The sequence below is a fragment of the Sorex fumeus genome, unplaced genomic scaffold, assembly GCF_029834395.1.
Source record: "Sorex fumeus unplaced genomic scaffold, SorFum_2.1 ptg000054l, whole genome shotgun sequence".
In the NCBI taxonomy this organism is placed as follows: domain Eukaryota; kingdom Metazoa; phylum Chordata; class Mammalia; order Eulipotyphla; family Soricidae; genus Sorex; species Sorex fumeus.
In genome coordinates, this window is record NW_026606111.1 from 41,618,256 (window position 1) to 41,690,344 (window position 72,089).

Here is a 72,089-nt window from a genome sequence, read left to right on the forward strand (position 1 = left end):
AAGGCAAAAGTTGCTCTTAGTGACATACTCAGCAATGCGGATCACGCCATAGATAGTCATTTTCAGCTTAAAGAGCCTGTCATTTATGAATGATTTCAGTATACAGATGGGGAAAACCGAGGGAACAATCACTTGTCTCCAGAAATTATTATTGGAAGAAAAGTGATTCTAAAACAGGCTATTTTGCCTTCCCTGGAGATTTCCCTCCCCCGCCCCCTTGAATTTAAAAAAAAATTTTTTTTTCTGCCACGAGCTCATTTGGGTGCTCTTTCAATAGGAATTTAGCCAGCCAGCCGGAGTTTTACGACTGACGACTCTTCCTATAAGTTCCTCCAGAGGTTTCATCATCAACCGGATGCTTTGGAACCACTCGGATCTTCTTTTCTGAATGCAACATTATTGTCAACAACCAAATGCGGAAAGTCGAAAACGTTTCTTGTACTGGCTTCCACTCCAAACCTGCCTCCCGCAGTAACCCGACTGTAGGGTGGGGGTGAGGGGTCCGTGTGAATTACCGTCTCCAGCTGCCACTGGCCCCGGACGTCCCGGGGGGTCTCCTACACAAAGGGTGAGCGAGGGGCGTGGGGGAGGCTGTGAGGCGTCACTGCCCCACCTGGCTAGGCGTTGTCCGCTCCAGTAGCCAGCCTGGGAGTGGCTCCCGAAGCCCGCTGAACTTGGGGCTCCGGCTATTTCGATGCCCCCCGAAATTGTCATCCGATCCAGACCCGTCAGAGAGAGAGAGGGGGGAGGAGAGGTAGAGGGGAGAGGGAGAGCAGCGGAGGGGAGCCGGGTGCATGCGTGAGCTGGGTGCTTACGTAGCAGCCAGCTCGGTGCTGGGATAATTAGAGAGGAGTTGGGCTGAGCCGAGTCTTCTTTTAGCCGCGGCGGTGGGAGCCGCAGCCGCCGCCCGGAGAGGCGCACCTGACTCCCGCCGCCCGTGCGCGCCCCGAGACGGGCTGGAGCCCCGCCGCCTCGGCCCGGGCCGCTCGGGGCGCACAAAGGCGGCAGCCGTCTTCGTGGCCTTTGCCACCCAGGCCCAGGAGTCCCGCTCCCTCTCTTCTCCTCTCCTCGAGGCGAGCGTGGTAGGGCCGGGGGTGGACCCGTGACAGCGGGGGGCACCCTAGTCTCCTCTTCTCTCTCGGCCCCCCGCACCCCCGCCGACTGGAAGAAGCAGCGGACGATGCGGCCAAGGTTGCCACCCAGGTGGTCTTCGGCCCGGGTCCCAGCTGCCGCCCCCTTTCTCTGCTCTCTCCATCCCACCCAGAGGAGTTGATGCTGCCGTCGCCGCTGCCGAAGCTGATGGATGCCGGGGAGTGCCGCATTGCTTAGCGTCCCCGCCTCCGGCTGTGCTGGTAGGAGTCGGTTGCTCTTTCTCTTCTCCAGCTTTGGGGTTTGATAGGAAAAAGGTAGAGCTCATTTCATCCTCTGCGCCCCATCTTCCCTCCCCCCCTCTTCCTCCTATCCCTCGAGCTTTGGAGATGTAGTATCCGGAGCGATCGCCCCTACCCCCACCCCCACCGGGCCGCCAGTCCTTTGAAATAAAGGGGCTAGAGGGAGGCAGAAGTTGGGGGTGGTGTTCGGGGGTTGGGGGGGGGCGCCCACGCTGGTGCCATCTCCATCCCAAACGCTCCCGGTGCCCTTATGAGATCACGGAGCATCTAAGAGGGCAGGCAAGAATGTGCGTGATCTGCAGGCTCCAACCTAATTGGATCCTAATTGTTTCAAATCAAATCTCAGGAATGCCTTTAATTAAAAAAAATAGCATCTTTGGATAAGCAGAAGGAGAAATAAAGCTCTCTTTTCTCTTTTCTTTTTCTTTCTGACCAAGATTCCTTCTCCCCGCCCTGGAGCGCAGCGCTGAAGAGCCACCTTATTATTAATCAGAATTCCCATCGCTATCCCTGGCAGGCTGAGCCTTCAGTCGGGGCCCGCAGCAGCCTCGCAGCAGCGCTGGGGTTGAGATGTGCGTGGGGGTTGTTTTTGTTACAGCTTGGAAGAGAAGAGGACCGCGCCAGGAGCGGCAACACCCGTGCTGGTTGGGAGTCCGAGTGTTCTATTAGGTGAGAGAAAGGACAGGAAGCGAAGAACTGGGCTGACCACATCCTTTTTAGAAGACAGGGAGGAGGGAACCAAAGTCAGGCGTTGTGTATTTTTTTTTTTTTTTTTTTTTTTTTTTTTTTTTAGGGGCTGGGGAGCGAAGTTTATATCCTTTTCAAAAAAGCTGCTGGAAAGCTGGAGCAACAGGGTACTTGACTGGACATCAAGGCAAATCATTTCCCGCGAAGAAGAAGAGGAAACCGGTCTTAGCCGGGGTCTGGAAGCCGGAGTGTGGTGGAGGTTTGTTGTGGGACAGTCAGCAGGAGGAAGGGAAGGCTCCCGAGTCAGAACAATGACTCATTTACAAGCCGGTCTCTCTCCAGAGACCCTCGAGAAGGCTCGCCTGGAGCTCAATGAGAACCCAGACACCTTGCACCAGGACATCCAGGAGGTGAGGGATATGGTCATTACCAGGCCGGACATTGGCTTTCTGCGCACAGATGATGCCTTCATCTTACGGTTCTTGAGAGCCAGGAAGTTTCATCACTTCGAGGCCTTCCGCCTCCTGGCACAGTACTTTGAGTACCGGCAGCAGAACCTGGACATGTTCAAAAGCTTCAAGGCCACTGACCCTGGCATCAAGCAGGCACTGAAGGATGGCTTCCCCGGGGGCCTGGCCAATCTGGACCACTATGGCAGGAAGATTTTAGTCCTTTTTGCTGCCAATTGGGATCAGAACAGGTAAATTCTAAACCCCAATTTCTACTAGGGATTCTTTTAATCTCCCATTTTCCAGAATCTGTTTTTAAGTCATATCCTAGTTTTGCAGCTGAACATTTTTATTTGGCAGGGAAAGGAAGAAAATGATAATGAGAAATGAATTTTGGTAGGTACCATGGCTAGGGAATGGTGAAAGACTCATTTTTACCTTTGAAATCCACCAAAGCCCCCAAATTGCTGTTAGAAGGTATAAATGTTGCCAATTAGGTTGTTTCATATCTAAATTAAGGTGCTGCATTTCATTTCCTAAGTTTACTGTTTTGTGTGAAAAATATGAGAATGGCCGAAACTTTTTCTACTAAGGAAATCCTAAGGAGAAAGTAGATTCATCTGCCCGATCATCACTGTTATAACCATTATCTTACACTTTCATAGTGAGGTTTACACTTCAAGAATAGCCTGGCTTTCAACCAAGATCAAGTAATTTCATTGTTTGAGAACTTTTCTGCTTGGTGATGTGTAGATGACGGTATGATGTGATGTGTGTCACTGCAATGAAAAGGAAGAGTTGTATCCTCTGTCACTGAGCATGCCTTGTGACACTAAAAATGAAGGCTGACTGGTGTGCTTGTTCTACACCTGTCACTAATCTAAAGAATATGTTTCCTGTCTGATATGATTTTTCATCTTTCGGACAAAATGGGACTGTTCAGATACATCCACTGGTACTTTTAGAATGCTTATGCTTTTTGATAGAGAAGAAATATTTTTATTTGATCTAGGTGAGAATAGAAAATGATGGTGACTCTTCTGAATCAGAATTATTTCCTTAGACTGAAAGAAACAAAAATATAAAAGACTTTTATAAGGAGGAGTTTTCAGCCTAATATATTATTACTGGGAACTTAAATATGTTACTAAATCTATGAATCTGGTTATTAAAACATTGGTGTATTTTTAATTCTGTGAATGGTGACTTTTGATGTCACTATCTCTGGTGCAATTGAAAAAGGCACTTAGTACTGAGAAATCATATAGGTAGCTAGATAGGTTTTTCATGGTCAAGGCATCTTAAAATGTAAATTAATATTTTACCAATTTTTCTCTTCAATTGTTCAGTGTTATCTTTTCATTTTTGAGAGCTGCTCGGATTTTTTTTTTTTTGCGGCAAATATAAGGATAAACTCTTTCCTGCACCATCCCAATGTAAAACTAAGAAACTCACAGAAAGAAAGGAGTTATTTTGCTTACTTTGATTACTTCAAAGTAAGCAGAGAAAGTTCTTTATTTCCTTTTCATCAGGTAGCAAAGTTTCTAGAATTATAAAATGTATCTTTTGATTATAATTCTTGAAAACACTTTGTCTCAGAGATACGATGCAGTCATGCAAACCAGTTTTTATGACTATCAAAACTGAAAATAGTTTTAAGAACCTGGTATTCTATGTATTCCAGGGAGTCTGTTCATGTCTAACTAACCTGCTTACTCTAATGTTATAACAACTAGATTGAAGCCTTATATTTTTCAGGCTGTTGTCAAACAGGAGCTGTAACAATTGTATAATTGAATATGTCTAAAAGTCTGTTAAAGATGACATTAGGAAGGCAGATTTCATTTGGAGAAACTTATAAGTACATCTGACCTATATTTAGGCAAATTAATATTCACAGAACTGCATAAACATGGAAATAACTTAGAATGTATATGAAGAGATGATTATTCTGGATTTACTACAGAAACTTTTTGTTTTCATTGCATGCTTTCATAAAAAGGTTGGCTATCAAGAATCAAAATCTGTATCTGGAAATCCAATATGGAAAGTTATTCATTTTTATATATACTGTATTTGATTAAGCCCACACAGAATTTTAAATATTAAAATTTTATACAAATGAAATTAAAGATAAGCTACTATGTCTTGTAATAGTCTATAATCAAGATTTATAGAGTGATGCTTGTGAATTGTTTCTATAGTTGGAAGTAAAAAGTTATCAGCAGTAATTTATATAATTTTTAGGGTCAAAGGGTATACTAATTAATTAGACATTGTTTAAAATTTAGTTGAATTTTTCCCCTTGTGTACTAAAAAAACCCTTCTTGTCTGTTTCTTTTCTGCCTTCCATCCCATATCTACATGTATACGATGATAGGAATAATTGTTTAAAAGGCTTATTCTCTTGTCATTCTCCATAACCTTTATCATAACCTTTGGGTCACATACATAAGAACATCTGCCCTGCCATAGAATCTAAACAATGGCTACCTTTTTGGGTGTACCTAGGTATACCCTATTTCCTACTTTTGGCTTAAATTTTTTTTCTTCACTTTGCAGCCTTGAGGATTACTTGAGTTGACCCCTATAATCTCTATTACCTTCCCTAGATTTTCACTCTACTATTGCTCTAAGTGGATATACCATGTGCTAAAGTCTATGCTTCTTCTCCCTTCTTTTTTCTGTGAGTCTGATCTTTCCTTCCTGTTCTGATCCAACCAGTCCACATCAATATGGGTATCCTGAGAAAACTAACATTTGATCATAATTCTGGCCATATTCCTTGAATTGTTCAGGCAATTACCCGACATTTAGGAAACTAAAAGGATGTTGTTTTAAAGTGCAATAAGAGGTAATTGTCAGGGATTATAAAGGTAATTACAGAAATGAAAAAGAAGAAAGTACTCCCCTTTAATTGAAAAAAAAAATGGGTGTTCCCAGCTTCCAAAGAAGAAAAAATATTTTTAAAATAATTTTAAAAACTTTATGAAGACATCTAAAATAATTATCTGTACAAAAATATGAAAACTCTTATTATATCATTGTTATATTTATAACAGCATAAAAATTCGTTAATTATCAATATAAATTTGCATTGAATTGAACTATATACTAAAAGAATTCTAATAGTAAGATGCCCGAAATATATTTTTTCCTATATTAAATTGTCTGTTGTCTCTGCTCCTCAGGAGACTAAAAGCAATAAAAGTGTGTGAGATGGTGACTATAAATAAAACAGCATCTCTACTGCAATGTTCTGTGGGTCAATTTCAGGTTATTGTAAAAATTTGGTCCATTTCCAGTTCTTTACAAGAGTCATTGAATCTTTGGGGGATGTAAAGGTAAAATCATAATACTTTGCAGTATGCCATCTTCTAGCAGTCTAAAAACATTGAAATCCTAAAATGCCAAAAATGACTTTAATTTGTTGTCTGTGGTATATTTTTAAAAAGAATGGAACAGGATCAGACTATTTGCTATATTTATTGAACAGATTATAGCTAGAAAAAATCATACTATTTTATCTATTCCATTTCAGATTGTTTAACATAATTTCTGAAAACAAAACTAAATTCTTCAGAGCTGAAACAACTAAATTGCTCTACCACATTACTGGGATACATAGTGTCCATATAGGACATGCTGTATTTCTGGAGTGAACGTGCCCTTCTTATGTGTCAGAAGATGTTTTAGAATTTGTTCATCTGATTTGAACAGTAGAGCAAGAGGATAATAGATTATGAGGGTGAAGAGATACCACTACTTTTACAAAGAGAAATTTTGAAATGAAAGTCTATTTTTCTAGGGCAGGGAATGAGTCCTCTCAGAGTTGAGACCCACTGGCACATAACTATGAATACTCATGAATAACTGGTGTCATCTGAAACTTAATGGTCTTGAGTATTCTAGTAGCTGAACTCTTAAGTTATCAGCTAGCCTGCAAATAGTACTTTGACTTTTTAGTTTTTTAAAGTAGTTCCATATAATTTAGTACAACAAACATCCATTTTTCTGAAATCTCCCTAATAACTATTAGAAAATAATTAATTCCAGCTAAGAAAATTGTTTTTAGAATAAGGACAATTCAGAAAGCATTGACTGTCTGTCTCTGTTTGGCTTGTTATAATGGACATTGATTATCACTTAGAGTATTGAAATTCTGAATGGGGTAGACTGGTCAGACATTGTTATGATCCTCAATCTTCACTTAATCTTAACCAAAAGCCTGAGAAGTGATCCTCTATCTTATCGTGGAATTTTCCAAAAAAAAAATTTTTAATGTCAGCTTGTTTGTCCTCACTCTGTCACTTTTTGAATTAAAAGTTATGATGCAAGTGGTTATTTACTAGTTTCAGTTTATATTATGATTATGTTCCATTTATGAAAATAATATGGCCCATTTTTAAAATAAAAGTTTATGTAATGTTAATAAAAAATGATACGCTGCTATACAATTTCACTTTAACTCAAACTACAAAATTTTTTTTGGAAGTGTACAAAAATAAAATAAAAAGGACAAGAGATAAAATAATGTGATTTGGAATAGATTTAAACAGTCAAAGGAAATCACCTAGATGATTGGGAAGAAACACTCATAAAATATCTCAATAAAACTAAATAGGAAAAGGAGTTTTGGTGCTTTGGTCTGAGTTTCAAGACTAAAAAACCTCCATTTATGTAAATAATCAACTATTTAGCAATATTTTTCTTCATAGTCTAATATATAGTGCCAAATCAAGGATCTTTATGAAAAAATATTGATGCATTGATATCTATGTTATGGCAGATAATAGGATTAGGATCACAATAGACATGGTAGGTATGGATTCCATGGCATTTCTTTTGGGAAGAACTTTATTTTTGCTTCCTTATAGGGAAGTTTTTTTTTTAATGAATACTCTAGAAATTGCAGCTTATTTCAAACTGTGTCTTTGGTTTATAGCATAGAAAATGGGAGATAGAAAATATTGACCTGAGAAATGTTATCAAAATATTAGAACAAAACTCTTAAAAATAGGCCGATCTATAAAAACTGGGACAATTATGCAGAAATTAGTGAAACATTCCTGAAATACCAGCAAAGGTCAAGAGCATCAGTCTTTAGAAGGCTATTGATTGGGTTAGGCCCTGACAAGACTATTTTCAAGTTTCAAATATGTGACTTTCAACAAAGTTGAAAAAAAGTAAAGAATTTGAGGTTACTTATGATACAATGGAAGTGTGCCTCAAAATAAATGTTTAAATTAGTCCAGAATGTGAGCCAATGGTTAACAAATTAACAAGTTATTCTTAGTAAATTACAACATTTCCTCCATTCTGGCACACACAGAAAATGGGCTTTTTTTAAAGTTATTGAAGACATCTACATATATTTCATTAATACATTAAGTGGAATTTTTGAAATGGAGGAAAGGATATTCCTGTGCATTGGATCCTTATGACATTAAATAACTAACTAAATGGGTAGTACTTAAGTCAATTCCAATTCCTAAAAGCACACTTTAGTAATGTATCTGCTATGTAGGTAGAAACTAGTCAGCACAAGAGGAAGATGAAGACATGTGACAAACTCTTTGAGCCACATCCTCTGGAAAGAAAGAAATGAAAAGCAGAATAACTAGCAGAGGTTGGAAATGATGAATTGGGGTACAGATAGTCAGTGTTGGAGGCAAGGGCAAAAAGACAGCTTCTGACTACCCAAGGTGCTGTGTAGGGAACTGATTGTCAGCTTTTTAGGTCTGTACCTGGAAATAACCATTGTAGTGAGAATACCAGCTTTTTGTTTTTTTAAATGTTTTTATTAATCTGTTCATTCATTTATTTAAAATACCTCAGATATGTGTTATTGCGATATCCTCTTCTAAGCACTTCAAAATGTTTATTACATATTATCACTATCATTTATGGTAGGTAGGTCCTGTTAATATCTCGATTTTGCTGATGAGTACAGAGATCATTTTAATATTTCACACAACTTGCAAGTTTATTAAGAATTAGTCACACTTTATGGTGTGTGTGTGTGTGTGTGTGTAGAGTTCTTAACAGTTATGAGGGAAACAATTAAGTAAAATTGTACCAAAAAAACTCTCATAATTATAAAAAATTCAATCTAAGGCTTAGAAATCAGTAAACATAAAGATATAGAAAATTTAATGAAATGTTATGTTAATAGAAAAAGTCATCTGAAGGTAAAAATTGTACTAATGAAATGTTTGCTAATTATTTCTTAAAGAATTTTAATTTTGAAATGTTTATATTTTCCAGCACAATTCTGCCCTGTTTTATTTTAAATTATATTTTAGTGAATTTTATTTATCAAAAATCTGTTGGTACAGCTTTTTAAACTTTCTCCCTCCCCCTCAAAGAAACCTTTTCCTTTATATGTTTCATTGCTGATGATTCTGTTGTTCTCACTCACCTATTTTTTCTTAACAGTAAAATTGACGCAAGGCTGGGGGTTGGAGCAATAGCACAGAGGGTAGGGCGTTTGCCTTGCATGCGGCCGACCCGAGTTCGATTCCCAGCATCCCATATGGTCCCCTGAGCACCTCCAGGAGTAATTCCTGAGTACAGAGCCAGGAGTAACCCTTGTGCATTGCCGGGTGTGACCCAAAAAGCAAAATAAATAAATAAAAAATAAAATTGATGCAAGGCTGTAACAATTTTCTTTAGCTCAGTGACACGAAGCCAGACAGATGAAGCTTTTCAAGTCTATTATTTTCTCTAGAATTTATAAATCTAAGCTTCTTTCCAGCTCAACTCTGAAGCCTTGTCCAAAGACACCTTCTGGGTCAGGTTGGAGCTTATCTAATATTTGGCATGTGTACATGTTTGTACTGACTCTGTGGTCTATCTTCAGACACACATTATGCTACTGAATTATGAAAAAGAAGAACAGAGGTTCAAACTACGTTCAAGGTTTAAACACTGAAGAGTAGAGAGAACTGGTTTGTATTGTATCTGGAAGACTAGTTTTCCTGGTAAACACTCTTCTTTGTAGTTGGGTCAGACAAACTATTTCTGTTCTCTAAAATATTGTGACTTAATCTATAAAATTCTCGGAGACATCAACATGTCTTTATTTCCAAGATAGCACTGTAGCACTGTTCTCCCGTTGTTCATCGATTTGCTCGAGCGGACCCAGTAACGTCTCCATTGTGAGACTTGTTGTTACTGTGTTTGGCATATCGAATACATCGTGGGTAGCTTGCCAGGCTTTGCCAAGATAATAGTAAAAAAATAACAGAGATTTTGAGTTTGTTTTGAAATTAAGATAATATTTATAAAATTGCTGTGGAAATGTTAAATCGTTACACAGATAGAGTATTACTGTTATTGCCAATCAGGTAACATAAAACACTTAGGTTCATCACATTTAGAACTAATGATACCCTGTGGCATTTCTAAAGTTAATTCTTCGCCATGTCTCTTCCCTAGCACCTTTCTAATGAAAAGTGCTTGAGACATTAGAAAACATGGCTTAATGAAAACTGAAGGGTGGGGCAGTCTTAATGAAGAATTTAATACTGGATGATTGATTTAGCGACAAAGGGAAATTACTTGCTGTTGTGCTGCTAAATTTCATGCCAAGATGCCAATTCTTGTCTTCTTAACAGACTGAAGAAAGGAGTTAGAGAGTATAGAGGGGAAAATGACCGACTTGCGATTTAGGCTTCCCTTTGGACATATTGTAAGCTGTGTTAAAGGATGCCTGTGAACTACATGAGAAAAATGCATACCAGAAAACCCACTAAAACTTACATGACCAGTTAAAGGATAAACCTGCTCTTCAGTGCATAGGTATTAAACAGGAGATAGTGTGTTAAACTGTTCTCCACATAGTTTTTATATTATAGTGGCGTTGATTTTTTTAAGAGCCATGATGCACATTATCTGGAGTCCCTATTGTAAAATTTCTTACTAGAGTCATTATTCTTCTTACAATATGCTATGCATCATCATCTCCAAGTTGATTTCAGATTCAGCTTAACTTAATGCTATTCTGGGAAGCACAATCAGAAGTCAGTAGATGCATTAATGTGCTAGTTTGTTATTTATGGCTTTCTTCCAACACACAAAGGAAGAATAGCAATGATGGAGCTTCAGTGACTGAGGTGTAAACCTCAAATATGAACAAGTGGTTTATTGAAGTAAAATATTATTTGTATTTAAACAGTTAAAATAAATTTGAAAAAATTATGGGGGAGTCCTGAAAGATAAAATTAATTAAGAGACCTCATTTCTTTGAAATAAATTACACAGATCTTAGTATGATATGAGATAATAATCTGCTTAGGGATAACCTGCAGAGCTGCTAATGGTAGAAATATGACATGCTTGACCACAGAGAACAGGCATATCAAGAATGCTTTTGATTTTTCCCTTGAATGCAAGTAACTAGTACATTTTCTTTATTTTTTCTTATGTTAAAGTTAATATGATTTAAAGTTAATATGTAAAAACTGCTTAATTCTACTTTCTGGAGTACAATTATTAAGAAACTTGGATGTGCTATTGAGCATTTACTAAACCTTCACTGCTCATCTGGAGTTTATCTTATTCTATATTTTTTTGAATAATGAAATGCGTACCAATATTTTCCTTATTTGAATAGTTTTGGAAAACTATAATCCAGGTGTGTAAATTAAATTGCTTCTTCTTTTCAGCCTTTCCTAGTATCAGGATTTATTTTTACTGCACACAATGTATCATTCCAAAGTTGATTTCAAATTCAAATATTACTTAATGTTATTTTGATGCTACTTAATGTTATTTTGATATAAAAACTCTTTTACATTATTATAGGTGACATAAGAATGACCTTTGTAAGTGGAAACTCTGTTGGCATTTATAAACTTTCAATATTTTTGTGATCCTATCATTATAAATTTTAGGAATTTAGTAATCTTTTAGAGGGGTACTTGAATTTCAACCAGAAAAAAATATATCTTACAAAACTTTATAAAACCTTGATTTAACTTTCTTGTCTATGTTTGTAGGTAGGTAATTGTATTTAGAAAAAGAAATAATCCACTATGAAGTAACAGATGATTTAACTATGAAGTAACAGATGGTTTTCATGGATTTCTTTTGGTCTATTCCACCTTTCCTTATATTCTACAAATATATTATAATTTAAAGATAAATACATAGTAGAGTTCTGAAAGAGTTTAATTGTTTTATATATTCAGTAACCTTGAATATATAAAACATCCCTAGACCTGTAAACCAGCCTGCTTGTCATAGTTTAGACATTAGACATTCTCTCTTGACTTTTGCTATTTACAGTAAAGATAGGCTTTTATAAAGATAATCACTAACTTTCAAGCTAAAAATGTATAAATTGTCTTCAATTCTGATTATACATGTTTGGTATACCATGTCTGTAGTTATAATAAAAAGTATCCTGTGTGTATATTACAACCAGCATTTGTTGAGTATCTGCTTTATATCTACCATTGTGAAAATGGTTTTATCTGAATGAGATTTTCAACAACTACCCTCTGGTCCTTTGTTCCACTTGCCTAGCCGCTACCAGTGAGACTGACTGTGATCATCACCGTTGCTTCCTTTCATTCATATAAGAAAACAGATCTCAATTTATATACCTGTGACATATCTAATTTATATACTTGTGACAACTTATGAGAGATAGAGAGGACCTTATGACACTGTATTCTTGGGGTAGTTAATGCCGGTATCCAAAAATGATTCTATTACATCTGCATCACTTTATAGGTTCAAAAAAAAATGAGACCTACAGAAAGTGAGAAATCACCAAGGTTTCTTTGCTGATTAAAATTTCTTTTTTGGACTACCATGTTTTCTTCAATTGCTTCCAAATGTTTTTAGAAGTGAAAAGTAGAGCTTCTCCCTCATGTCTCTCTTGTACTGTCTTCTTGGTGAGCCCAACACTTTCTCTAAACACAGCTGATTTCTACTAATCCATAACCCTCCTCATCTCACCTCTTTTCCAAGTTCTCTATCTCTTTCTGAAAATTTCCCTAAGGAGAAAACTCTTGAAATGCAGCTTATCATAACTTGAGATTACTGACACATTTCATAAATTTTATAATTTTAATGATTCTTTAAATAGCATATTCCAGTCCAATTCCAACTATGTCTTCTTTTGTATTATTGATATTAATGAAATAATGTATCACTTATGCTCTTAAATGAGAATCTATGTCACATTCTGTTTTCTCTCTTAATCCCTACACCTTACTATTAAATTTTAACAATTTTTGCCTCCGAAGAACTTCTCAAATTTGTCTTCTTTTTGCTGATTCTTTCATGATAGTATACTAATTTACTATTAGAAATTTTGTAGTCTGCTCTATTTTATAAGACCTTTAAGGGGAATTACTGTTATTTCTACACTGTATGAGACACTGTACTAAGACAGAAAGCAGAAAAATAAGACAACCCTGAAAGTTAATAGAATTCATCATTCTGTAATAGGCAGCTATACTTTCCCCTTGGTTTTCATGGATTTCTTTTGGTCTCTTCCACCTTTCCTTATATTCTATCTCTATGATACAAGTTCAGTATAAGGAATTAAAACTTGTTGTAACTTTTAAACTATGACTATTCCCATATAATGTTTTTATTTATTGAGAATATTACAAATATTGATCTCAAGATTTTCAAATATGAAGAAGTAAAGAGTCAAGATTACTGAGAGTGTATTAATCTATTTTAATGAATCACATATAGTTTTTCTTAGTTGAAATGAGGGTTCAGAAACCACAGGAAGGCTGAGATAGAAATGTTGTAAAGGTTGAAGCAGACTAGAATTTTCAAAAGCATTTTAGTTTGCTTTGGTAGAACACATTTTATATATTCCCTGAGTACATAAAAGTAAATCTCTTTTGACAAAAATTTAAGATATTTGTATATTACTAAAGACTTTATAGATTTTACTAAATCTGTTGTCAAATTTAATGAAGTTCTTTTCTGTTGCTGATAGGTATACATTGGTGGATATTTTGCGTGCCATCTTACTTTCCTTAGAAGCCATGATTGAAGATCCTGAACTTCAAGTGAATGGATTTGTTTTGATCATAGACTGGAGTAATTTCACCTTTAAGCAAGCCTCTAAACTTACACCAAGCATGCTGCGTTTGGCTATTGAAGGCCTTCAGGTAAAGACTTATAAGTTATCCAGTTTCTTAATCCCCAGTTTTAACTTCTTATATCTAAAGTGTTAGAACAATGAAATGTCTAACTTAAATATGTAATTTTCAAGAACAAATACTACATTAATTGCTGAATAATTAAAAGAAATTAATATAAGCGTTAGATCAATAGCACAGTGGGTAGGGCATTTGCCTTGTACGCGGCTGACCCGGGTTCGATTCCCAGCATCCCACATGGTCCCCCAAGCACCGGTAGGAGTAATTTCTGAGTGCACAACCAGGAGTAACCCCTGAGCATCGGCTGGGTGTGACCCAAAAAGCAAAAAAAAAAAAAGGAAAGAAATTAATATAAAAAAGTTTATAAACATGTGAAAAATGTTAAAATGTGAAAGTAGATGGGAGTCTGTGATACTTGAGGCTGGAGAGATAGTGCAGTGTGTAAGGACTTTTGGCTTGAATGCTGCTGAACCAGGTTCTATCTCCAGCACCCTCACATAGTCCCAAAATGGAGCTAGGAGTTTTTCCCTACACAGAGAGACAGGAACAAGCCCTGGGCAAGCTGGATGTGGCCCAAAACCAAATAAAAAACCAAATAGGATTATTCTCCTAAATCATTACTTTTGTTTTATTTTAATTGTTTTAATTAAAAAATAAAAAAAAACCTTATACATGTAAGTCAAGCATTCTATCTCTGAACTACATCCCTAGCCCATACTTCCTTTTACGTGACTTTCCAATTGATAGCCAGGAGGAATAAATGCTCTCTTACTCAGCAGTCTCAGTACCGAGAGAAAAGAAAGGTACTGAGACACATATAGGGAATAATGATAAGAGAGTGGCTTCTTTGCAGCAGCACACTGCACAGCCAGGATTATCATCTCTTTCTCTAGACCTAAGCATAGAAGTGATATCTGATAACAGTTTCCACTGTGCTAACATCCATGTGCTAACACTCATACTTAAGAATTTCTGATAGTCATATGGCTATTGAGGAAGAGTTCGAAAATCTAAATTGTTAGCTTTTTCTCCTCCAATGACTTAACCACATTACAGCCAAAAATTCCATAGTGTGTGTGTGTGTGTGAGAGAGAGAGAGAGAGAGAGAGAGAGAGAGAGAGAGAAGTTGAGTCTAAAATATCTAATCAAGTAACATTTTTCTCAGATTAATAAATTAAAGAAGCCCAAAGAGTACAGGGATGAGACAATGCATGTTTGAATAAGTTAGGGTTCATTTTAATGATTAAGTTAAGCATAGATGTGGCTAGAAGCAATTTTTTAAAAACTTTTTTTTATTGAATAATAACGAGATACACAGTTACAAGGTTGTCCATGATTGGGTTTCAGTTATATAATGTCCCAATACCCATCCATTCACCAGTGTATGTTTCCTGCTATCAATGTCCCTAGTTTGCCTCTCCTACTCCTACTTGCCTCTGTTGCAGGCACTTTTCTTTCTTTTTTTTTTTTTCTTTTTGGGTCACACCCGGTGATGCACAGGAGTTTCTCCTGGTTCATGCACTGAGGAATTACTCCTGGCAGTGCTCAGGAGACCATATGGGATGCTGGGAATCAAACCTAGGTCGGCTGCATGGAAGACAGATGCCCTACCCGCTGTACTATTGCTCCAGCCCATGCAGGCACTTTTCTTTGTCATTCTATGTTAATAGGAAGTTTAGCAAAGTGGTCATAATAAGAATGCTGACAGAGGTATGTTATCTTAATATGGTAGCCGACATTTTTATAAAATCAGAATTTGAAAATACAATATTAGAGTAAATATTATGTAATTATATTTCAAAAGCACTTGCTTTTGAATTGAGAAAGGGGAAATTATATTCACAAAATATTAAGCACCATATTATTTCCTAACATTGTTTTATAGATCATTGGTCTTTTTAAAAATCTAAATCTCAATATGTAATATTTTCTCTGTATTACTTTCTCAGGTGTGTAGTAACAAGTCATAACACATTTGGTGATCTTAATAAATTCTTTTTCTACCAGTGCCCCAGGGAACCCGCCCAGTGCCCTCATCCACCCCTGTTAGTTTTAGCTCTCCAGATTAACTCTTAAATCATATTGCTTTTATCCATTTGTTGCTCCCGAACTATCTTTATATTGAGAAAGACAAATATTTTTATATTGTTTTCTATATTCTTTTCCTTTCGACTGATTTCACTCATCATTATACCCTCTAAGTTCCATACATATGTTGCACTTTCTATTTGAAAGTAACAGAGTCACTTTCTTTACCTCTGCAAGTGACATTCTTGAGTAAATTGCAAACGTCCAAGTTCCCTGTGATGGAGGCTAAGTGAAGACTTTCTTTTTTTTTTCCTGATAAACAAGGGGAAATATTATTAACACAACCACAAATTGATAATCTGCTCATGGTATTGAACTAAGGAAACTTAATGTTTCTATGGTCTGATTCTACAAATATTTCTTACAAAATGAAAGACATTAAACATTTTAACCTTTATAGTACAATTGCTTAATGGATGAGAGACAATAACAGATATTTTTAATGATAATAAGCAGTCAAGCTTCTTCGCAAGGAAAAGGGAAAGAGAAAATTGTCTTCCTACTTACAAGAACCTAATTGATTAGGGTAGTCATAGTAACAGAAAACATTTTAGACAATCAATACAAGATTAAGTGAATGTGACTTGTAGACTCCAAGTTATCTGCCTGGGAAGCCAATTAAAAAGTGAAATGTTTGGAAATGCCTAGAATAGCCTAGACTAAATTTACAGAGAAATGTGCTTTTAGAATTTTTGCTTGCTGTTGCTCTATTTTATTTTCTTCTAAAATATTTTCATACTTAAAACTCATTAGCAATAAAAATGCAAGCATTTTTTGTTTGGGGGCCACACCTGGTGGTGCTTGCATGCTACTAGCTCAGGGGTCACTCAGGAAATTTAGCGGATCATGTGGGGACACGATTAAAGTAGCCCCCTGCATGCACTCTGTCTATTGAGCTGTCTGGCCCTCCAAACTTTTTCTTTAAATTCTAGATTCTTTGATTTGTGAATTAAAAAAATAATTATCCTTACCCTACTTATGTTGTTGACTGTCCCTTACTATTGCTTTATTTGTTAGCCCTGGGAGGCTGTGTCTCTGTGTTTTTGTTTTGACAGTTTCACAGAAATCCCCAAACTGCATCTGCTAGAAAGAACATAATGTAGTCAAGACATGACCTGCTGGCAAGGCTGTAACAAGGGACTGAATAGCTCTTTGAATTGCTACATAGGGCTCAGATGTAGGACCATAACGAAGATTGTAAATCAATGCCAGATATTGTAAGAGCCCTTAATAAATAGAACTTGTGAAAGAATGAAGACTATGTTATCAATTCTCAGTACTTAATGTTGGTCCATTTGACTCAAGTGTTCCGTGTTAACAGCAACAACCAATCTGCTCTCTCTCAGAGCTCTGGTCATTCATGGAGATGACTGAAAGTGCTTTCACTATCAATTCATGCTCTGTTTATTTGGAAGCCCAGTCCTACCTAGGGGTTCTTGCCAAAAACAGAGAGACATGCTAATGACTCAGAACATCATGGTGCTTTCACCATGCAGATGAGGTACTTCATTAATTTTAGTTGCAGAAGCAATAATACTGGGTAGGGTGTTTACCTTGTACACTACTCACCCTGGTTTGATCCCTGGCACTGCATATTGTCCCTGAGCACTGCCCAAAGTAATTATTTTCCTATTTATTTAATTGTATTCTTAATTTCTGAGTACAGAGTCAGGAGTAACCTTTGAGCACTGCCAGATAGAGTCCCCAAAAAAAGAAAAACCAAAAACACCTTTAATCTAATCTTTGCTTATTCAGTTTTCCAAATTCTACCTGTTATTTCTAGGATTTTGAGCTTGGTGTATGTTTGTGTGTGTGTGGGGGGGGGCAAAGAGGTGGGGCAAAGGATAGTATAAAATATTAAAAAGGAACTCAGTGACATTTTGAGTAAATTAGGAATTTATAATAAAATAAATGCTATTGCAACAATGTCTTTTTCCAGTGACTGTGAACCTGCCAATAGTTTTCAGGCTTATAGTATGACAGTTGACATCTTGCATCTTGCATATCAACTCTCTTGTAAATGTAGGGTATCATGGTCGGAAAGGGATTGGAATAACAGTCCCTTTTGAAAAATGAGCACACGGGGGAGCGGCGGGGACCTCATGGGAAGGGGGGCTTTGTGGGCCGTCCCCCACGCCCCACCGAGGTCGCCAGCTGCCCCCCACGAGCGGCTCTCCGGCACGACCACGACTCCAGGGCACAGAAACCAATCTCTTAACTAGCTAACTTTTAATAGAAATTCTTCCAGGGTCATTAAGTAAAATAGCAGAAATTCAAAACCGCGCGGCCGCGACATCATTTTATTCTTAAACCAAGTTGTAGAAAGCAAATCATTTCACAACGCTGTTTCAGCATGTCTGATTGGGGGAGGGGTGGGTCGTAAACTCTAAACAATAATTGTGCATCTTCTATCGAAATAATCTATCTCGTCAAAGTAGATAGAGTATTAACTAGAACTCATCTGCCTCACAAAGAATTGGGAGGGGTGGGAGGTGGGGGTCTATTGGGATTCGGGGTTAAAAATGAGTATTGGTAAAGGGAAATGTGTTTGGTATCTACATGACTGAGACCTAAACCCGAAAGCTCTGTAACTTTTCCCACAGTGATTCAATAAATAAATAAATTATAAAAAAAAAAAAAAAAAAGAAAAATGAGCACAGACTCATGAACTGTGTTCAGACAGCCTGAAGGTGGGAACGTTCCTCCACCCACACCCCCAACCCAGATTTTAAGCACAGAGAGAACCATACTGAGAAACAGTGACAGGGCAGTGTGTAAAAAAAAAAAAAGTGACAATTTGTTCATCACATGCATATCTGTCTGAGCTAAGTGTACTTCCTTTCAGTTGTTATTTAAACTGAAAGAAAATGAGCAAAACCCCTAAAGTAGCTTTATTCATGGTGTGAAAACATGGTGAGTTTAGCTGAGCAGTTTAGTCTGTCGAAGTAGGACATGGGAGGTCTTTCTCTAAAGCTAACAATAGACTTTTAAAAATAGGCTTGTTAACAATGGAAAAGCTATATAAATATTCTCTGAAAGGAGGCTAACAATTATGAAACACTTGACAATGGGTAAGATAAATTATGAATACATATATGTGTGCATACCATATTCCAAATGTCTACATATATGTATTTATATCTCACAAGCAAATGTTTATATGTACCACTGTTTTTTAAATTGCAGTTTATTTCTTTTGATTAGTGTATAAATCTGTTAAAAATATCTCTCTGTGGAAATTACATATTAGTGTTGATTGAAATTGAAAAGATGAGTGCTATGGAGTTCTTAACTTATTGAATTAGTATATGTAATATATATAATATATAATATATATAATATATAATGTATAGTATATAATATATACATTATATTATGTATATTAGTGTTATTAGTATATATTATTATTAATAAAATTTGAGACTTATATTTTCAAAACTGGGAATGAAATAAGAATTATCATTTCCTTTACATAATTGAAGCAACAAAAAAAGAAGCAAATAATTTTTTGGTCTAAGTCTTTGAGATATACATCATCTGGATTTAGACTATTGACTTTGTTTAGATACTATATTAAATAGAGAACAAACAAGATTAATAACTGCAAGTTATCTTGTTTCTGTAGCTACATAAACACATCTTAATATATTCATCTCTCCCAGCATAACTGCATTTTAAAATTCTCTTTCAAATTTATTTAGCATGAATAATACCCATAATAGCACAATAAACACCCATTTAATCTTCCAAAAAATTGGTACAGATAGCTCAACAGACTAAGTGCAGGATTTGAATGCAAGAGGTCCAGTAGATCCCTAGCACAATCTTTTCTCCTCAACCTAAGTACTACTGGGAGTAAACCCCAGACAAAGAGCCAGGTATAGCCCCTGAGCAGTGCTGGTGTAATCCTTCTCCACACCCCTCCAAAAAGGGCAAAATGGAATACTATTAATACGTTAAAAGGGAGCGAAATCTTCCATTTTCTATAATATGGACATTTCACCAAGTGAATGAGACAGATTCAGAAATATAAATATTGCTTGATCACTTGATCTTACTTGTAACTAGAATCCTAAAAAAAGTAGAATTAACAGTGAGTAGTAGTAAACTGTGCTTACTGGAATACTGGAGTCTAGAGGATGGGAAAAATGGAAATATAATGTAAATTTTCAGTTTTAAGATAATAAGTTCTAGCAATACACTACACAGCATAGTGAATTCAGTTATTCCAAATTATTTTAATTGAAATTTGCTAAGAGAATAGATGTCAAGTGTGTTTTTTTAACCATATACACAAATTAAAAGGTAAATTTGTAAAGTGATAGACATTAATTACTTTGATTGTGGTACAGTGTACACAAATTCTACAACATCATGCTGGGTACATTAAATATGTTTAGTTTTTATTTGTCATTAATACTTTTGGGAAAATGTAGCTGAAGACATCACTGATCTCATGTTTTCCTGTGATATGCATTCAGTTAATGTGCTTACCCTTTCATGAGGTTTTATAAATGTAACTTATAAATGGGCTTATAAATTGGAATCTTTTGAAATCTCAAGTTAATTTGTGACATTGCACAGCAGGTAGGGCGTTTGCCTTACAGGCGGCCAACATGGCCGACCCGAGTTCGATTCCTCCGCCCCTCTCGGAGAGCCCGGCAAGCTACCGAGTATTCGATATGCCAGACACAGTAACAACAAAGTCTCCAATGGAGACGTTACTGGGCCCGCTCGAGCAAATCGACGATCAACGGGAGGGCCTTTACCTTTACCTTCTTAAAGTTTGAAATTCTTTTACTATTGAGGCAGAATCTTATTGGCTAGGGATTCTTCTGTTTCATTCATTATTATCATTCATCTTGTAGTCTTTTTAAGTTTAACTTGAAAATTTAAGTACTCTTCTTTCTTCATTAAAATTATACTGAGAACCATTTTCAGTGGGCTTCATTTTCTTTACTTTGTCTGAAGAAAACTTGATGTATAATTTTAGAAAGTATGTTTTATTGCCATAAGGTAAACTATGGTTAGAAGGACACCATCCATTAGAATTTTCTCCTGAAGGTGAGTATGAGACAGTTATATAAGGTACTGATAACTGCTTTAACAAAACAAAAATGTGTAATTGGCTCTGACTTTTGCCATTAAGTCACTAGATACTTGAGCTCGCTGGATGAAAATATTAGTATCAGTGATCTTTATGAGATAAGAAACCACATTTTTTTTTATCTTATTACAGTGACAATTACATGCCTCTCTTTTTTTCACAATACCACACTGCTTTAATTACTATAGATTTGTTGAAAAATAATACAGTCTTTTTATTTTTATGTAGGAGTACTGCTATTTATTCAGCCACTGATTAGGCTGATTGAATTGGGCATGGACTCCACAATTACATGTCTCTTTAAAAGAAACTTTGTTCAGTTCCATTTTATTTTCCTATAGACTAGGAATGCTTCGAGGATTACATTTGACTTTTTTCGTTCTGGATTTAAAGTGGTGTATGTTGTTTCCCTTTGCATTCTATGACTTGAAGTAACTACAAAGGCTAAATGTCATCTTAGAAGGGAAATAGTGGCTATCTTAAACTCACTTTCATAGTGCTGGATTCCAAAAATAACTTTGATGACTCTTCAGTTAGCTCTCTTTATGGCATGCTTTGCTTACTCTTTCAAAAGAATGAGGTGATAATAAATATTTAAAGGAAGTTTAAATCCTGCATCTAAGTTCTAAGGAATGAATGCATCTTTATGACAGTGGTTTCTAAACACTGTAAATCTTACTAACTTGTTAAGTCCAGGTAGGGGACTGGCCTTCCTATGTACCTGGATTACAAGAGTGATATTTGTATAGCAGATGTAACACAGCCAGGATTCAGTCAATTCAACTTGATACAAATAATCTTGATTCCAAGATTAAATTTAAAAAGATCTTGAATTGAAGAGAAGATTCAGTCATCTCTCTGAAGGCTTAAAACTCTGTTAAGTACAGTTATAGTGAATTCGAGATTTTGTTTTCATAAAATAAGACTTAAAAATACAAGATGGGGCTAACATAAAACTTCCAGAAAAGAACACTAGCTCAACATACTGGGAAATCTTTACTAAAGGTCTTACTGCATTGACTTAGACAGAAGAATCATGTGTAAACTTTAAGATGTAAGGTTCACAAATATTCACCGTATTTATCAAGCGCTTTAAAAAAAAAACCCATTGAAGGGGCTGGAGAGACAGCATAACACTTAAGGTGCTTTTCTTGCTTACAGTTAGCCTGGGTTTTGGCTCTGGTATCACATATTGTACCCTGACAGGTGTGTCCCCCAAACCATAATAAATAAATAAACCTATTGAAGTTTTAGTCATTCTTTAGTAAAGTGATGAGAAAAATATTAAAGTTAATCTAAAATTACTCTGAACAAAAATAAACTCATTTCCAGTAAAGTTAAAATTATCAGTAGATAGATTTTTAAGAATACAGTGTACCAGAAGATATCTGCATTTTTGGAAGATATTCTAGGAGCTTTTTAATTATTTTCAAATTTTAATTTTTTAAACTCAGCTTATGTTAGAATTGTAATTCTACAAAAATAAGCCTACTCACTTTTATTATAGCTTGTTTTTCATTTGATTTGAATTTTTTTGTATTTTCTTTTTGTTTATCTAAACTCGGGCTGGAGTGATAGCACAGCGGGTAGGGCGTCCGCCTTACAAGCGGCCAACATGGCCGACCCGAGTTCGATTCCTCCGCCCCTCTTGGAGAGCCCGGCAAGCTACCGAGAGTATTCGATATGCCAAACACAGTAACAACAAAGTCTCCAATGGAGACGTTACTGGGCCCGCTCGAGCAAATCGACGATCAACGGGAGGGCCTTTACTTTTACTTTACTTTATCTAAACTCAATCTATTTTTCTTAACCTTAAAGAATACAGAGGAGGTATAGTGGTAGAGTATTTACTTTCTCTAAAATATGTTTATTCTTGTAAGACATTGGTTAATACTTTTGCTAGATAAAGAAATATAGATTAAAAATAATTGTTAGTACTTTGAAACTATTATACCATAATTGTTAGGAGTTCATCATTTATGACAAAAATAATGACTTTTAATAAGTTCTTTTGATCTCATAGTTATCTGCACTGTCTGTAAAGATTTTTAATTTTTCTACACCTTCAGCATTTATAATCATATATATAACATTTTTAAAAAATTTGTCCTTTTGTAGGGAATGCCCTGCGACAAAGACAGGGTGGAATGGGGGAGAAGGGGTGTGGGATGGATACTGGGATCCGTGGTGGTGGGAAATGGGCACTGGTGGAGGGATGGGTATTTGATCATTGTATGATTGAAACCCAAGCACAAAAATTTGTAAGTCTAAAACTGTAGCTCATGATGTCTCACTAATAAAAATTTTAAAAAATTGTCCTTTTGCTAGAAAAAAAGCATCATTATTGTTTTTTTCTCACAGTATTTGATTACATTTAATATTCGAACACCAATCCCATCACCATTACACCTTCCCACCACTATATTTCAGATGTTTCTATCCCGAACCGCATCCCCTGCCCCAAAGCAGAACCAAAATAATTTATTTTGTATTGTTTGTTATGAAAAACCACTGAAAATGCTCCAAAAACGCTTCCTTAGAGGAAAAAATGTGAAGATTGTTATATTTCACCCAGGTACCATTAAGCCCTTCTGTAAGAGATCACTAACATGTTAAAGGTCGAGACCTGTGTGCTTTTACATATATATATATATATATATATATATATATGTGTGTATCTGTATCACTGTCATCCCATTGTTCATCAATTTACTTTAGTGGGCACCAGTAACATCTCTATTTCTCCTAGCCCTGAGATTTTAGCAACTTCTCCTTACTCGTTTTTCCCAACGAGTGGATGATCTTTCAGAGTCAGGGGAATAAGACCTGTTAGAGTCTGGCTTTGGCATATTGAATATGCCACGGGGAGCTTGCCAAGCTCTGCCTGTATGGGCGAGACAGTCTCGGTAGCTTGCCAGGCTCTCCGAGAGGCATATATATATATATATATATATATATATATATATGATTTGTTGCCTACTGTCTGAACTCCATCAAACATGGTGTGCTAATTATGGAAAACGGGTAGGAAGTGTCCTATGGTGCGGAGTCCGGTGGCATGGTCATGGGGCCTCATTTTATACTCCCGTCTGGGAGGAGCAGCAGCCATGAGTTATATATATATATATATATATATATATATATATATATATAGCGTAGCACAGCGGTAGGGCGTTCGCCTTACAAGTGGCCAACATGACCGACCCGAGTTCGATTCCTCCGCCCCTCTCGGAGAGCCCGGCAAGCTACCGAGAGTATTCGATATGCCAGACACAGTAACAACAAAGTCTCCAATGGAGATGTTACTGGGCCCGCTCGAGCAAATTGATGATCAACGGGAGGGCCTTTACTTTATATATATATATATATATATATATATATATATATATATATTTATGTATCTGTTAAAAATATTTCCAAGATTGGTTGCCTCCTACTTTAAACCCCATTAAATGTAATGTGGTATTCTTGGAATATAAGTGGTGTGAGGTATGAGTTGTCCTGTGGCTGAGCAGTCCAGAAATGCTTCCACTTCTGGAGTCTCAGCCCTGTGAGTATGGTCACGGTTGCATTCTGAAGGTTTTTGGCTGCTGGGGCTGGGTCCCTTGGGGTGGGGGGGGAAATCTCTCCCTTTCCCCTTTGGGGAGCCCTGAATGAATTAGCGTGGCATGGGGTCTGGCGGCATGGTTATGGCATGTAGCATTATCATTGTTTCACTTTAAATCATATTATTATTCATGTTTTTCTTTTTTGGAATCACACCCAGCATTACTCTTAGCTCTGTGCCCTAGGATCATTTCTGGGAATCTGGAGGACCATATGAAGTGATGGGGGAATGATTGGGGGTGGGCTATGTGTAAGGCCCACTCTACTAGCTCTCTGGTTGGTTTCCCTTTTTCTATTATTTCTTTTCTGAAAATTCTATAACATTTACTTTAAATCTGTAGCCTGAATCCTGTTTTTATAATAATGCTTCACTATCTCATGTACTTTATATCAAACTTTTCATTTTTACTTTGAGATCATTGTAGATTGTGGAAATTCATGTGTAGCTGTGAAGAATACCACAGTGAAGTTTTTATTCCTTAGTGGTGATATCTTGCATATGTCAAGATAATTTCACAACAAGTATATTAACATTGATTCAATAGGAATGAAGTTTTGGTCTGGTCACAGTACAAACTTACACCCCTACCCTCTTTTGCTCATTGCTTATGTGATTAAGAGTATAGCCACATGTTGTTGTTGATGTTGGTTTCGTATTTCCTGTGGCATCTGCCTAGGGTAGTTAAAATATTAGCTATGAGTTTTATTTATTTTTAGAATATAACATTCTTGGTTGTTTGCCTAGTAAAAGCTAGCTTTTGTTAGGACTTTTATTTTTCTTTCTTTGTGGTCTATACATTGGAGTTTTTAGTTGTTGATTTCCTAAGCTTTAAATTTGGGCTCTATAAGACAAAACCTTAATGCATGGAATTCACCATCTTTTAATTATTTTGGTTTTTTTTTATTATTTTTATTACTTTCTGGCTTCCTTTTTTTCACTTTTTAGAGTCCTCATTTTTGTTTAATCCAAAGTAATCAGGATTTTAGATTATATTCAACTGAAGAAATTGGTCAAAGGATAATGATCTCATTTGTGAATAGTCGAATAGAATAACATGTATTTTTTCTTTTAAAATCTTATGAAAATATAATTTAGTATTATGTTGTTCAATTTAGTTTGCAGTGATGTAGTAAATTTATTATAGTTTATGTGATTTACTGTCATTTAAATTTGTAGAATGATGTGATAAAATTGGGCTTATTCAGTCATCCATAGTGAATTGGATATTTTTAAGTAACATTTTATTTATTCATTTATTTATTTCAAAGTGTCTTTTTAAAGCCAAACATCATTTAGTTTATGATCACAGGATGTTGCTAAGGTAATGAGTCCCTTTTTCACTTTAATACAAAAAATATAGGAGATACAAGATTGTTTTTCTATGTGGTAATCCTTTTATTTTTTAAGTTTTTGTGGTTTGGGCCTCATCCAGTGGTATTCTGTACTCAGGAGTTACTCCTGGCAGTGATAGGGGCACCATATGTGGTACTGAGCATTAAACTTGGTTTGCTCTATCAAGAGCAAAAACCTTACCTTCATACTCTCTCTCTAGCCAAGTTATCATGTTTAAATTTATTATTATATTCGTTGAATTCTTAGAAATTGTTTTCTGGGTTAAAATATTGCATATAATTCTTTATAAAATCAAGATTTCAGGGAAAATACTTATAATTCTTGGCAAATAAAAAACTTGCAAACCTAAAATGAATACAGTTAAATTTATTACTTCACTTAGACTTAATTGCAAACTGGTCAGTGATTTAGGTAAATTTGCAATTTAGTCATCTGGTTTCAAAAAACTTCAGTGATGTTTTCTGTTATTCATTATTTTTTTCAAGGTCACCAAGTAAAAGCATATTATACCCCACATGGGACAATAATACTGGTGAGATAGTAAACAAACTGTTTTTGGTAATAGCTAAGTTCTGCTTTCTCTATATGGGTTAGGATGATCACCATTTTAGTGGGTTACTGCTATGTGATAAATTTGGAACCATAATCTTGTCAGTGAATGAAAAATAAAAGAGTTCTGTGATAAGTTATAAAAGGATGTTTTCTAGTTTTATAAATACTTAGATCTGGAAACGACTTTAAACCGAATAAAGAGCTAAAGTGACACTCTACATAAAAATCAGTCAGGATGACTCAGGCTAATTGAGAGCACCATGGACAGCTCCCAGAAATCTGTATTTCTGGTTTACTTAAATGTTTAAGATTTTAATTCATTTGCCTCTTAGAATCAATGACAGTTCTTAGAACAGCAAATACTTCCTGAATTATCCTGAGTTTCACAGTTTATGTCTTTGAGTCAAGATACATTTTTAATGTGACCAAATATTTCTTTTGAAGACATTTTCCCCCTTCATGTTTAAGTTTTATTAATAGTATTTACTTTTGAAATTGTTTACTGGAACTTATATAGCACTATTAAATTAAAGTTATAATTTTTATTTGTCATAGTATTATTTATAACCTAATTTTATAAATGTAATGTATTCATTATCTGGAGTGACCCTGATTTGCATTTCATCACAAGGCCATGTAAAGGAGAAAGAAATGATCTTCATTAATAAAACAAAATATCTTGGATATACTGATATTTTTATTGTTTTCTTTTTAAAAAAGAGTTATTTGTAAAATAAGCATAAGGTATATAATTGGGGGGAGGAGTCTCCTCTGACAATTGTTACAATAGAACAGACTTAAGCATCAAACATTCCTGGGGTTAAATCTTGCTGCTGCCACATTCAGATTTCAATTTTAGATAGATGACTTAGCTGATCACAGTCTTTGTTGTGACTTTAAAAAGTGGGATTGATACCTTCTATCTGGCATTATTATGAGAATTAAACAAATTGACAAGTACAAAACGGATTGCACAGATGCCTACTTAATAAAAGGCCCTCGGTTAATGTCAGTACTATCCATGGACTTCTCTACATTATGCTTTACAATGCAATATAAGCAGAGTTCTACAATGTAAGGATTATTGTTTTATACTGCGCTGAAATTGTTACATAATATGATTTATCAGCCTATCTTTTCCTATCAGGCAAAAATTATTAACTCAAGTTATATGGGATGATCCCACCATGCCCTACAAATGTGCACCATTCTGAATAAAAACTCAAGTCAGTTTACTCTGAGAACTTTATGGTCAGTTCCCGATTTTGTTCTTCCAGGCTGTAAAGTAATAGAGACGTAATATTATAAGTATTAGGACCTTATTATACATGGAACTTATTGGCTCATTGACTTACTTTTAAAGTGTAAAACTTGGGGAAATGGAAAAATATCCCCTGTTCATGGATGGGGAGAATCAACATCATCAAAATGGCAATACTTCCCAAAGCACTGTACAAATTCAATGCAATTCCTATAAGGATACCCATGACATTCTTCAAAGAAATGGAGCAAACACTCCCGAAATTTATATGGAACAAAAAGCCCCCACGAATAGCTAAAGCAATTCTTGGGAAAAAGAAAATGGGAGGAATCAACCTCCCTAACTTCAAACTCTACTACAAGGCAGTAATAATTAAAACAGCATGGTACTGGAACAAAAGCAGAGCTGCAGACCAATGGAACAGAGTTGAATATACTGACATTTCCTCCCAAACATATAATCATCTAATCTTTGATAAGGGGGCAAGAAAAGTGAAATGGAGCAGGGAAAGCCTCTTTAATAAACTGTGTTGGCAAAACTGGACGGCTACATGCAAAAATGTGGGCTCAAATCTCTGCCTAACACCATGCACAAAAGTAAGATCAAAATGGATTTATGACCTCAACATCAGACCGGAATCCATAATGTTTATTGAAGACAAAGTTGGCAAAAATCTCCATGATATTGAAGCTAATGGTATCTTCAAATATGTCATGCCACTGGCCGAGCAAGTGAAAACAGAGATAGACAAATGGGACTATCTTAAACTAAGAAGCTTCTGCACCTCAAAAGAAGCAGTGACCAAAATACAAAGACAGCCTATAGAATGGGAAAGGATATTCACCAAATACACATCCGACAAGGGGTTGATATCAAGGTTATACAAGGTACTGGTTAAACTCCACAAGAAGAAATCACCCAACCCCATCTAAAATGGGGCGAAGAAATGAACAGAAACTTTCGCAAAGAAGAAATTCGAATGGCAAAAAGGCACATGAGAAAATGCTCTAGACCACTAATCATCAGAGAGATGCAGATCAAAACCACAATGAGATATCATTTCACACCACAGAGACTGGCCCACATCCACAAGAAAAAAAGCAACCAATGCTGGCACGGATGTGGCGAGAAAGGGACCCTCCTTCACTGCTGGTGGGTATGCCGGCTGGTCCAACCCTTTTGGAAAACAGTATGGACAATTCTCAAAAAACTAGAATTTGATCTGCCATTTGACCCAGCTATAGCACTCCTGGGAATATATCCCAGAGAGGCAAAAAGGTATAGTCGAAGTGACATCTGCAATTGTTTGTTCATTGCAGCACTCTTTACAATAACCAGAATCTGGAAAAAACCTGAGTGCCCAAGAGCAGATGACTGGTTAAAGAAACTTTGGTATATTTACACAACGGAGTACTATGTAGCTGTTAGAAAGATGAAGTTATGAAATTTATATACAAGTGGTACTACATGGAAAGTATCATGTTAAGCGAAATGAGTCAGAAAGAGCGGGATAGACTCAGAAAGATTGCATTCATCTGGGGAACATAAAGCAACAAAAAGGGAGACTAACACCCAGGAATGGCTGAGATTAGTACCAGGAATTTTGCTCCATGACTGGAAGGCCAGCCACACGTGCTAGGTGAAAAGGAAGCTCAGATAGAGAAGAGAGCACCAAATAAAGGGTGTTGTGAGGACCCTCCCAGGGTGGGAGAAGCATGCTAAAAGTAGTCTATAGACCAAACATGATTGCCACTGAATGCCTCTCTTGCAAAACACAGTACCCAAAAGAAGAGAGAGAGAACAAGGGGGAATACCCTGCCACAGAGGCAGGATGGGACGGGGGGGATGGGGGTGGGGGGTATGCTGGGACCCGTGGTGATGGATGACGGGCACTGGTGGAGGGATGGGCACTTGATCATTGTATAACTGAAACCCAAGCACAAAATTTATAAGTCTATAACTGTACCTCATGGTGTTTCACTAATAAAAAAAGGAAAAAAATAACTGTACCTCATGGTGTTTCACTAATAAAATTTTAAAAAATTAAAAATAAATAAATACAATGATTAATAAAAAAATAAAGTGTAAAACTTAATGATTTTCACTCTTGGAAGGGTAATATTTTTGTTGTAATCACATAAAGAAACTTTTATTGTACTAATTAACATTCATGCCTTTCTTTGTTGTTCTAACTAAGATGGTGAGTTAACTTGAATAATAAGAATAGCATTCAACTCAACTAAATAATTCTATATCTGGTTGGCAAAGAATTTCATACTAATAATTATTAGTGGACTAAGACATATTGTAGAACTCTTAAATTCTTATAACTTTCACCTGTGATAAAATAGGATAGGGTGTTCTTGAGAAAATATATACTGCAGGAAGGTGTTTTGATAGGGTCAGGAAGTTAGTATAGTCAAGCAGACTGTGAGAAAGAGATGGTGCATGAGAAAAAAATCAGTGAAAGGAGTTCTTGAGAAATGCAGAATAATTCAAAACTGATGTTGGCCAACTCATGTTGGCCAAGTAGTGGCAATTAAGTATCAGGTGTATGTTGGATGTAGTTATTATAAATAGAAGGGTTGAAATGGCAGCCAGAGAGAATTGATTCCCAATAAACCATAGGGTTTTTTTGTTTTGTTTTTTTTTTTTAGATATGGGTGGGAGGATTTATTTCTGGTCTTGTGCTTGGGAGACATTCCTAGAGGGACTCAGAGGATTGAATGAAAGTGAACTGTATACAGGGCAAGAGCTTTAACATCTGGATCTTTCTGGCCCTGGATATGATTTTTAAACATGATATTATTAGATGAAGATATATGGGGAGGCAATAAACATTGTTTAAATTCGTCATCCATAGTGAACAAAAAGAAGAATGCATATCCCAGTATTAACTTAGGAAACCATGCCTATTTTCCTAAACCAAGCCAGTTGTCAGGCTAAGAATCCTTGAACCACAGGAGAGTAAAATTCTCTATGTTGGATACTATATTTTTTATTATGACAGATGTACTTTCAATTGTCTGGAGTTATGTCTGAAAAGAATTTGTAGTGATATTGGCAATGGTTATATTTGATGTTAAATGTAATGTGTGTGATATGACATGTCAATTTTGATTACACTTGCATTAAAGATAAATTACAAAGAAGAGAAGAATAAAATATACAAGCAATGACAATATGTAACGATTATGATAGTGGTAGGCTTCTAACATTTTCCTTTTTTCTCCTTATTCAAAAACTGTACAGATATTACCTTTTGGAATGTACTATTGTTAGTACAAAAGCTTATTTGGGGGTGTGAGTGGGAGGAGAGATAATACAGGATTTAGAGCATGTGACTTTCCTGGAGCAGAGAGCCAGGACAAATCTCTAGGTATCAGAAGATCCGACCCAAAAACTCTAAAAAAGAAAGCCTTATTTTAATAGTATCATATTTTAGATTTCGGGGCCACATGCAACAGTGTTCAGGGATTACTACTGGCTTTCAGCTCAGGGATCACTTTCTGTGGTGCTCAGGGAGTAACATTATTCCAAATATTGAATATTCCAGTTATCAAACCTGAGTTGGTCACGTGCAAAGCAAACTCTTTACTATCACAAACACTATTCAATCTCGATTACTCCCCAAAACTTTGTTTTAAATAGTCATGATAAACAGTAAAAACTAAAGCAAATTATTTAACAAATAGATATATAGCATGTTATGTTTAAAGGGTTAACTTCTATCTTTAATAATATAGTTTTATGTGTAAATATTAGAATTAGGCGATCATAGCTGCACATATTATGAAAACTATGCAGCTTAATACATACAGTTATGAAGGTTACATTTGGGTACCAAAAAGAAAAATTACAGTTAGTCCAAGGGAAGCAGGATCAATGGAAATGTGAACATGTTTTTGAGTAAAAGATCAGACATGGTGATGAAAGCATGTTTCATGACGTCACCAGGTTAAATACAATCCGATTATTTTCTCCTACTAAAAATTCACGCGGATCCCTGGGCTGAGATCTCCAAGCCTGCTCGGATTGGGGCCAGGCATCCTCCACCCAGATTCTTCAAATTTCAGTAGGCGGGGATAACACCCACCAACTGGTCCCCTGGCGCTGTGTAATCCCATCAACGGTCAAGACTCAGAGACTATAAAACCCAGCTCCTGGAAGCGCGCGGCTGCATTCCCAGCTGCGCAACATCTTATCATCTCTTTCCTACTTTGGACAAACTGGCAGGCTACCGAATGTAACCTGCCCACACGGCAGAGTCTTGCAAACTCCCCGTGGTGTACCCAATATGCCAAATACCAGTAATAATGAAGGGTCTCACTCTCCTAATTCTGAAAGAGCCTTGAATATGGCACTTTTTAAAAAAATCTCAGGGCTAGGACGAAGGAGACGTTACTGGGGCCTGCTCGATGCAATCGATGAATAACAGGATGACTGTGATTGTGATTGTGACTAAAAATTATTTATAGTTAAAGCTGATGTGAAAATTACAAGAATTATATTGTGTAAAAGAATTATCAAAGGGGATAGAAAGAAAGACATTTTTTTCTTACTTAGAATAGAACTAAGAAAACGATACCCAAAGGAAGTCCTAGAAGGATTTTGAACTTGTGTGTCTTTGAGCTAAGTGGCAGATTTTGACTGATAAAAGGAAAAATGTATTGTTACAAGCTAAGTGATAGTTCATTGAACAAAACAGCAATGATTATTTATATATGGGTGTTAGCAGTTAGATTAATTTAGTTATTTCTTGGCAGTCATGAAGAAACGAAAGTAGGAAACAGGATTGAAAAAGGTATTTGATACTTAATAGCAGAAGGTCATGAATGCCACTCTGAAATTTTGAATTTCTCTGTAGGTGAATATTTATGCTTTAGACTTGACAAAATATGGGTACTTTAACAGGTAAATCTAGTAGGAATGTGAGGAAGTCATGTGGTAAAGCTATGTGATAACAATGGAGTAAAGAATGATAATATTTTAAGAAATATAAGTGCTATTGGTTCATGTTAGATGTCAACTATATTCTTAGAAAATACAGTCTTGATAGAATTTCGAGACAGCAAGGAATCTGCATATTAAACAGAAATTTATAAGGCCGTTTTGTAAAAGTTATTGTAAAAGCAGTTTTCATGAATCATTGTGTGTGGAAAATGTCTATAAGATCCCAAAGAAAGGATGGAAGTGATAGTACAGGATATGAATATATGAAAAATAAATTACGAAGGGCCATGGTGGTTCTCTCTCTCATCACCTGCGTTCAGTGATCTCCGCAACTTCCCCTACCCTGAGGAGGCTGATGGCAATACGCAGATAAAGGAGGGAATAAGGGCCAGGTTAGGATGGTGTCAATTGCAGTTTATTCCAATCTTATCTCCGTTCTCATCTGATTTTCCCTCTGCTTCTCTCTCTCCTGATCCCCTTCATCCTCTTCTTGGGTTCTGCTTCTTCATATTTCTCCTTCCTGCTTCTGCCTCTCCATGGATCCTTCTTCTCTCTCTCCCAGCCCACTCTTACAACCTGAGTTAAATTGCAAAGCATGAGGGGTTGGGGCTTATGCATAGGTGTGGTCATACAATCAACAGAGGTAAGGTCCTTCCCTCAGGGGAAGTTGCTTCTAAGACAGATTCTCATTCAACAGGATGACCCACACAAGAGCAGAATCCCATGAGTGTGTTTCTCCTCTCCTTGTCGAACAAACATATAAACATTCATGATATTAATCATTTTGTATGGGCACAGTAAGAGATACATTAAGCTTATAGGATTGATCTCCTGGGGCCATCTCACTATAAATCAGACAACAGTGCTCAGGCCATATTAGTCCTTCCTAACCCTAGCAGGGTCCTAATCTCGTCATTACTTTTTAGATCATGATAGAATTTGTCCATGACCATGCTCTTAACTTATAGTTAAGTATTGTCGCGTTTTGGCCTGGCCCATTTCAATGCCAGGGTAGCTTACAGCTTGTCCTGGCTCCATTTAGTCCCTTGTCAGGACCCTGCTTTGGAGGTGCTAGGAACTAAGGACAACTGAGACCTACTTCAAGTAAGCAGATGCCCTGGAGTGAACATTATTCGGAGTCAATTAACTCCCAAGTTACAAAAGCATAATATTAACTGTCTTCCTGTGTCTATACAAAAAGGACATTGCTTTTAAGTTAACTATGCAAAAGACATAAGGAGAGGATAAAAGCAATATTTCACTAATGAATACAAGTCAAGTATCCTTAGAAGGATCTGACATTACAAGTTAACAGAGTCTGATTAGGGGGTAAAGTTCATAGGTTGGGGAAGAGAGCACAGAGAAGATAAACACAGAGAAATGGGAGATACGGGAGCACTGTGATGGGTGTAACGTGATAAACCTAAGCTCCCTCTGGCAAGGGAGAAAGGACAAACCAATGTTAACCCTAAAATGTTTAGAGCTCTATTCCAACAACAGTGTAGAGCTTGCCTTGTATCCAGTCAACCCAGGTTTAATTCCTATCAACCCCATATGACCCCCTGAACCTGCAAAGAGCTAAAAGTAAAGCTTGAGCACATCAATACTCTCCCCACTCTACACACACAGACATGCACACATGCACACACACATACACACACACCAGCAGTAAAACAAAGAATAAATTTCATTCATTTAATGAATAGCACAGCGGGTAAGGGCATTCGCCTTAGAAGCGGCCAACATGGCCGACCCGAGTTCGATTCCTCTGCCCCTCTCGGAGAGCCCGGCAAGCTACCGAGAGTATTCGATATGCCAGACACAGTAACAACAAAGTCTCCAATGGAGACGTTACTGGGCCCGCTCGAGCAAATCGACGATCAACGGGAGGGCCTTTACCTTTACCTTTACCTAATGAAATGCCCATAATCCCTGCACACTTGACATTCAAAAACCCATAGAAAGAAGAGTCAGAGCTCAAACAAACCTCTGATGATGCTGACATTCAGAAAAGAGATGGAATTATACTTTATCATCATCACGGTATTGTCTCGTACGGTCCCATTATTTCACTTTGTTTTTTACTTCTTTGAAAAACAGAATAACAGACTTGTAACAATAGGCTGTTTGTTAGTAAATGGATATACATTTTCTCCTCTAGTTCTATTTGTGCCTGATCTTGGATCCATCTCTTATCCTATGGAACTATTATAAAAGATGAAAATGGATTCTTGAAATAATTTGTGATACCAATTTACAGTAGAGTCTTGATTATCCAAGAGACTTGTCTTAAATTCCTCTTTAATGTTTCCAGTATTGTTGCATTGAGAAGCAATTATGACTCATTTGGAAGTCAAGCTTTAAGTCCCCTAAGACTCTTAAGAATTTTAGGGTTGCTGCTGTCAGGATAATGGTCAGTCCTATCTTGAGTAACATTTTCTTCAGAACTGCTTTCTTTGGTCTATTTTCCACCATTTAAAATTGAACTTTGACATACAGGTAGTACTAGAGTGAAATCAAACTGTGCAGATCCAAATGATAGCACATTGTTTCTTCTTGACCTTGGTAGGTACGACTAATACTAGTCTTGTTAAATTATGTGGGGGTAAATACTAAGGCCCCAAAGCTTGCTTTATTTTCTATGTATCAGGATGGTGCTAATTATTTGTAATGAAAATATTAAAACTGCTTGAAATGTTCTTGTTCTTGTGTTTTGGATCCTTGGATCACACCATTGGTGGCTCAATGAATAGCAATGCCAGGTAACACGGGGTCATGATGTAAGTCTTTCTTGTACTATTGTTCATGTGTGCTTCTTTGAAGGACATGTGTGTGCCTCAGTATCTTTAGACTTTCTCTTGATCTCTTTATATCTACTGCCTCTTCACCCAGATGGATACCACACAGTTTTGGAAGGAAGTGGTAGAGCTAAAATTGTTCTGGCAAGTGATTGGTAAACATCACTCTGACTTTAGTGACCTCTTCTCCTTAAGTCCTTACTCAAGCCAGTTCTATAATATTGCCGAGAATTTAAGGAGAAAGATGTGTGTTATTATTTTTTAAATATAGAGATTACTGTGGCATTCTAAATGCCATTTAGCATATTTATGAATCATAATTTTTTGTTCTGCTTTTCTACATTTGCACTCCAGCCTGAGTTATCTAAGCTTTGGGATATCTCCGTATGGATTGCATACTTGAAATTCAACACTTCATACTTCCCCTAAAATATCTTTTTATATTTCACTTTCAAGTACAATCAGTGGTTTATGGAATAAAATTAAAATATAGCAATATACTATCAATAGTCTCTCACATGCCTCTCTACATTTAGTTACTTGACAAATTCTGTAAGCTTTCATATTTCTGACATGTATGCTATTGCCCCTTTATGATTATCCTCTTTATGTGACTCATATCCAACCTTTGATTACCTGTATAAAGCATTAATTAATAGCTTTGACCTTGTATAATCATCCACTTACTTCATATTTGAAATAAAGTACAGTAGGACATTTTTCAAATATTCATTAGACAAATTAGATATGTCTAAACATAACCTCTATATTTTATTTCCATGAATGGCACAACTTGGTTAAAACTCTCATGTTATGCTGGTGACTTAGTAGCATCAACTCTAACTGTGAAGAGGAATGTCTGGCTCATAAGTAAAGAGTAAAATGTAAAAGAGTTAAAGTAGACTGTTATATAAAAATACTCCTTGAAAGAGTTCTACTTAGCTAAACATACCCTTTGAAGTAAAACTAACATAGCATATATCATATAATGAAATAATTTGTAACATATATCAGGACGGGAAAGATCTATTTTACTAAGGAAGAATAAGTGTGATATTCTCTCCAGTTACATTTTGGTAAAAAATTGAAACAAAACAGGCACGGAGGCTTGATAATTACCAAGGTTTATTTAGGTAGTCACTGCTGATGTGTGTCTTACACACTGTTGGGGGTAGGATAGCCTGGAGAACATGACACAAAACCACTTTAAAAGCTCTTCATAATCTTTAATATACCAACTGCAGTCAAGTCCCATAGCAGGACAAACCAAAGGAAGGAAAAAACTACCACATTATAAAAATGCAATATGCTCCCGATGTTATATGCTTTTAAATCCGGCTCCTTTGTTAAAACTGAATTCACAGCAAAGGTAACAAAGAGTTATTCCATTTCTAATAAAAATTAAATAGGTGTAATTTTCTATAGCCTATATCTTTTTTTTGAATTTATTTTTTATTAGTGAAACACCATGAGGTACAGTTGTAGATTTACAAATTTTTGTGCTTGGATTTCGGTCATACCATGATCAAATACCCATCCCTCCACCAGTGCCCATTTTCCACCACCAAGGATAATATCCCTCCCCCCCCATTCCCCCCATCCCCCCCTGCCACTGTGGCAGGGCATTAGCCTATATCTTGAAGCTTGTAGCTCCAATCTCCATGCCAACTGCAGCAGCACGACCTCACCAGAACCTGGCCACTGTAGCAATAAAGGATCAGGTTTCCTACGTGACTTTTACATCACTCTAGTAACATGTAGTCACAAGTGCTGCAATTCTCATATTCAAAATCACCAAAATTAAGCAGCATAACTTCAGATAGAGAAATTGAGACAAACAAATTATAAAAAGAATTATGCAGAAATTATTAAGTTGATATTTCAGGGCACTTCTAACACATCAAAGTGTGAAATCAGATAAAATTATTTTTCAAATTTTTTTATACAGATACTGTGACTTATTTGCCTTGTACATAGTCAAACCCATTTAAATTTCTGAAACTTTATATGGTCTCCCAAGCATAGCCAGGAGTGTTTCCTGAGTAGAGAGCCAGGAGTAAGCCCTAAGTACAGCCGACCAAGCCCCCTTCAAAAAAATTAATAAAAAAATTTCAGTGTAAACACAATATGAAATTATCTATATGATAATAAATTTGTATAATGAAATAATATAATATGTATAATATACAATAGCATTGTGTAATATATAGTTATATTAATTAGTTACAAAATTTAAAAAATTGTTTTGAAAGAAAAATAAAAGAAATAGAAAAATGCATTAGTAGACATACCTGGTTAATTACATGTAAGAAAATAACATATACCTTCCAATTTATCTTTGGACATAGTTTTCAAATGTTCTAAAATGATCAAATACAACCACACACATGCGGGTTTGCAAGACCATACGTATATACCTAAGAGTATGCAGAATAGCAAAAACATAATTTAAAATTTAAAAAGTTCAAAGAGAATAATGCAGTTCCCTAATTTCCCTAAGTACTGCATTATTTTACTATGTTTTACTAATATTTTACTCATATTCAATTTTATTAATATTTCTTGAAAGTTGCTCAAGCTAATATAAAGAAAATGATACCAAATCTTACCCTGAAGAAGTTTATATTCTGATAAAGAGAAGAAGTAACTAAGTCAAGGACATCAATGAGAATCAAGTAACTTTTGGCTAAGGCAATGACATTGGGAGAAGAGAGTGGCCCAGGAAGTCAGAATCAAAGATGGGAGGAAGGGGCCACCTTGAGTATATATATACTTGACCTTATTGCTTGTTTGCCTGCCTTGCAGGTATGAAGCTGTGATTTCAATCCTTATTACCAGCAGCATGCCACGTTCAGTGTTGGCACTGGCATTGCAGTTTGGGTTCCTGGTACTGCAACCAGTATGTGATTTCTGGTGTATCTGAACCAAGAGGGTATGAACACCACAACTAAGTATACAAGCACTAAAACCAAGTTCACTGACTGTGTCACCACAGAGGCAGCAATAGCAACAATAACACATGAGGGAAAGGGGTGAGGGGCTGGTGAGTGTGCAGAAGTCTTGGCAGTGGTTCAAAGTGGTGGGTTTCAGGACCACCCACTATAGGACAAACAGGACTGTCTGAGATATTAATCTGTACTAGCTTTTAGACCAGAAATTTCAGAGGTAGTTATAGTATAGGTTGTGTAGTTATAGTATAATTTAGTAGATGTTCTCTGCATGGTAATCCTGCTGATCTATCAGGTAATTCTGGTATTTTGACTGGGATAGAAGCACAGTAATAACTTTTGTTGACAGAAGCACATTTTGTTTATCACTGAAATCTAGAAGTTAAGTATAATGTGTTCCTTCAGTGCATGTGTCCAAAACAGCAGGAAACAAAATAGAAAAAGGTGGAATGAAATATGTTTTTGTTTTCTATGGAATCAGCACATTGTCGTCTTCAAGTGATAAGTAGTCAAAGAGAAATGAAGTTGTATCTTTTAGATTCAAATACTTCTAAAACAAAATTTAAAATGTGGAAATGACAGTCTATATTAAGATTTTAACCATGATAAGATCACCAAAAACCCACTTTAATGAGAACAGATAATCATGCCATTTGCATGGAAAAGAATAGCATTGCCTATTTTTCTGAGTCTGGGAATTTAGTAACTGGGGGTAGCCACCCTAACTGCTGATGTGGTCTGAAAAGGTTCCAGGCTCTATTTGTCCAAATAATAAATGCTAATTATAGAACCACTATAGCAATGCAATCCTAATCACACTGCCTTCAAAACTATTAGTGTGGTTATTTGCTTTCTTAACAGCATTTTCCTAAGTATAAATGAAGCTTATATTCTTTAACACATTAGAAATAATTTTAACCTCTAGGCTTCTTGCTCCTCATTAACATAGTAAAATTCACATCCCGGGTGACATTTTTCTGCCATTCTCTGTATGTGTGATGTATGATCTTCATTTATTCCTCAGTTGTGCATGTCCATCATTTTCAACTCCTCATGAATTTGTATGAGTTTCCTGAAAATCTAGTTCAGACAGTGTAGGTGTTCCCTAGGATACATTACAGTCCTAATCCAGTGAAAACACCGGGTATTTTCCAGGAGAGGTGAAAGCACTTCTTTCTCAGAAGCTGCTTTTCTTGCTCTCCACTTTACCCAGCTACTAGCAAAGGTTCTTTAAGTAGCATAAATATGGTTTAATTAAATTTAATTAAATATACTAATTAAATTTAATTTAATTAAATATGGTTTAAATAAATATGGTTTGAATTCATACTAACTTCATTCAATTGTGAACGACACCATATTTTCCTAAATGTCTTTTGGGATATTCTTTCTAGAAAGCATAATATATCTTTTGTTTGCTTTTCTTTTATTTATCTTTTAAGCATGCTGAATTCGTTATTTGTTTACAGTCCCTACCCGTGGATTTGTATATACTCCCTATCCATCTCCAGAAGGTTAAGATTTCTGCAGGAAGTTGTGTTTGTCCTGGTTCCAAGTCCTGCTCCCCTTTCTTACCACTATTATCCTGTGCAGCGACTGGAACTGAAAAGAACAGACCTATAGTTGTGAGCCCTGTGTATTTAGCATCATCTGTAGTAGAGAGACAGTAGTACATAGTCAATTACTTTCACAGGAGAAACAGAGCATTTTTACCAAAACATTCTAACTGCTTATCTTCTGCCAAATTAAGAGACAGCCAGGAAACTATTTAATTACTAGCTATTTGGAAAGTTTTTTTTTTTTCTGTGCTTGTATCATGGTAATGAGCCACATGTAAATGAATGCAAATAGATTGAAAACAAAGGATCTTGACCCTTGTAAAGAGACAGGAGTTTAAACTGGTATTGCACAGAAGCAAAAGGTTGCACTTCTTTCTTTTAAAGGGTGTTGTGAAGACCCTCCCAGGGTGGGAGAGATATGCTAAAAGTAGTCTATAGACCAAACATGATTGCCACTCAATGCCTCTCTGGCAAAACACAGTACCCAAAAGAAGAGAGAGAGAACAAGGGGGAATGCCCTGCCACAGCAGCAGGGTGGGGGTGGGGGGTGGGAGGGATGCTAGGACCCGTGGTGGGGGAGGATGGGCACTGGTGGAGGGATGGGTACTTGATCATTGTATAACTGAAACCCAAGCACAAAAATTTATAAGTCTATAAATGTACTTCATGGTGTTTCACTAATAAAAAACAATGATAAAAAAAAATTTAAAAAAAATAAAGTCTAAAGGCCCATTTAAAATTCAACTTATTTTGGTAGGCAGACATTTATGACAACAGCAAAAAATTGTTTGGATACAAATAACTATGTAAAATCAAAATTTTATCCGGACATATTGGTATTGAGAGAAATAAAAATAATAAATATTTTCTACAACATTTTTATCACTTGTCAGAAAACAAGGGAGAAAAATCAAAGTTTTTTTTTTTAATTGGGTTACAGGAAACAAGCTGCATAGATGCATCACACTTGCTTTCAAATTAAACACTTAATTTGTTGAGCACTCTTGGAACCAAATAATCTAATTTAATGTTTTAAAGTTTCATGATTCCTTCAAAATAAATGTCTTAATTTTTATAAGTGTTTTAAGAAACATGGTTTCACTGTGATTGCTTTAAGATGGATGGAGACTAGGGAGGCAAGGGGCCAGATAATTTAGTTAATTTAATTGGTTATTTTAAATTTTATCAGTATTTAAAGATAACCAATCAGACAATAGAAGTAGCAAAGCGATGGGGATGACAAAAATAAAAAAGGGGTTGCAGGAGAAGGAACTTTCTCTCGGGACCATGTCATCTGTCCGGATGTAAGTAGCAGGAAGACAGCAGTTCCCACCCCTTGGAACAAAGGGAAGTTGAAGAGACAAATTGCAGTAGGGGCTCAGGATTTGAGAGGCAGTCCCTTAGCCCAGTGACAGTCTACAGAGCTGCAGACCTCACCAGGAGGGCAGTGAAGGACTCAAGGCATCTCATAACACTGCTGGAAACTGTAACCTGGGAAGGTCAGATTGGGGACAGAATGAATGAGGTCATGCAAAGTCATACGAAGAGTAAAGGGGCATGGACTGGAGGAGGGACTTAGAATTGCCTACTTAAAATGTACAATAGAGAAACTTCAATATTATAAGCATTGGCAGTTTTGTATGGGAATAAGAAGATGATGTTAATGCATAGTTGAAGGAAAAGTGAATTCAATACAAGAGGTCAATATTAGGAACTCATTGGAAGAACTGAAGTGAAGAGAGTTTGGGAAGACTACCTATTCTCTTGGTTTTGAGATCACAGTTTTGTGGATGTATTCCAAAGGTCAAGAAACTATGTCCAGCCATTTGCTGATGTTTTCTGATCAACTTCTCACCCAGCAAGAAATATATAGAAAAAATAGAGGATGACATCCAGCCTCAGAAAAACTGCCAAAAAATGTGTGTATGTAAGTCCCAAAGCAGAATTAGATACATATTTACTCAATTAAAAATTCTTATATATTCTGTTTAAGTAAGCTCTCTTTACTGAGCCACAATTTCCTCATAAGCAAAATGGAACACTTGTAAGGACTGTTTTGGGTTAGCAGATCTTTTACATGCTGGATTGCTGATTCAGGTGAAAGCAGAAGTAGCAGTGGGTCTCTATTTTCATTCATGATTCACAGGTAATAAAGATGCTCAGACTCAGAGTTGGAAAGTAGAATAATATTTGAAATAATTACTTGCAAAGTAAGAAGAAAAAAGGAACGGAGTTCCCCAAGTGGAGAGGAACTTAATATATGACTAATTTAACTGTGGCTCTTTTTGTGAGATTTTTATAGAAAAAGTGCATCTTTGTGTGACAGAGAATTCAGGGAATCTATGGTGGTCGGGCTGGTTTGAGTCTGTCTGATGATCTGCTTCAGGTATTGTCCGTTATCTTAGTCTTCCTGAGAGCCTAAGTTCTGGGGCAGAATTTTATGATGGACAATTGTTAACTCCTATTTATTAGAAAAAGTCTAATGAATTTACAAGGAGTAAAAAATATAGAATGGGCCAGTCAAAAGTTGACTGCTCACAGCTGCTGGCATGGGTAAACCGAGTCCTCCTCTTTCACTACTGTAGAGAACAATTTCTGTAGAATTGACTTAGCTCTGGTCACTGCAAAAGTACAGTGACTTCTGCTTCATTTTTGTCTTTTAATTTTTTCTCAAGTGTGCTTCAGCAGCAGAATCCCATTCAGAACCACGTCTGTGAAATTCATGCTTCAGTTTCCCTCAAGTGAGAAGATATGGATGTGGGGACCTAGCACTAATAGACTACATAGAAGATAGTCTCTATATTCAAACAGCTCACAGTTGAGTAGTGGTGGAGGCAGATAAAATTATTTTTTTCTTTACTAAATGTTAAAAATCATGCAGAAAAAAATCACAAGACCGTATGGCAATTACAGTGATAAAATTAGGCACTATTGTGGCAATAGTAGAGAATGGACATTTGTGAGAGAATAGTGAGGTGAGAAGAGAAGAGACCAATGTGAGAATTAATGTTGTAGGAAAAACTGGTCTACAACTAAAAAATTGTTGGAGTCTCATTGCAGATAAAAATGATCATGAAAATATCCAGAGGAGGGGCAATCTTTATAGCGCCATCTAGACAAATTGTAGTCTTCTATACAACGGTAAACAATTCAAAAGTGATAGTACTTACTGATGGGTAACAGCATATAACATGTGTATCCATAAAGTGACAAAAAATTTACAAAATACAAAAATTAGTAAATACATAATGATTTTATAAAATAAAGTACAACTACAGATAAAGATATTATGATATAAAATTTTTAATGGAGGATGGGTAAGGGAAATTGAATGTAGTGAACTTCAGGAGTATATTTTTATTTCTTAAGCTGAGCGCAGGCATCTGGTGTTTATAACATGTCATAGCTTAAACATGTTTATGCTAATTCTGATGACATTTTTAGGACCTCTTGATTAATGAAAACCACATATTTATAAAGAAGGCACTGATATATAAAACATATCGTATGTTTAATCTAAGTTGTAATTTTTCCTAGTTTGTTATTTTCAGAGAATCTCTTAAAATATGCTAATCATCTCTGAAAATTAATCTACAAAACTCACATTAATTACTGATATTTATGTCACCCCAAGTCCAAAATATTTAACAAGTTTATTCCATTAATATTTTTGCTAGGAATCTTATTAGAGAGAAAACTTAAATTAAAAAATAAAGCCACATGTACACTAGATTTTAATTTTCTTATTTTCCTTTGTGTGTCAGTTCATGTACTTAGTAGAATCAAGAATTCTGACTATTATAATGTCACTTGAGAGATAGACATTTTTAGTAGTTTAGTATTTTAGTATTTTAGTATTTTAGTCTCACAATGGACTGGTAAAGGATTTTAGTATTTTAGTCTCACAATGAACATGTTACTGGTGCCCACTCGAGCAAATCAATGAACAATGGGAGGACAGTGCTACAGTGCTACAATATTTTAAGGAAGATTTTTGTAGTCAGTCTATTGTGAAATTTTGAACTAGTACCAAGAACCAAATTAATTTATGTGGTATTTATAGAATACTCTACTATATACTCAAATATAATAGTTCATTTAGCTAATGATTCACTTTGTTAAGGTTTCCCTTCGTATTATGGTAGTGAATTAGAATGCCCTTAATGAGCTGGAGAAAAGTGAGAAAGCCCCTCTCTAGATTCCTTTAGATTCATTCAAACCTTCTATGAGGTAAAAAGAGGAGACTGGATTTATAAGTAGCCTCATTTTTTGTCCTGTTGGATATGCTTAGAGGGTTTTTACTTACATTTAACCTTACAAAATACATCCAAAGTTTTTATGTGACAATTGATATTTAGTTTGTTTCAACATGTTTCCTTTTCTTAAGTAGCAGTAATGCATGTAATATAATTGATATGATACAAAGAATGGAGTAAAGTTTTATATGAGTATCAATGTCATGGGCTAGAGCAATAGCACAGTGGCAGGGCATTTGCCTTGCACGTGGCCGACCTGGTCGGCCCAGGTTCGATTCCTCCGCCCCTCTCCGAGAGCCTGGCAAGCTACTGAGAGTATCTCGCCTGCATGGCAAAGCCTGGCAAACTCCCCGAGACATATTCGATATGCCAAATACAGTAACAAAAAGTCTCAGGATGGAGACATTATTGGGCCCACTTAAGCAACTCAATGAACAACAGGAGGACAGTGCTACAGTGCTATTAATGTTGTAAGTTACTACAAGGAAATTTAATGAAACATTTCAATTTCAATACTCTTGATATAAATACGGATATTTTCCCCCCACTTCATTTAAACACAGAGTTGTCCATGATGACTTGTTAGAAGCATTTAATATTCCATCACCCATCTCACCACCCCTGTCACCTTTCCTACTCTCATTTCCCCAAACATCCCTCAAGCCTGTCCCCCATAGCAAGCTGACAATAATTTATTTTATAAATATAATAATTTTAATGGAACAATCTAACACTTACATAACACAGATTCATTATTTGACAGATTTCTATTGCCTTTTATGTTTCTTAACCTGTAAGGACTGTGAGTGATTTGAAGTCCGAAAATGCAAGTCTTAAAAATATTGAAATTGTTATTGACAACCGGTTTTTAACAAGGATTTGCTTTATTACATATTTCTTTACTTTCTTATGAAAGTTTCAATATTCTTCTTTTTGGTTCTTGAGCCACACCTGGCAGTGCTCAGGGACCACTCCTAGCAGAGCTCAGGAGACCAAATCGGGAGCCAGGAACAAGCAGGGCAAATGCCCTACTGGCTGTACTATCACTCCTGCCACTCTTTCTTCTTAACTACCTAGACTCATTTGCGTGTGTGGAATAATAAATCTGTGTAATATAAACTAACCTAAACCTTTTGCATATATCAAAGTATATTTTGATTGCTTTTTCTCTTTCTTATTGTAGGATAGTTTCCCAGCACGATTTGGAGGAATTCATTTTGTTAACCAGCCCTGGTATATCCATGCACTATATACTGTGATCCGGCCTTTCCTAAAGGAGAAGACTCGGAAAAGGGTATTTATTCTTTCCTTTTACAAGCTTTATTCTCCTATATTTATTGATCTGTCATGTATAATGTGAGTATAATATTGGCTTTGGCTAACTGTGCTTCTACATTGTATATATTCAACTTTAAAAATTTTTATAATTTTAAATGACTTGATTAATTTTGAACAATATATCTGAATTATTTTATTAGCACTTCTGCTTGATCACAAATAGGGAAAGCATTTTAGTACATTCACAACACACTAGTGCCTGCATAAAACTATAAAAATAACTATGCCTTCTCACTATAACACATTTGTTTTTGAATATTGTGAATTAGATAGAGTTCATTCAGTTGTATATTGATTGCTATGATACATTTTAGAAGAAATACTTTGTGGAAATTTTACTATTTATTTCAATTAAAAGATTTTTTGTATTCTAAAATTCAATTTTGTGTAAAAATGAGAATATTCGAAGTATATTTAATTATTGATATGGGAATTTAGTACAGTGAATGGCATATGATAAATACTGAACACATTTATTACTTATTACTAAACCCTAAATTAAAATGCATTCTAATATATAAATCTGAAGAAAAAGAAAGCAATAACTTTTCTATTTTAAAAGGCGGAGAAAAGTTTTAAATCCTAAGGTTGAAGTTATTTGCTTACTCATTATACAGCTATAAAATTTTAGATCTTATATATGAATCCAAATATACCAGCTCCACATTTAGAGTTATATTTACTATACTAGACCAATTTTTAAGGTATTACTTTAATAGTAAAAATATGCTTCTAAATTTATATGGAAGATTATTTTCTGTGTTTTTCAGTGAGTGCACAGGCATTTCAGGTATTTTAGTGGCATAAGTGTCAAATGAAGTAATTGCTAAATGTGTTTACATCAAACATCTGTGAAGAGAGGGTTTTCTATATATAAATTTGTTAGAAGTGTTTAAATAAATGAAAAAGAATTCTGTAAGGTACTAAATCTGCATTTTAGGAAATATTTCTGCTATTTCATCAGAAATAAAGTTAATTTCTAATTTATAATTCAGGAAGTGTGTGTGTGTGTGTGTGTGTGTGTGTGTGTGTATACTTGAGTTTTGTCCCTTTGTAAATAACAGAAACTCTATATTCCTTGGAATTTCCTAAATGTCAATAGAATTAAAGGTGTCTTGTTAAGTTAGTGTAGTGACCTTTGGATTCACCTAAGAGACAGATGAAAAACAAAGGAGGGCAGCGGTTAAGAGGATTCAGGTGCATCAGTGTTTTTAAGAAATGATAGAGCAAAATACCTTCACTTCAGAGTCAACAACACTGAAATTATGAGATCCAAACTTTAACAACTCAACTTCAAAATATGCCTGTCAAGAGGGCAGGATGGGAGTGGGTTTGTATGGAAAGGAACCTGGGAACAATAGTGGAGAGATGCTGACACTGGTGGTATTAGAACGTTGTATGTCTAAAACTCAACAATGAATAACTTTGTGAATCATGGCATTTTAATAAAATTAAAGAAAAAGAATTGGGCCATGTTAACAGTGGAGCCAACATTGTGGTTAGAGGGTTGAAACCTTAGACTTCAGAGAAGAGAAAATCTCAGGAGATCGGGTTTAATTTCTAAATGTAATTTAATCCTCTTGGCTATGTAAGGAATCCTCCATAAGAACCCAAAAGGAAACGGTTAAGAAAATGCTAGAGATTAGGAGGACAAACGTGCACCTGGAGAGAGCAGGAAAGCTACATGGCCCATATACCTTGCACTGTGCATGTATTTCATCTAGTTCTTCTAAGTTAACATCATTATTATAAGCCAGGAGTTCAATAAATAAAGTTTTCAGGGTTTTGTGAAATGCCTAGTAAATAAATGTAACCCAAGTGTAGGATTCTGAAACTGGTTTACATAACTACTCTTTCAGAAGAATGGGTAGTCCTGAAATTGCAACTGGTGTCTGAAGTTATCTGTATATGTATATACATATTGAACTCCTGGCTTATTCATTTTCTTAATTAAATTTCAGAGTCTCTAATAGACTGGACTGATGGGGGTGTCAACATTAGGTGTTAGTGGGGACCTTTATTTTCACTGTCTTATCAGCACATGCAGTCTTTCATGCATAAACAAACTTTTTTTTCTTTTAATTCATGGCATCTTGAGCATCCTCAGCATTCAGGAGAGTTTTAGTTCTTTGAGTTAAAACCTTTCTCTCTGCACGTAAGTTGTGAAACAAATAAAACAGCCGTGCTAAGGTTAGAATCTAATGATTATTTTTTACGTTTTAGCCTAGTCAGACTTCAGTTATCCTGTGATGGCTTCTTATCATGCATGGTTGTTCCTATCTAAAAAGAGAAAAGAGGTTTTCCTACTAGTTGATACAAAATTCTACTTTTCTCAGTACAGTTGACTTCCTTTTCTATTCATTGCCGTTTTTCAAAAGTATTCAACTCTCTTCCTTTTCGATGCAAGAGACTTAAAATTGCATAATTTAGTAAAATAAAATAGAAATGGATGCATTATTCAAACAAATTCATAGAACTGTAAGGTATTCTGAATCAAGTGAGCGCATGAAAATCAGATTTATTGTATTAAAAAGAAGAAAGGTAAAGGTAAGGTAAAGGCCCTCCCGTTGTTCGTCGATTTGCTCGAGTGGGCCCAGTAACGTCTCCATTGGAGACTTTGTTGTTACTGTGTTTGGCATATCGAATACGTCACGGGGAGGTTGCCAGGCTCTGCTGGAGCGATAGCACAGCGGTAGGGCGTTTGCCTTGCATGCAGCCAACATGGCTGACCCAAGTTCGATTCCTCTGCCCCTCTCAGAGAGCCCGGCAAGCTACTGAGAGTATCTCGCCCACATGGCAGAGCCTGGCAAGCCACCCGTGATATATTCGACATGCCAAACACAGTAACAACAAAATCTACAATGGAGATGTTACTGGGCCCGCTCGAGCAAAAAGAAGAAAAAATATTTAAAAAGAACAATATAGTAAATTAATTAAATTTGCTGAGACCAGGACTAGCTAAAAAATAAAAGTAAATATTTAATAAAAAATGATTTCCTCGAGCGATAGCACAGCGGTAGGGCGTTCGCCTTACAAGCGGCCAACATGGCCGACCCAAATTCGATTCCTCCGCCCCTCTTGGAGAGCCTGGCAAGCTCCCAAGAGTATTCGATATGCCAAACACAGTAACAACAAAGTCTCCAATGGAGACATTACTGGGCCCGCTCGAGCAAATCGACGATCAACGGGAGGGCTTTTACCTTTTAATAAAAAATAGAACAGTGGTAGGGCGTTTGCCTTGCACGCAGCCAACATGGCCGACCCGAGTTCAATTCCTCCGCCCCTCTCGGAGAGCCCGGCAAGTTACCGAGAGTATTCGATATGCCAGACACAGTAACAACAAAGTCTCCAATGGAGACGTTACTGGGCCCGCTCGAGCAAATCGATGATCAACGGGAGGGCCTTTACTTTACTTTACTTACTTATTTGTGTGTGTTGGGTCAAATCCACCTCCAGGCTTACTTCTGGCTTTTGTTTAGGGATTTCTCTGGCAGTTCTCAGGGTGCCAGGGATTGAGTCTGAGTCTGCTGCATGCAAATCAAGTGCTTTATCTCTGTAGTATTTCTATATTCCAAGTGATGCCTCATTATTGTCCAGTTTAGAAACAAAGTCAAATTTATGAACTTAAAATTATTTATATAATATTTATTTTTCATCAAATCATAGATTTCAAGAAACAATATTATCATTTTATTATTCAATATTATCATTACCAAAGTATTACATTGTATAATAATTGCATTAAATAATACATTAAAAGATCAGAGATGCTGTAAGAAACATTAGGTGGGAAATGGAGAGAGTTTTCTATGTTGTGCAAGGTTGCAATATTTAAAATTTCACCAGGGAATATATTCCCCAAAGAGCATTTTCAGCAAAGACTTCCAGGATGTGAAAGAGGGAACTTTGATAGTACCTGAAAACATAAGAAATAGTTATTTGCAAGTACCCTGGGATTAACACATTCATAACATGTTTCAATAGGAATCCAGTAGAGGAAGCTTTATTTAGAGAACAGTCTTAGAATTTACTCTAAGAAAAGCAGGAAGTCAATGGGGAGCTCTGAGCAGAATAGCAGTATCTGGGTGATCTTTTGATGTGGTTAATCTGGTATTTGTTTGAGAATAGAAGTAGAGAATTAGGGTAAAAACATGAAAGTAGAGAGAGCAGTTAGACTGGTATAGCATGTCATAATATTGTTGGAAGAATTATGATAGCTTGAGTTCAACTGTAGTTGCAGAGTTTATCAGATACTTGAATTCAGGTTACAGTTTTAAGTTATAAATAAAAAGTTTTATTGTCAATTTAGATTATGGGATAAATGAAAGACAAGTCAAGGGATTAGCTTTGAGAATCTAGAAGAATAGTTGATTCCTAACCAATTTTGAAAATAGCTGGGTGCTTACTTGAAGGAGAACATCATCAGAGCAATTTTCAACATGTGGAATTTGAGGTGCCAATTGACTTTTTAAAGGTAGAGATGTGAAGTATAGAGTGAAAATACCAGTATGGAGTTCAAAAGAAAAGTCTGGATTCAAGACATAAATTTCCATTGTAAGGATAATATTTGAAATCATTAAACTGAAAAGAATTACTAGGAAGTAAGAATAGAGAAAAGAATAAATTCAAGATCCAAAACCTGGAGATCTCTGATATTGACATATTGGGGAAATGAGGAGTAATCATCAGTAGAGACTGACAAAGGAACATCTTTCAAAGTAAGAGAGAAGAGAAAGAGATACTGGGAGAAAATGTTTCAGTGAGGAAAATCATCCACTATAGCTATAGTTACTAAGTACCCCTAAAAATATTGGACTTGAATTCAAAACGATATTATTTAGGACTGTATTTATGCTTTGGTAGAAGAAAAAATTCTATATGGACTGGAATCTGGAGGTATAAGGTGAGAATATTTGGTTTAAAAATGTAAGTCATTTCTTTGATGAGTTCCTCAGTAAAAGGAAGGGGAAAATAAGATATTAACTGTGGTGGAAGTAGCTCCAAGAGAGATTTTGTATATCAGTATATAGAAGCAGGGTGTGGAGTAGTTTGACAAATTTGTTCTCTGACTGGAAAAATTCAGTGGGAGAGATAATAAAATTGCTTTAGAAACATAACTGACTGGGAGATAGAGAATGAGTTCTAGCGCACAAATGGAGAGGTTGCGGGTGTAAGAGTTTATCCTTCCACTGTACTAGGAGCAAAGGCACACATATTGACACAGATGCTGGTGGGTGGGTCTCATCTGGTGGACCTATTTTTTTTTTTTCAGTGAAAGAGGAGAGAGATGTTGAGGGAGGAAGTAACAGAGTGCTAGCAAAAAGAAAGAGAGGAAGTAGTTTGCTAGGATTACATTTTCTCCTCTAATGATTTATTGTAGTAAGTTTTCATGATTTAAAAGTGTTTTCTTTGTGAAAGAAACACATCTCAAAGGAAAGATTATGTTTTGGACTACGAGAGGAAAGGACAGAGAGATTAAAAAAAATAAGAGAGATATTTCCTGGACTGTTACTCTGCGAACAGAAGTGTACAGTATGAAGGTATAAAGTTTGCAGTTAATCTACCAGGTGGCAAATGCCATCTACGACCTCTGTAGGCTAAGTGTCATGTATTTCTGGCAGCTGTTTGCTTTGTTCGTTTTGACTAGGGATCTATTCTTGTCTTCTTTTATTCTTTTATAATTTGTTGAAATTAATTTTTGATTGGTGATTTCTATCTTTCATTTTATTTTATGTTGTGAAATGTATTTTGCTCTATATTTTCTTCAGTGTCCTTTAAAAGTCCAAAAAATAAAAAGATGAATGTGGTAGCAAATCCATCCCAAATATAAAGTAAGAAATTATTTTTAAGTCACTTATAAGCTGTAATCCTGATTTATATATACTGTGAATGTATGAATTGATCACAATGCTTTACCAAAAACTGATTTTTAGTTATGACATCAATGGAAAGAAGAGGAAGGAGGGTTTGATATTTTTTGAGAAAAATATCAAGTATGTAGCGTAAATAATTCTTCAGTTTTTATAAAGATTTATGTAAATAGTAATACCAGCAATTACTATATACATACAACTTTACTATTTCAATCCATTTATTCTAGTTGAACAATATAAATGGGAACTTACGGTGGAGAAGTTGCCGGGTATATTACAGAACATAAGTCTTTTAAAACATGAAATTTTACTTAACCTGTCATTATTATGATGCTAATCTACTTTTATTTACATCCCAGTCTCACTCTCTGCAGTATAAAGTAGTAATTTAGTGATTACAATACTCTTTTTTGATTGATGATGAAGACAAGCATGCTGGCAACAGCTTTTAGGCTTAGCTTGGATGGACTCTGTAATTGACGAGTCCTTTATGAGAAAGCTCTGTTTAACAGCTTTCATTCTGTACATCATCAGCTTTGCTCAACTAACACTAGGATCATGTTCAAATCAACATGCATAACAGGTTTTGCTTATGTGTCTGACTATAAAACTGGAAACCAATAATTCTCTCTAACTCAATAACTGTTTGACCACCTAGAAATTGTTTAAAATCCCTGAGCCTAAGAGTGTTGTATGAGGTACCAGGATACTAGTTTCAGCATTACCTGTTTCAGAGTAGGTGAAAAAAACCCAATGTTTTAACAGACATTTTTCTCTCCTTGTTCCCTCCCTGATAGCATGTAGTATTGTATTTATCCTCTTGCGCTTTCTCCATCCCTCTCTTGCATTTGTAGATATTTTTGCATGGTAACAATCTGAATAGTCTACACCAGCTAATTCATCCTGAGATCCTGCCCTCTGAGTTTGGAGGAATGCTGCCTCCATATGACATGGGAACTTGGGCAAGAACATTGCTAGACCACGAATATGATGATGACAGTGAATACAACGTGGATTCCTACAGCATGCCAATGAAGGAAGTAGAAAAGGAACTCTCTCCCAAGTCCATGAAGAGGTAATCTTCAGGTCACTGGGAAGTGGGCTGAATCCAGGGAGGGGTTACTCCAAGTTTTAACTTCAAGTTTACATGTTCCTATGTAGGAAGTTGGTGGTATTTTTAAGCTTTTCTTACACCCTCATGAGTTTTCTAAGAATTTTAAATAGAAGACAAGGTTATTTGTGGTACTTTTAATTCAGTGTCCTTCCAAATACACAGATTTTCTAGCAGAGACTGTAGCAGTCACCAGATCTTGTAGGCTTTCAAATTGAGGTAGTGTGCTTCAGGACAAACAGGCAGGGTGAGGACAGCAGCACCTATTCCATTGCCCCAATGACTCTCCTTCCCACTAGGCACTTTTAAAATGATTTTTATGTAAGACTAGTTATTTGAAGAAAGGCATCCATGGCAAGCTCACACAGACATATGCACACGCTCAGTCTTCAAACACTACATCAAACGCTTATGTTCCCTTTCTAGTATCTCTGCCAATTTTCTCTTTAAAGATCTAGCTTTTCCTATGGTGAAACATTTGTATTTTTCAAGTTCTTTAATTTTGATAAAGTTCATCATAGCCTGACTTCCTGTTTTGGCTCTTACACTATTTATGTGCCTATTTTCTTTTCCATCAGCATGTGTCTTTTGGACACGTGCTGCAGTAGATCACTGCCTCCATGTTTTGGACCCAGTGTGCATATGCATGTCCTTATTCTGGTAGCGATGGAAGGTTGGGCTGTTGCCAGTCTTGGACAAGTGAATAATTGGCTCAGTGGTTGCCTTGGATAGCAAAGCAGAAGATACCTAATCTGATTTCCTCAAACATTTGAATAATGGTAACAAAGATAGTGAATTGGTTTATTTTTGAATCACAAGAATTAAGCTTCCCTGTCTTGCACATTTCTCCTCCCTGAGTTTAGGAAGGGTCCAAGGTGACTGGCATGTCATCTGATACCCTGTCATATCCTTCTCAGTAAAAGGCCTTATTTATGGTGCTTTGATCATAGCCCTGACTTCCTCAGCAGGACTTCTATTCCTTGAGCCTGGCTTCTTTCTTTCTTGCTGATGCTGCTGTTTTTGTCGGTTGTGTGTGATGTCTTCCCCTTCCATGATTCTGCACAAGTCCTTTGAGTTCTATGCTCCCATAACAGATGAGTTTCTGGATAATCACTTGAAAGGATTGTTCAGTGTTAAAAGTTATATTCAAAACCATTGTTAACATTTGAATTGTGAATATCATAGGGTGCTTTTTTTGGGGGCAGCAAGTAATTATTTGATTAAATTTTCAAAATTTTATAAAATAATGATTTTAAAAACAAATTTATTTGCAAAACAAATTTATAAAACAATTATCAAAATTAATTTTCTATATATAGTTTAATAAAAATCCTAATACAATAATTAACATTCTACTATCATCTACTCTGTACTTATCATGAGGGTGGCCCTTTCTAGGTGCCTTTCTTGTAACATTATTTAATTGGAACAGAACCCTGTTAAATGATACTCTATTCCTAAAGTCACGGAGTTGATATGTAGTGACTCAGGTTCAAATCCTTTGGAGTATAGGATCTTTCATAAAATTGATAATCTACTTTCAGTGACAACCAGATAGAGTTGTCTCACATGGAAAAGGACTATATAAGAATATGGACACAAAGGTCTAGATACAAGTTCTATGTTCTTATTCTGGGCCAGTTCTTGTTTCTACTCTTCTTTTTGCTCATTAATGTGATCCTCTAAGCACTATTGTGTTCATGCCTTGTGCGACTTTCTCTGGACTCCCATCACTGGTGTCTGCTTGTTTGTTCTTTCCCTACATGACTATCCAGTGAGTTGATTCATTTCAGTTCTCTACTTTATATTTTAATTGACTATTATAAAATATATAGAATCAATTTCTCATCATGGGTTATAAGATGCCCCATGGAATGCCTACCTTTTCCTCCTTCTAAATATTGCCTTTATTTTCTTTATGCTTCTAAGTACTTTTATTCTTGTACCTGCTATCTGGAATATTCTTTTTTTATGTATCTTTAAATGTTTATCCACACTCAAAGGTTCACATCCTCAACAGGGTCATTTGATATTTCTTTTTAATCAGTTCTGCACCCTTTTTCTTATGACCCATTTTCAATGATCTCTTTTACTTACTTCAAAATACTTCTAAGTCAAATGATTAGTTTACTTAATTTTATATTCTGCTTCTCAAGTAAGTTGTGCAGAGATTTTATTGGTTTTATTGTACTTTCCCTCTTTGAATCCCCAGGGTATGGAGAAGGATCTGGCACAAAAGGTGTACCTATTAGATACCAATTGAATGAATGAATGGAGTCTCTGATATCTTTCATGAACCCATCTGTACTTTATTGAATGACACTTGATGCTATCACTACTTGAATTTTAGCTCCAGAATTCTGGTTTTGCTCTTTAGAGAACACTGACTGCCTTTAGTGGTGGTTGTCATTGTCTCTGTTCTGTTGTTTGGCAACCAAAGTACATTACAGACTCATTGAGCTTCTTAAAACTATTAAATCTTTTTACTCGCATTTCTGTGCCTTTTTACTTTCTATTTCAGGGCACAGCTTTTTCTTCCAGACACATCATTTTAATAGACTAGTGTCATCTTGTTAGATATGGCTTATTATAATCACCTTTTGAAGTCTTTTAGATTCTGATTTTCTTCTCCACATAATTAAATCATTTTGTTCCCTGCGGATTTGGCTCACAGGATACTGACCTCTGATCCCTTAGTTTCTTGCTTCTGACAAGTGGACTGATTAGAATTTCAGATTATCTCTAGTATGTGTAGGTTTTGTATCATTTGAAAATTTCATGGTTTTATTTGAAAACTTCTGAGGAAGTCTAAGTTTCTTCTCTTGGACATCATCTTCTTTGTGTCATAGAATAGTGATTTCTTTCCATAAATAATGGAAAAAATGTAGCTTCTGACTTTCACATTATGCCACATCTCTTCTTTCTTCCAGTTTTTTAAATTATCTTTAGATCAACATGGGAAATAGCTGTTCTTTTATGAATGAATTTAGGATAATTCTTCCTTTGGGTGATTTTTTTCAGAATATATGGAGGGATAATGTAGTCATTCAGAGGAGAGAGAAAGTTTGTTAGATTGTGTCTTCTTTATGTTCAGCACCTAGGATTGTGTCTGACATAAAATACTTACATGAGCAACAATATTAATACTGCACTGTACTGTACTGTCCTCCCTTTGTTCATCGATTTGCTCGAGCGGGCCCAGTAACATCTCCATTGTGAGACTTGTTGTTACTGTGTTTGGCATATTGAATACATCATGGTTAGCTGGCCAGGCTTTGCCATGCGGGCAAGATACTCTCGGTAGCTTGCAGGGCTCTCTGATAGGGGCAGAGGAATCGAACTTGGGTTGACTGCGTGGGCCACGTGCAAGGCAAATGCCCTACCAGCTCTGCTATCGCTCCAGCCCATATTAATACTATTATGGAATAAAGGCTTCTGATTTTATCAAACACTTTTATTTATTAAACATTGCTGCTAGAAGTCAAACTTTATCTAAGACTTTATATTTATTGCCACTTCTGCTTTTATATAAAACTAATCAGGTGGTTTTATCTCCATACTGATAAACAGACCTAGATGCAAAGATAAGTACTTTCCACATGTTATAAAATTAAAAAAGGGCAATGATAGTATTACAACATAGGCAATATTAGAAATTAAGTTACTTACTTATCCACAATGTGGCCAACTCGGTTGCCCTGAGTTTGATTCCTCTCAGAGAGCCTGGCAAGCTACCAAGAGTATCTCGCCCGCATGGCAAAGCCTGGCAAGCTACCCGTGACATATTCAATATGCCAAACACAATAACAAGCCTCACAATGGAGATATTACTGGGCCCGCTTGAGCAAATCGATGAACAGCAGGAGGACAGTGCTACAGTCCTACTTACCCACCGTCATTTACTATATGTCAAAATTATGCTGGGATTAAACTTGGTTCTATTACATTTGTGTTATGAGATATTATTTCCTTCAATTTGAAGATAAGGGAATACAATCTTTTAAAAGTTTTAAAAAATTATTGAATCACTGTGAGATAGCTCTTTACAAAACTGTTTACAATTAAATTTCAGTCCTATAGTGTTTCAACACCCATTCCTCTAGTGTAAATTTCCCAGCAGCATCCAGGGAACCCAGTTTCCCTCCCATTACCATCCCCCACTGCCAGCCTGACTCTATGGCAGAGACTTCTCTCTCTCTCTCTCTTTCTCTCTCTCTCTCTCTCTCTCTCTCTCTCTCTCTCTCTCTCTCCTTTTGGGCATTGTGATTTGCAGTACAGATATTGAAAGATTATCCGGTATATCCCTCTACCTACTTTCAACACTCAGATCTTATCCAGTGTGATCATCTCCAACTATTATTGTCATCTAAGGGAGCACATTTTTAGTAGCTTAGAGAGATTTCTCCATAGTCCCAGATATAGTGAAAAGAGAATAGGTAAGGGAATTGATTTTGTTCTGGTATCTTGCCCTTACATGCCATGCTAAAGCACAATATTGCAGAGATATGGTGAGTGAATAAAATAGTGACAGATAAACATTTTAAAATTATTTGTTGTTATGGAAATACAAATGCCACTTACTGCAGACTGTGGAGGCTGTGTGGAGACTGCTGAGTTAATGATAGCTCCTCCTACTGAAACTGAAGCAGATTAACATTAGCAGTTATGATCCTTCTTGGATAAGAAAACAAAACAAAATCTTCAATGAAGATTTAGTTGTACTTAGGACAACTAAATAACAAAACGATTTTCACTGAAAATTGTGGGTTTTATTTTTTGGTTTGTTTTTATGGAGAAATTGTTCTGCATATGGAGCCAGTGTTCATTATCTAACAAATCTGGTTGTCTGCAGTGCCTGATAAAAGCGAATTTAGGCACTTAATTCCAGGAAGAACAATACACTGATCTAAAATCATTCGTTAAAGTCATCATAGCCTCTAGATTTAAAAAAAATAGTTAAAAGACATAATAATTTAAAAGATTTTGAGGTATATAGGTGTGAGTGATTGTGTTTCTATTGATTACGGTAGAAGCTAAAATTGGGTACCTTGCTGTGTTTGAAGAACTTTGGTGTGTATTTAAGTAATTAAATATTAGGATATAACTCAGTCTTATATTATATATTTTGGGATATTTTTATATGTTATCTGTAAAGAATTCTTTCTTTCTGAATTATGCAGACAATGTAAGTATTATCAAGAATCAATTGGCATTCATTTTTTTGATTTAGAGGACAGAGTTTACATCATTGGTCTTTATTTTCAATGTTTAGCACTGAATTTCTTTCAATTTGGAAACTACTGGTTAAGTCAAAATACTCATTCTGTACAATCTCTGTGATAAACATTGTATTACCAATAATGAGAGAAATTAAGTTTCCCTAGTTAAGTCTAAAGATAGTGTGAAAATTATAATTATTAAGTATTTTGTACAAGTGACTGCTTTGTTAAAATTTATTTTTTTCTGGACCTTTATTTATCATTAATATGGAATACAGTGTAAAATGTCTTTACTCTTTTCTCTATTCTTTTTCCTTTTCATTTTCCTTTTCTTATGTCTCCCTTCCCCTTCTCTTGGACATTTTAAGTTTTGAGTCATTTCCCTTAATACAGGCATATGATGCCTGTTATTGAGATAAAAACAATGAAAATAGCTTAGAGAACCAAGCGTTTTTTATTAGTACTTTCATCCTATTTTTCATTTCCTCTTTAGAAATAAATTTGTGTTTTCTTTAAATGAGACAGTCAATTTATCAGTCAATCTTGAAATTATTTTTTTAACAATTAGTTCCATTGCTGTTCTTTTCATTAGCATGTGTTGTTGTATTTTAGATTATAGCCTTTGTTTTTGAGAGTTAATGGGGTCTGCTATGAGGCATATTGCCACAGCAATAGCCAATTGACTGGAATGCAGCAGCAGGGGAAAAATTCATTACCAGAGAGAGTTTTAGAAGGGCAGCTGCTTCTTTAATGCCATAGCTATTAAGATGGCAGCTTCCTGCCATAATAGTAGTATGTTTCATTGACTTTCCTCCTTCTCAGTTTCATATCATTTCCTCTTCGTAAGTTGAGATGTAATTTCCACCTGCTATCATAGACACATGTAAGCAGATTTTAAATTGTTTGCTTTCCTAATCATAAATAAGATTAGGCTGTCTGTTAAAATAAGAGGGATTTACTCCTTTTTAAGGTCTCAAAGCATTCATGAAACTTTCAAGAGTTTGATTCATTTCCGTTATAATTAAGTTCTTCAGAAATGTTTATTCAGATATTCTGCTGGGTAATTTAACAACACATTTATTTTTTAATTTTTGTCTAACGTAATCATTAATTAAAATATCATGATAAAATCATATCTTTGTTGAATTTGCTCTATAAAGTCACATACAGGAATAGAGATGCCTATAATTTCTATTTCATTTTTTATAACAATAATTTCACTGCAATATTATTTTCCACTTGGAAATCTTCTGTTGAAATGCATCTGTCCTACACAGTAACTTTCCTGTCTAAAAAAAGAAGAGTCCTTGGTGTTGAATTATTGTATGCCTAAAACACAACTATCTGTAACTTTGCAAATCATGAATTTTTAATAATTTTTCAAAAAATTTAAAAAGAAAAGGAAAGAGACTTGCTGGATAATGCAGATAATGTAAGTCTGTTATTGTCAAGAATCCATTGCTGCTCATTATTCTATTTCAATGTCAGAAGAAGTTGTTTCCTCATTCTAACACAAAATGCCAATTTAAGTGTTTCTCTCTAAATGCACATCTATTCTAGTTCATAAATTCCTTGATGAATATGAAGATAATACTTATTCATGAGTGAAGAGATAGTAATAAAGAGAATAGTAAGAAAAGAGAGTGTGATTATTTGGTAATAAATCACTAACACTGTCTTTGTCATTTACAGATCCCAATCAGTAGTGGATCCAACAGTACTGAAACACATGGATAAAAATGAGGAAGAAAATATGCAACCATTGCTCTCCCTAGATTGATAGCTTCTCTACACTCCCTGTGGATTAGAAATGGAAGGTACTAGATATCAGCAAAAGGGACAACTCTGTGGAGAAATTACCAGCTGGAAACTTATTTATTCATGTTAATGTAGCATGGAATATAATAAGGCATCAGACTTTTCCATTTGCCTGATCCATGGGTGCCCTGGTCTGAATTTGGAAAAAAAAAGTTCATTCTGTAAGTGCCAAGTTCTTTGTAAATACACTGTAATCTTCACATTTACTTTGTAAATTTTGGTAGTAACTTCACTTGGAAAAGACTGACTCATAAGTCCTATTATGCCAGTGAAATGAACTGTAACAAAAAATCAGAAAAGATACATAACTAATAAAAGCTAATTAAACATAGCCCTGTTTCCTATGAAGCCATATTTCTGCTATCATAGTGATTGTTTCACTGATTGTTTCTCTGAAACTCATGTCATCTTCTAATGCATTTTCAATGGGCACAGGGAACTAAATAATGGTAGAAAATTAATATAAAGGTGTATTTCCTATTTAATGATTTTCATTTCACAGAAAATGTATCCTGGTGAATATCACAGGCCCTTCATTTTGGAAACAAAGAATGATAGATGGAATTGTAAACTGAACATTTGAATTCTTATATGTTGTTTAATTCCTGGTGTCTGTGGAAAAATGTTTCCCTAATTAAGATGTGGCATTCTGAAAGAGAGTGGGTTCTTTTTAAACTGCTGTCATTATGAGTCTTTTATTTAAGACCTATTATATCTTTGTCTGAGCTACTTTTAGTACATTTTCCTCCAACAATGTTTGACCGAGAGAAAGCAAACTCATCCTTGAATAGTGTTTTGGCAGCTAACTTTGAACATAGTATTAAAAATTTACAATAAGAAACTAATTTCTAATTCTTGTGTGTTGTTAGAAATATAATATGTATATGTATATATAAAGCATATATCTATGCATATATACATATAAATTTACACACATATTGATTGAAATCTAATAAATCCACAATATTACTTGATTATGAAAAACATTATTGACACTCAGCAGTTTTGGAAATCCCACAGACTATTATACAAGATATTCATACTGGAAAATCATTTCCTCTAAAGTTGATAAAAATATGTTGAAATAGACTTTTACCTATTTTAAGAAATTTCCAACTTAATTTATTATGCAATCATGAGTCTGTGCCACTTTAGTGAAGACTATCTTTTCAAAAAGTCTCGACATAGCATAGTAGTATATGACTAAGTATAATATATCTTTTCTCAAATTCAAGTTAATTATCATAGTGATTCTATACCTATACTTTTTTCAGAAAAAAATGATGCATTTAGAAGACATAAATAAAGTCTTTAAAGAGGCATCTTGAGATAGCATGTTACAGTTTAAATCAAGATTTAAAATTCTCACATGTTTTGTTTATATTTCATAAAAGTTCTAGTTGTTTATATTTCACAAAAGTTCTAGTTGTAGCATGTTTTTAAAATTGTACTTTACATTTCAAATTTGAATGTGTGAAAGCAAGATTCTACAACTTTTCAAAGTGATAAATTTTAGGATTGAAAATTCACCATGAAAATATTCTCTGTACCAAAAAAGAATCTCAAGAAACACTTGAAAACCAACAGAAATAAAAGTGTATAATCTCCTTTATATTTATATATATGTAAGCCAAAGGCCTCAAATACTGTAAATATAATTCAACAGTTAAAACATTACAACCAAGATCATTATACCAATCTTCAGTGTACTGATGAACTGTCTAGTTTTTATAAAATAGAAATCCATTAAAAAAGATAAGCTCAAATTAACTACAAAAGACTACCAGGAATTCTTCTTATAAATGTTCAGAAGTTGGCTAAACTGTGATAAAAAAAAAAGATACAACAAATATTTTCTTTGTGAGAATCCTAACCATCTATGCTCCTACTTTTTCTTTTAACTTCCCACCCTCCCCTCCCCTCCCCTCTTCTTCCCTCCCCTCTCCTCCCCTCCCCTCCTTTTTCTTCCCCTCTTTTCCCTTCCCTCCCTTTCCCTCCGATTCTCTTCCCTTTCCTTCCTTTCTCTTCCCCTTCCCTTCCTCCTTCACTTCTCTTCTCTTCCCTTCCTGCTCCTCCCCTCTTCCCTCCTCTCCCCTCCTCTCTTCTCCTTTTTTTTGCATATCCAACTTACATTTTATGGTTGTGGCATTTATATATTTTATAAGCAAGTATTATAAAATGAGATATATTACAACAAAATAAAACCATATAGAAGGGTGACTAATCTTTCATTATCATTAATTTATTTTGATGTGCATCATTTATTGCAAATTTTACTAACATCCGGTATCATTCTACATACCCAACATCTTTTCCCTAACATAAGGCAACAGTCATATATAAAAGTAACTAGAAATGATATTTACTGTGTATACCTGTGCAGTTAAGAGTATCAGTCACACTGTCTGCTTACTGTATATTTAGAAACTTTGCACTGGCTCTATTGCTCTTATTTGTTCCTCTTGAAGAATATAATTGAGAGTCAACTTTATTGTGTAAAATATTTTTAAATGAATGAAAAAATTACAGTGATGCTTTTTGAGTTGCTATAAATATTTCAGTTTTTGAGTAAACTAATTTTCTAGTAATACTATTGAAGTTACTTAGGCAGGGATAGTTGATGAAACTTAAAATTTTTCTTTTAGTACCATATAATTTCCACTGCTAAGGAGGAAATTATTCCCCTCTACTGAGACTTTCTGTGTCACATAGTAAAACTTTGTGTCCTTTTTAATTATGACACTACACCCCCTTCTCTCTCTTTCTCTCTTTCTCTCTCTATTACACACACACATTGTAATGAATCTGCATCTCTTGTGAGGGATATACCTTTTTTCTAGTAACCTTGCATCAAAGAATTATGAAATTAAATTTTAAACAAACCAGTGACCCATTTAATTTTCTCACTTTATCTGCTTCGTCTCCCATTTCTTATGTATTTTCTTCCCTTCACTGTTTCAGGGGCAGCTTCTTCCAAAGCTGATTTGAAAATAAACTGCTTATCTTATGTTGTTTGTAGTATTTGCATACATTTTCTGATCGGTATTTTAAAGAAAGTGATTTTCATAAAAATGTAATTTAAGAAATATAAAGAAGTGCCTCTTTAAAAATGTAATAAAGCAGTGACGCTAGAATATGAATTTTATTTGTACTGTCTTACAAAATATAAACTTAGGCATCCATATTATTAGATAGAATAAGATATCCCCTGAACCCTGCAGTGGTGGGGGTCACTGGTGTTCCCCCAAACCACAGAACCAGAGCAGCACTGCAACCTCAAGCCCTAGCACTGAAATATGTTATTGGTTGATTGAATGTCACTAGAAGTGACTACTAAGCCCCTGAGTACTGCATGGGAACTGTCCAACGCAAGATAGCTATAAATACCACTTGAAGTAGGATATAAAGATTTGCTTTCAACATTAAAGTAGTTATTGTGTGAGATCAATGCAGTCACAGGTATATGTTGCTCATATACCTAGCATTCTGTCAAACAATACACAAGTATCAAACTTACACTAACAAAATTTTGAAGTGGACATGCATGCGTCATCTTATTTCAGTTTGTCTAAAATAATTTGTCTAAATGCAGAGACATCACTTAAGTCTTGTTATAAAAACATTTGTTTAATTTATAGGACTGAATGTACAAGAGAGATAGGTTCTTGAACAGTGGTAACTAGGTCACATTGTTATATTAAACATTTAAAGTTTCCGTATCCTGGAGGGAAGTCTCTCATGCTTTCAGAAAATGGAGAGTTGTAGACTTTGGGAAACACATTTATCACTCTTCATGAAAAAAACCTTAAAGGATAAGACAATGTGTCTTCAGGAATAGAATGCTTTGTCTCTACAAACAACACAAAGGTTTATGATATGTCTGTGGTATTCTATATATATCATTATTCTCTATATTTTTCGTGATATATATAGATATAGATATTTATATCAAGAAAACCTGCTGGTAGCTAGTGTGCTATTTCAGCAGTAGAGTATTTGTTTTGCATGGTGTGAGACCTTGAATTTGATCAATAATAACTCACATACACATACATGTTAAAAAGAAATAAGGAAAGAAAGAAAGCAAAAAAACTTGCTGGAGGGATGTGTACACGTTTGTTGTTTATAGAAAGGTCTCATTGGTCTAGCTGGTTAATAAGATCTCCTTTGATCCTTCTCTTGTATTTCTTAACAATTACTTGAAAATTTGCCATTAGCCCTGAAGTGATTTCAGAATGATTTTAAATGCACAAGATGAAATTAACATTGTCTTGTGACGAGATTTGAATTTTAAGACATGTAACTTTATTTTTTTATGGTGATAAGCTAATAAGTGTATATTCCATCCTATATGTGATATATAGTCTAAAATATGATGTACAGTTTATGAGATAATCGTTTTCAGGGTATGAGGCCTGGCAAGCTACCCGTGACGTATTCGATATGCCAAACACAGTAACAATAAGTCTCACGATGGAGACATTACTGGGCCCGCTCGAGCAAATCGATGAACAACGGGAGGACCGTGACCGTGACCGTGAGGTAATATGAACATGCAGAAATTGGAAGTTTCTATAAAATAATATTGGAACTAGGAAAGCTTTGCTGAAAATGCACTGTATTATTATATTCATTGTAAAGATGAGTATCATTTTATAGTTGACAGAAGAAAACCTTACTTTCAATATACTATTGGCACTGTTTAGAATAATTCACTATTTGACAGACTAAATAAGTACAAATGCAAATGGGATTTTGACTTTGAAATATTATTCTCTCACAGTCTTAATGACAGAAAAAATTTTCCATAAATTTTTGTTTTTATCTTAAATCATCCATTCGTTAATACAATAATTTATTACATGAAATCTGGTCTATGTGGAAATTGATTGTCCTAGATTATAGGAAAATAAAACAGCTAATCTGTAGGATCAGACACCCAAATTATACTATTTTAAAATATATAGCATATTGTACTGCTGAATTAAAAAGTGCTTTGAAACCAAATAAACACAGGACATAAGTAACATAAATGCACTTAGGTAGCAAATAGTGTATTTGTTGCAATATAAAAGTCATTTGCCCAGTTTTCATGTAGGTTTGATTTTTCAATGCAAATATTTTTGTCCAAAATGGTACCACTGCTTTTATTTTGTCAAAATTACTTTTGTGTTAAATGAGAGACTTAGATTGAAAAATATTTTTATCGGGGAGGGAACACATCCAGCAGTGCTGAGGGCTTACTTGTGACTCTGTGCTCAAAGATCATTCCTAACAGTGCTGTGGAAGACTGCATGTGGGATCAAACTGGGGCAGCCATGTGCAAGGAAAGCACCTTAACCCCTCTACTATCTTTTCAGATCCTGAAATGAACCTTAACAAAATATCCTCATTAGAAATTACAATGTATTGATTCTAGTTATCACAGAAATTTGAAGAATGGTCTTGTAACTAATTCAGTTTTTCAGTTCTCACACTTGTTCAAAAGATAAATATAATTAAAAAATCTAAGTAACTATTGTTTTCAAAATGATTATAACAGGACAAATGATGTAAAAGGAAATTACAAAGGTTCTTGATAAGAGTACATGCTACTTTATTTTGCTCAAATGCCTTTGTCCTTTTAAATGAATTACTAATTGCAATATAGGATTATAAATTTTACACTTTTTTCCTTACAGCCATTGTTTTTAAATACTGAGAATGTTGAACTTTATAATTCGGGATTTGTTGCATATTTAAAATGGAAATTTCTAAGACATAATCTAAGTATGGGAAAATAATAGCTTGTTTATAGAGAAACAATAATAGCTTGTTTATAGAGCGATAGCACAGCGGGTAGGGCGTTCGCCTTACAAGCGGCCAACATGGCCGACCCGAGTTCGATTCCTCCGCCCCTCTCGGAGAGCCCGGCAAGCTACTGAGAGTATTCGATATGCCAAACACAGTAACAACAAAGTCTCCAATGGAGACGTTACTGGGCCCGCTCGAGCAAATCGACGATCAACGGGAGGGCCTTTACCTTTTACCTTTACCTTATAGAGAAAATGTAGTTAGCTTTTAAGGTGTAGGGGCGTTTGCCTTGCACGCAGCCAGCTTGGCCGACCCGAGTTCGATTCCTCTGGCCTTCTTGGAGAGCCTGGCAAGCTACTGAGAGTATCTCGCCCGCACGGCAGAGCCTGGCAAGCTACCCGTGATGTATTCGATATGCCAAACACAGTAAAAACAAAGTCTCCAATGGAGACGTTACTGGGCCCACTCGAGCAAATAGATGAACAATGGGAGGACAGTGACAGGACAGTGACAGTGACAGTGTTTGGCCTTAAGGGGAAGGATGCATTAATTTAATTAAAAATACATTTTTAATATCTATAACTTCTAGAAAAATTTCAAAGAATACACTGAGTAAATACTCTTAACTTAAAATTCAGTAAAATTATTGATGAATAAAACATTTTCTATTTTAATATAAAAATATTGGACAATCAATTGCCTTTATTTGGCATTTTGATCATAAAATATTGATTCAAATAAATTCTACTAGAATAATTCCTGTTAAAAATAATTAGTTAGAGGTGTCCCCCGTGATGCCTGAAGAGAAGCAGTTTTGAGCGTCTGCCCTCCCCTCTTCACTCCTGACCTGAGGCGGCGCCCATCTCATCTTAATTAAATAAGTATGTTTTTGTACCTTTTTTCTAATTGAGATCATAAAAGGATCTGACAAAAATCATAAACACTTTTTGCTTTCAAAAAAAATGCTCCATCACATAAACACATATACACACATATAATTTACTCAATTGTACTGGAATAAAATATTTGCATGCTGATTTATAAATTTCCCCCAATAGCTAAAAAGATACGATTGCAGAACTTTAGTGCCAGAAAATTTTTCTAGAGTTCATAAAGAAGATGATAATATCCTTCCTTTTGAATTCATATATAAAATTGTTTTATTTGAAAGTCCAGTGAACATCTCACATTTAACATTAACAAAACCAGATGTTAGTTCTTTCACTCTAAACTGGCTTTACTCTGGCCTCTTCAGTTCATATTTATCTATAATCATCTTGATTCTGGGGCTTGAAACTTGTGTGTTATCCTTTTTTCTTTCCAAACTCTCTCTCAGAACAAGCTAAAATTAAGCAGCACACTTATGTGCCTCGTTCAAAATATCTGTTTCCAAAGTCTGACAAATCTCTCTGTTTCATCATCGTCACCATGATCAGAGAATATCACTTTTTACCTCATTTATTTGTATATGAGAACTTTTCTCTCTGTCTCTGCCTTCGAATTCTTAGAATAAATTTATAAATACAAAAGTGGTGAATGAACAATAATCACTCTTTTCAAAACTACCTGTAAGTGAAATCCAGTTTTTATAATGGAATATGAGCAGAGTTCATGTGAAGATCGTGCTCAGTATAGCACAAGAGCATACTTTTTGACTGGGTGTGCATTCTTGCCTGCATAATGAAAGATTGTTTTGTTTTGTCTTAAATCTAAAGTTCTATATGATATACCCATTCATCCCTGTACCTCTGACCTTCAATTTTCTAAAATAATCTCTTAAGAATACTTAATTTATTGTTTTTTCTCTTGCCAGACTGAAATTATTGTTTATCTAGGAATTTGCCAAGGATCCCACCACCTCAGAATTTTTGCACTTTTGTCCCTTCTTCTATTTCCAGATATCCATATATTTTATTACCTGATTTCTTTCATGGGCTGGAGTGATAGCACACTGGATAGAGTGTTTGCCTTGCACGTGACCCACCTGATCAACCTGAGTTCGATTCCTCTGCCTCTCTCAGAGAGCCTGGCAAGCTGCCGAGAGTATCTCACCCGCACGGCAAAGCCTGGCAAGCTACCCGTGATGTATTCGATATACCAAACACAGTAACATCAAGTCTTACAATGGAGATGTTACTGGGCCCACTCGAGCAAATGGGTCAACAATTGGGAGGACAGTGCTACTACAGTGTTACTATCTTTCATATCTTTTTTCAGATGCCACGTTCTTAGAATTCTAGATATTTATATCTTGGTTCAAATGTCACCTTTCTAAAAATCTAAATTTTCTTATCTGAAATTAGATGCTTTCTTCATTTTGTCTTTTCTATTTTTTTCTCTGTAGAGTTTATAGCCTTCTAATACACATTCTAATAATATATTTCACTTATTTTGTTTATTTGATGCTTTTCCCTAGTATATGATGAACTCCACAAAGGCAGGGCTTTTTGTCTGCTTTGTTACTGTATTGAAAATTCTTTGAATGTTTCTTAGATTTTAATATAAAAAAAAGGGAATGGTGATTTGCATGGTGATTGTGGCTTCTTCCAGCAAGCTATAGTTAGTAATCTGTAGTATGTATTTAAAAGAAGTTTTGTTATTTCTTAGTAGACACATCTTTTTTGCTATTAATCTGCAAAATGGAGCTTTTCCCCCTCCTCCTGCTGATGATGTTACTTTGAACCAAGAATTTATGCTTTCCCCAATCTGGTTTCTAGACCAGAATAAAATTTTATAATGTTTATGGATAATCTTTGAAATTTTCTCTAAAATAATTTGGGTCTAATAGTTAACATGTGCTTGGCTAATGTTTACAACTGAAGATGTAACTTAATACCTCACATTAAAAAAATCACTTAAAAGGGTGGAGCAGGATGGGAAAAAATTATTTTAAATTCAACATCATATGACCTGTTTATATTGATTATCTTCATTACTTCTGTTTCATTGATTATCTTCATTATTTCTAATTTTCAAAAATTCCAGAAAGTTACAAGACCAAAATTCCTCCGGTACTGGAGTTAGGATTAAGAAAATATGCCTATGTAGTTTGTTCTACTAGAAAGGAAACAGTGAGGTGCAAGAGGGAAAGAAATTATTATCAGTCTTTGTAAGTAATTATGCAATGAACAAGGAAGTGCTTTGCTAATTTCCTAAAATCTCACCATGAACCAGAACTCTTGCTAAGTGTAATTTATGTTTGCTATATTTACTTAACTCTGTCCTTTTAGAAGGTTTTAGTTCTGTCACCAGGAAATGCGCATGTTCATATATTCTGGCTTTACATCATTGTTTCCTTTGTTCTTTTAATTGCATCTATCATTTTTTTGATATTTCAATGAATGTTTTTCTTTTTTATTTTGTATTTAGATTTAGTCACTTTTGTTTACAACTTTACAACTGTATTTTCTATCATTTAAGTACTAAAATAGTTAAATGTTATTTTTATGTCATGTTTATTTGGCTTTTATCCTTTCCAGTATATCTTTTGTTCTTATCAAACCCAAACCCATAGTATTCCTTTTTATCCACTACACTATTGTGCCTTTCATTGTGATCATTTAAATTTCAGATTCTAAAATCTCATACCAGACCTTCTATTAAGACACTAAAATAAAAGATTAGTAGATGTACTGTAGATGGTACTGAAGAAAGACCTAAAACCTAAATAGTCACGAATCACGAATCACGACCATCCTGTTATTCGTCGATTGCCTCGAGCAGGCCCCAGTAACGTCTCCTTCATCCTAGCCCTGAGATTATATTCAGGCTCTTTAGGAGAATGAGACCCATCATTGTTACTGGTATTTGGCATATTGGGTACACCACGGGGAGTTTGCCAGACTCTGCCGTGTGGGCAGGCTACATTTGGTAGCCTCTCAGTTTGCCCAAAGTAGGAATGAGATAATAAGATGTCATAATAAGATGTCATGCAGCCGTGCGGTTCCGGAAGCTGGTTTTCAGAAGACCACCCCAGTCTTTTATGAGCTTTGAGATCAGTTCTGTAGAATATTGTCAGTGCATATGGGTTGTATTTCGTGTTAATCACACTGATATATGGCAATCAGGGTTAATGTATAATTTAGACAACTACTTTCTGTAGAAAGAGAATAAATGATTCTGCTCAGGAAAAAAGAAATCTTTTTCTTGTGTTACTACTAGATCCTTGACAGTCTGTTCAGTAGAAGCCATTTGCCTCTGCGACATACTGTTTTGTCAGTCTTCAAGAATGTGTTTAGCAAACTTTTACAAATAAAGGGTACAAGTGCAAGTATACACAGTACATGGTATATCTTACTGTTTTTGTCATCCTACAAATTCGGTTACTCTTCATGAACCATTTTTATAATTAAATCCTAGGCATATGTTCTTTGGTAAATTTTGTTACTCTACCCACTTTTGTATGAATTTTGAAATTTGACAAAACAGATCATTGTTTATTATGTCCATAAGAACATATTTTTCACATCTAGATTGTTTCATGCTTTTATTTATTTCTGAAGATGAATAGAGTTCTGTTAAATAAAATGTCACTATGTAAAACTTAGATGCAGAAATGTGAATTTGCATATATGCCCTTTCAATATTTCCACAATAAACAGAATTCCTGTAAATTTTGAAAATATATTGTTATGAGTGATTTTTTCATGAAACTATAAAGGCATAAAATTGACATTAGTTTTTAAAGTATAAAATATATTCAAATGGTTTTTACACACATGTAAACATATTGTAATGTTACTTTGACTACATTGTTGATTTAAACAAATACATTTGATAATAACATTGTTATAAATTCCAAATCACTGGAAAGTAATTTCTTGACTTGTAAAATCTTATATAGTGATTTCATTTCATTTCATTTGAATTATTTTTATTTTCTAATTATGAGTTTTTGGATTCTGGGATCCTACCTGGCAAGCTCAAGGTTGACTCCTAGTTCTGTCATCTGGGTCACTGCTAGTAATACTGGAGGGGGGGGCTAATATGGGATTCCAGGGATCAAACCATGGTCCTCCTTGTGCACAGAAAATGCCTTAACTCCTGCACTATCTCTTCATCCCTCTTTTTATGTTTAGCACTTATTAGAGATATCTTACTCTGTTCCAGGCACTAGTTGTTTTTGGTTCTAGTCGTGTAGTAGTAAGTAGAAGCAAGTATTTAGAATTCAGAATGTAACCTTCTAATGGAGATTTACAAAAAGAAATTAAGAAATTAAAAAAATTATTTAAAATTTTAAGATAAATTTTACTGATTGGCAGGTCAGTGGTATGTGATAAAGACTTACTATTTTACATTGTGTAACCTTGCACTCTGTTTCCTAATCTGCAATATAGAAAATAATTGTCCTAACAATATGAGATAGACTTGTCTACATATGACCCCTCAATTCTACCTGCATATGACCCCATTTTATTTTCTCCTCATGGTTATTTTGCTTGGAATTCTCTACCAAATTAGATTAGATTAAAGTCTTCAAAGAGAGGCAATATCCTGGAAATAATATTAGACAAAGAAAGTCTAATCCACTGTTTTCAGCTTCTCAGGATCTTAATGATCAATAGATGGTGACATAAACCTACTACTGTCAGATGAAACTTTCAGCCTATGTCTAAGTCAACAAGGATCATTCAAGGAAGTCAACTATTCTGTCCAGTAGACTATGTTCTCTGCTTCTAGAAGAAAAATAGCTTTCTCAGTGTCCTTTTTATATCCCTCTGCAAATGTTCTTCAGTTGGACAGTTGACTGGAGAACAGCTAGATTGAGTTTGATTCTTGGCTTTTCTAGCTATATTTGTCAATGGTTTAAAACAAATAGATGACCAGATGTTGGAGAATTTTACTTTTGTCTCTTATGAATTGCTCAGTATCTATGTGGTGCGGCTGAGAGCTGAGATATTGCTTAGGAAGGAGTATTCCATAGGCTGATTTAGGCATTTTCCCTACTAAGTTAATTTATGGCAAGTGTTTCTTATAGAATTCACTCTAGAAATTTTATGGGTAACAATATTGAACATATTGTCATTTCTCAAGTTTTAAAAAATAGAGAGAAGCATGGATCTTCCTAAATTGGCTTCTCTAAGCATACAAAAATATTTAATTCAGTTTAATTCAGTTCACTACATTGGAGCAAAAGGATTTCCAACAGAACTTTTCTGAAATTACTTCAGCAATGCTAATGTTGAGTTTACAAAAGGATAATTTTAGGGTTGCTTGGTCATTTTCAATTTACTTGACTTTTATTTTAATGTCATTATTTTTTAAAAAAAAAATTAGCCACCAGAATTCACACTATTAATGGTAAGGTTCCATGAATACAGTGTTCCAATCTCATAGCTTCTACCATTTTTGACTCCTTTCCTTCATCATTGTCTCAGGGTCCCCCAACTCTGAGTTCCAAGCACCCATCACCCTTTTCTTCTCTTGGTAATACTAAGCTCAGTTCTGTAGACTTTTCTCATTTTTTTTTTTTTGGCCATTTCTTATTCCCTTACCATGCCTCTTTTTTATCCCACAAATGAGACATCATTTTGTATCTGTCTCTCACTTTCTGGTTGACTTTGATGCCTTTTAAGTCCTTTACTTAGCATTTAAACTAAATTTTATGACCTTTAAAGTAATGTGCAATGTGTAAGTCTGTAACTGTACCTCATGATGTCTCACTATTAAAAAATTTTTAATAAAAAATTGATAAAAAATAAAAATAAATAAAAGGGAATAACATTAAAAAAATTTAAAAAAATAAAGTAATGTGCAAAAACACTGTTCTAGGCCCACACTGAAACATAAA

General features: G+C 35.4%; 1 protein-coding gene across 1 annotated transcript; it reads left to right on the forward strand.

Moving 5' to 3' along the window:
- Positions 1 to 2,351: 2,351 nt before the first annotated feature.
- CLVS2 (clavesin 2) lies at positions 2,352 to 59,837 on the forward strand. The gene is made up of 5 exons (XM_056125066.1): positions 2,352 to 2,778; positions 13,500 to 13,674; positions 45,331 to 45,441; positions 52,213 to 52,433; positions 59,381 to 59,837. The coding sequence occupies exons 1-5, from the start codon at positions 2,390 to 2,392 to the stop codon at positions 59,466 to 59,468; spliced, it is 984 nt and encodes a 327-aa protein (XP_055981041.1). The 5' UTR covers positions 2,352 to 2,389; the 3' UTR covers positions 59,469 to 59,837.
- The last annotated feature ends 12,252 nt before the right edge of the window (positions 59,838 to 72,089 follow it).

Bases quoted from the DNA above. Each gene is read 5' to 3' on its own strand.
- CLVS2 (XM_056125066.1), top strand. From the start codon at position 2,390: ATGACTCATTTACAAGCCGGTCTCTCTCCAGAGACCCTCGAGAAGGCT. The intron at 13,675-45,330 runs GTAAAGACTTAT...TTCTTATTGTAG, and splicing joins TGGCTATTGAAGGCCTTCAG to GATAGTTTCCCAGCACGATT. The intron at 52,434-59,380 runs GTAATCTTCAGG...TGTCATTTACAG, and splicing joins TCTCCCAAGTCCATGAAGAG to ATCCCAATCAGTAGTGGATC.